The 61,259-nt window shown below is 42.5% G+C and overlaps 4 protein-coding genes across 4 annotated transcripts; 1 reads left to right on the forward strand and 3 right to left on the reverse strand.

Annotated features, from left to right (window-relative positions):
• Window positions 1-2,921: 2,921 nt before the first annotated feature.
• On the reverse strand, window positions 2,922-4,203 carry LOC128708107 (seipin). Its single transcript, XM_053803065.1, has 4 exons — window positions 3,923-4,203; window positions 3,698-3,846; window positions 3,228-3,569; window positions 2,922-3,133 (listed from the first exon to the last, which is right to left on the reverse strand). Exons 1-4 carry the CDS (start codon window positions 4,201-4,203, stop codon window positions 2,922-2,924), a joined length of 984 nt encoding a protein of 327 aa, XP_053659040.1.
• A 1,386-nt stretch (window positions 4,204-5,589) lies between these two features.
• Window positions 5,590-7,832, reverse strand: LOC128707567 (sulfide:quinone oxidoreductase, mitochondrial). The gene is made up of 6 exons (XM_053802523.1): window positions 7,738-7,832; window positions 7,543-7,648; window positions 6,555-6,980; window positions 6,281-6,490; window positions 6,001-6,187; window positions 5,590-5,891 (listed from the first exon to the last, which is right to left on the reverse strand). The coding sequence occupies exons 1-6, from the start codon at window positions 7,830-7,832 to the stop codon at window positions 5,590-5,592; spliced, it is 1,326 nt and encodes a 441-aa protein (XP_053658498.1).
• Window positions 7,833-30,342: 22,510 nt separating this feature from the next.
• LOC128707649 (neural/ectodermal development factor IMP-L2) lies at window positions 30,343-31,309 on the forward strand. The gene is made up of 2 exons (XM_053802608.1): window positions 30,343-30,645; window positions 30,764-31,309. The coding sequence occupies exons 1-2, from the start codon at window positions 30,343-30,345 to the stop codon at window positions 31,307-31,309; spliced, it is 849 nt and encodes a 282-aa protein (XP_053658583.1).
• A 5,364-nt stretch (window positions 31,310-36,673) lies between these two features.
• Window positions 36,674-54,597, reverse strand: LOC128719913 (neurofibromin). The gene is made up of 11 exons (XM_053813555.1): window positions 54,538-54,597; window positions 53,553-53,696; window positions 53,304-53,490; window positions 46,291-53,223; window positions 45,917-46,200; window positions 43,700-44,407; window positions 41,454-41,549; window positions 39,693-39,895; window positions 39,430-39,616; window positions 39,200-39,365; window positions 36,674-36,792 (listed from the first exon to the last, which is right to left on the reverse strand). Exons 1-11 carry the CDS (start codon window positions 54,595-54,597, stop codon window positions 36,674-36,676), a joined length of 9,087 nt encoding a protein of 3,028 aa, XP_053669530.1.
• Between the last annotated feature and the right edge of the window lie 6,662 nt (window positions 54,598-61,259).

The following is a 61,259-nucleotide window of genomic DNA, read 5'->3' on the forward strand; positions in this document are numbered from 1 at the left end:
AAAGTATGCTCTCCGATGATCACAATGGATATGGTTATAAGCTTCAGTTAAGCGCGAGTGCACAGTACGTAAACTATGCTCATATCTTCGATGTCGAAGATCTCACAAAAGGAGACGCTTTGTGCGAATGTTTCTAATCGGTCAAAAATGCGTCTTTCAATATTCTCTAAGAGGTAGTAGACCTATGATTACCCGTTTCCTTCATTATGATTGCCCTCACTGCAACGACTGGCGATCTCGGCTGAGGAGCACGATCGTATGCACTTCCGATCACCTAACATTGGACATTGTACCACAGGGAGAAAAGTGCCGTAAGCTGACATGGATCGTGGTGGTCCATTCCCGTTGCAGCGTTTTTCTTGCATCCACTCATTGTCCACCCGGGAGTAAGTAACGGAAGCGTACATGTATCCACTTCCGGAACGATACCCCACGGTGTGCGCAAATTCCCGTTTACCCTGCCTGCTAACCAGTTCCGAGACCAGGGTAAAATCTAGGTTCTAATTAATGGCCCCCGGTTTTCGCCGGTGGGCCGACGTAATGCAAAGCGCATAGAGATATGCGGACAATTGCGATTGGTATCAGCACTTCAGTTGGGACTGTATTGCTGTGTTCTTCCGGGCTATGAAGCTTCCTGTCTGGTGGCAGTTCCGATTCTAATTTAACGTTCGCGGGAGCGTGTGGTGAATGATAATTTTAATTACGCACCGTGGTAAAGGCCATTGCAAAAGTTGCTGAAACAGTGCTGTGCCCAGCTGCGAATGTGTACGCAATGCAGTAGCGATAGTTAATCTTGTGTAACTGACATACATTCAACGTGTCCCGTACGGTCCCGAAAGGGAATTTTCATCAGAATATTGTGTTTCAACAAGTTGGTATACTTCTCGATATTCGCAATTATGCTATTGTAGCTGCGATCTATGATAAGCGCAATGTCATTGACCCTAAACGATGGTTTCCTTCAGAACAGCAAAAAAAAAAATCAGAACCATGAGCCTCAGAGAACCGGTCACGGGAACGCAAACACCATCAATTCGATCCCGAACACTGTGCTGCTCTCACAAAGATGTCGTTTATTTGACTTCGGGGTGGCCCAGTTTAGACTGTAGACGGGTTTATTGGAGAGCTTGTTATGCGTTCTTTCGGTATGGGTTTTTGGTGAGGTAATAGAACCATGATAATCATCATAAGCATACAATCAAAATATGGTATCTAATGTGGCCCTTGGCGTTGTCCAACAACGGAATTGAACACCAAAGCCACCTTGAATCATCACAGCCATGATCTCTAGCTAGCAATTCTAGGAGAAACGGAAGAAATGCAAAAATATAAGTAAATTCTGATGTACAGATATAGTATTTCCCATGTTAAGTTTGACCGTAAATCAAAATTCTGCATTATGAAAGTTGTATGTAAGAAAAAAGCATGATGGCAGTAAAAAAGTATAATTTTGAAGCTCTTTTACTCAAGGTTGATAGATGATTTGAACGCAATCTGTATAAAGTGTAATATCTTGTTTGTTCAACTTTCTCCCCAAAATGTGAAGTGGATCGTGTGCGACGACAACTTTCTATTATGTTTGATTAGGTCAACTGAGCTAAAAAAAAATAAGTCGAAAAAATTTAATTCTTGCAGTATTTTGAATGTGACTTTTTTTGTTGCTTCTTTTTTTTGTTGCTACAATCCTCGTCACTGAATGATGTCATTCGAGTACAGCTATATTGTACCGATGCGGTGTTTGAGAGTCTGCTGGTGATTGTTACTTTGCCTTCCGTCAATGGAAGCAATCTCAACCCTCAAAGGAAAATTTGCGAAATTTGCTCTCGATAATGCGCTCGAATCTTGCGTAATATCGCGTCGTAGCCGGCCCCCCGACTCTAGTTGAAAAATCGAAGCCGAATAGAAAATCCGAGACACCCGAGATAACTGACGAAAGGCAGTAACCAAACGAGTTCTGCCCTCAAACGGCCGATTGCACTATTTTTAAACATTTTCAATTTCCCTATTATTGCGGCCCACAGTGTAACCGCTACCTCGTCTTCGTCCTACAAGACACACACACATTTTGCGTTTTGCACCAAGGTCATCCAGTTGGAAAGATTTTGCAAATAAATTCTGGCCAGTCCAACCTCCCTGTAACAAAAAAAAAATCACTACAGGTAACGTGTGGAAAGAGAAAGATGGAAAGCATGGAAATAGTAATCGTACGCAACATTTTGCGTTGGTGGGTTATGCATACAGTCAATACCCGAGTTACGCGGAGTCGGAGATACACGGATTTAAAAATATTGACATTTTGCGAAATTTGCATGCAGAATTCAATTTTTGATTTGAAAATTTCAAAATAATCTCAAGAATACGTTACACTACATTATAATAACATTTTTTTAAATTCTTGAAATAAACGCATAAATATCAATTTTAAGGCGACACATATATTATGTTTTACAGTATTATAAGTTGTGAACAAGTCTATCATGCTCATCGTATGCGTAATGTAAAGTTCATGATTTGAAAACAAATCTTAAACATTCGAGTGAAACATGCGTTTGACAGTATTCGCGGATCGATTGCGCTCGCTCTATGTACGCCTGAACGCATTGACAATTATTGTTCTCATTGCGACTGTTGTAAGGCTTCGTTGATAGAGGTGTATTTGACACGCCTGGCAGAAAGGGCATGGCTTGGGCAGCTGTGAGCAACAGGTAATTTCACATTCTACTTAGCGAATGATGTATCTTATTTATTTTATATTTCCTTACAAAGCGAGTTGAACATTGTGCAGTATTAGTTTTCTTATGTTCTTATCAATTGTCTTGGGTATTGTTAGTTCACTCCGAAAAGTGACTTTTCTCTTACTCTCTTACAAAAAACATGTAAAAATGTAAATCTTTATTACAAAATAAAGTAAATCCAAATTACTATTCCTCGTCTATTAACCAATCCTTTGATGCATTTTCAGTTTCTTTGAACGGATTAAGTGCTTTTGTTTGTTCGATTGGAGCCACCTTTGAAGCTCCTTTCACAATTTGCTGATACCTATCCCGTATGTCGGATATCCATTCCGTATCGTCCCAATGGTACCAACTCAATATGCAAACAATTAGAATGAAAAACAGATTTGAAGTTATACCTGTAATTATGTAAACAAACATAAACAATCAAACAATTGTCTGCTGATAGCAAGCTTTTAACAAAGGGAACATGTATGAATGCGCAATTCTTACCAATCACTGCCGATAGGACAGGCCAGTTAAACATTAGGTAACGTAATCCGGTGAAGTTAGCTACCACCTGTAGCTGTGCTGAGTACAATTGAATGTCTCGGCAGTGTATAGTGATATCCATGTTTGTTGCCGGATGGTTCGAATCATCGAGAAAATTTGAGAATAACTCCACCGTGACTAGCTGCTTCTCTTCCCGATAGCCGAATATCAACAGCGGTGCAAATACGAATGTAAGAATGGTTTTCAATAGATCCGATTTGTAGTGTAGCATCGACATTCGGCAGGATGTGGCAATTTCCATGTATCCATAGTCCTTTACCGTACCACAAACGGTAAACATTCCTGCGTGTAGAAAATGTTATCCATCAAATCACATTGGAGATAGTGCGATTGCTGATAAAATAGACATGAACTAGAGCATTGCACCACATCGAAACACTACAAGACAAACACTTGCTACAACCAATTACCTATTTTACCATTGTGTTCAGATTCTGGCATTTCCAGGTTAAGGATAATTTTATACGGCTGTCCCACCATTAGAAATCGATGATGATTGGTCAGCGCCACGTTCGCTGTCGGATAAGCTTTGCAGTCGATGGCATTACTTGGACAGTCGCTGTAAATAGTATTAGCAAGTTGTTATTTAAAAATGTATAAATCATTTGTGCCATAAGGGATGTTGTATACAATACCGTATATTCAGATGGACATCCTTCATATGTAACACGGAAGGCATGTACGAGTAGTAGAAGTACAGGTACAGAAATATCGAGGCCCACACTACAGAAAATCCCACCAACACAACAACAAACAGCTTGAGAAACACATTTTTCGTGGTGTTTATACTTTTTTCTTTGCGCGCCTTGTATTCTTCGGCTGCTGCCAAACCAAACGTTGCGATCGGTTTGAAAATATAATTTCTTATAATTTTGAATGGGTCTAAAACCATCAACAGCAACCCGACGAGACCCATGTTACGTTTGTTCAATACGGTTCACCAAGCTTGGAATATAGTAAAGCAGATAAGAAATCTTTTCCTGTTTCGCGATAATCAATTCGTAGAGTTAACGAACTGCTAAGCCACAAAATAAGCTTTTGCAACACATATCACTGTTTTGTTATTGGAATTGCGTGTTTAGGTAGGAATGGGAAACAAATAGAGTGTATAAGCTGAAAAATCACTACGAAGTTATACAATTATTTCACATTTTGTACTTGTTGCACGCAGAGCCAAGTAGATTTAGCTAAAAGTTCACAATCGCACGATGGAACAAAGTTCAGAGGCCATATCGGAGTCGTGTTTGACGTTTGTTTGTTTTGATCGGCTTCCACAATAGGATATCCGATTTTATTGCGGAAGATTCGAATGACGTTTCATTAAATGATTTAACTAAAATAATAAATGATTGTACTGAAGAAAATGTAGAGTTATCTGTGATGAAAAAGAAAACATCATAATAAATATGCAGCAGTTATGCAAAGATGAAATTGTATAACATTACAGGGTTCTTCAGCCTCTTTCTTCTCTGGTTTATTTTAACACATTTTAATTTTAACAAAGCCAGCAAAGTCAGTACAGTCTTTTCCCGAGTTACGCGAATAATGCGTGCCAGAGAAATTCGCGTATCTCGAATTTTTGTGTCGCTCGGATTCCCTTCAGAATTTCGTTCATAGTTAGTTTTCAGTGATCGTTTTCTTGTTTTCACGTTACAAGGCAGATTAGCAATGGCAGAAATTTGAAAATTGACAAATACATACTTCAATTCCACATACAAAATAACACAAATTATTAAATTTTTGGGATTCGCGTAACTCGAGTATTGCGTAACTCAATAAAAGACTGTACAAAATACAGATCGATGCATATTGAGTAAAATGACGATGACCTATTTATACCTGTTATGACTTAACACTTTTTCATATACATTTCAAAATCATATTTAAAATGACAGACCAGAGCTGGGCTACGCATCGATCTGTATCTTAAGCACTATTCACAATATGTCCGGTTTGGTTTTTGAATAGAACATGGTTTGAAAGCAAAACAGATATTCGATCGTTAACAGTTGTAGTCCAACATGCTAAGTTAAAGCCTTGAGTAAAATAAGACAAATAGTTTTATTGCTGTTGTTTGTACATTATACACATTATAGTTTCGAACAAATTTAAACTTTGCACCAATCACAAAGCTTTAACAAACAGCATTTGTATTTCCATCAGAAGAAAATGGGTTCATTTACATATTGCACGGATAAGAATATTAGAGATAGCATATTAACATTTTGCTCCATTAACATAGATAGCTTGACAAAGAACAAACACCGTGCTCAAGATTCAACATTCATACTAACCCCTGCTTTCAGAGACGGAAATGCATCAGCTTTCGCAGTAAGCCAGGCCCATTCCAAAGACCATTCAGTAACAAATGCCAATAGAGCATCGGCATGAAATCCTTCTTCATGAGGTACATCGAGAAACGCTCTTTGCGTTGATCGAGTGGGAAAGTTTCCAAGGGCGTCAAAGAGTAGTCAAACTCGGCTAGCACACACGTGTTGTATCCCGTGACCAACGGACAGGATGCGTATCCATCGAACACATGATTAGGTGTTTTATCCTCCATCGCTGCCATTAAATTTTTGTACACAACTTGCGACTGGGCAGCTACAGAAAGGAATGAAATGAAATTGACAATTGGTCAGTGCACATGCAATGCAAATGTAGTACCGCGATTTGATTAGCATTTGCAAAGAGCTCTCGGATACTTTCTTACCCACAGAGGCCGCTGTTTTGGAATTCGGAGAAGATGAACAGTCGCCTATGGCAAAGACATTGCTGAATTTCTGATGCTGAAGCGTATCCTTGCTTACGTCGACGAAGCCCACTTCATTAACTAGGCTTTTGCAAGCTTTCAATACATCTGGGGCACCCATGGGCGGGGTAACGTGCAGAAACTCATACTGCAAATATGCATGAACCGGAGGTATAATGGATTGGTACATGGTACATTAGTCCTACCGTTACCGTTGCTAGCGGTCACCTGACCTACTTACTTTAACGGTAAATTGTTCCTCTGGTTTGTCTAGGTTTTCGAACACCGCTTCGTTGATAGTTGGCTTGACTTCAACCAAATTCGTACGCAGATTCACATTTATATCACGCTTCTTCACTATTTCCCACAGGGCATCAGCGTAATGCTTCACACCAAACAATACCGGCAGGGCGGTGTTGTACTGCAATTGCGCATTTTTACGCTTATTGGACTAAAAATATGGAATTGACATAAAAACACGTGGAGTAGCTTTTTAAACAAAAGAACTGAATTACCTTGCGGAAGTAGTGTTCCGCGATGTAGAGTATTTTTTGTGGAGCCCCTGGACACTTCACGGGGCTGTTTGGGAAGGTGAACACTGCGTTGCCACCTTTGAAATTTTGTAATGCTTGGAAAGTACGGTCAACATATTTTGGCGAATAATTGGAGCAAACGTTTCCATTTGGAACCGAAAGGGCTTCCACCAACCCAGGAATTTTATCGTAGTTCAGTTGCAATCCGACGGCAACAAGCAGGTATTCATATTCGATTTTGTCTCCGTTACTTGTATGAACGGTGTTGTGTTCGGGTTCGAATTTTATGGCCGAATCCTTAATCCAAGTGGCTAGTGCGGGTAAAACAGTTTTCATGGGACGGTAGCTATCCTCTAGCTTTTTAATTCCTCCGCCAATTAAAGTAAACATCGGTTGATAATAATGTTTCTGAGAATGATGGAAAAGAGAATGAATTTAATGAATTTAATTTCCAGCTTGACGGCTTTTGCCGTATTATCAAGAGAATGAATTTATCATTAAAATATTTGCTTCGAATCACCGGCTAGATATTTCCTAACGGTTTGGGATTGGTTTGTAAAAATGAAAGCTCATCATAGTTTACTGTATTAATTAGCAGTAGTTATGCAACGATGACGCGTCCAAATTTGAAGACAGATTTTAGCCACCGATCTACCTAGCTATATGCATAAAAAAACCAAAACAATGAGGAGTTCAATTTATTAAAAGGACGATAAGCTACGCAATGTGTCGAGTATTATGAATCTGATTGTTGCCAACGGAAACAAGTGTGCGTTTGAAAGGTGTAGGGCAGAAAATGCAATCAAAGTTAAGTAATACTGAACAGGATGCCGATAAAGTTTGTTTTTTTTCTTGAATAAACCAATTAATTTCTATTTGATACGATTAAGGCCTCTTCTGATGTTGCTCTTTATCGCGAATTCAGTGTTAAAGATAACAACCCATGTTTGTAGTACCCGGTGCAACTTACATCAGCCGGCTCTAGTACGATTACTTTTCCTTCGCCCAATTTGTTGGATGCTTTGGCCGCAACGGAACATCCTCCTGAACCACCACCAACCACTAACAACTTGCATCTGAAATACATAAAAAATACAAACAATACACGCCTAGGGACTAGCCAAACAACCTGTTGCATTGGTGGTTTTTCATTCTCTCAACTTACTTGTGATTTTCATTCAAAAAATTGCTTGTCGAGATACCTCGCATAGCAATAGTAAGCGATTTTGTTCTAGCCGAATAACACAATATTTTCATCATCTTGAATGAAATAACGTTCTTTTCTTGCTGCTACACGAATCCAAAGCCCGAATACGAAAATTAACACCGAATTTGTAGGCCGTTAAAGTATGATTTGCAGGGCACGTATGTCCCCCTTAGTCGGTTTTTGTTGGTAGTAAAAATTTGGATTTGGATGACCAATTGTGATTATCTGCTTTCGAACACAAAACACCAGCACAACGTATGGAATTCGATTACGATCGCATCGCAAACATAAAAAGTGATGTTTTTTAGCTTTTTTGCCGCTTCGTCATAAACAATGAGTTGACATTTGTAAACTTGGTTTATAGCATACGGTTGTAAGCTATAATTTTTCTCGATTTGCTACAGTTTAAATTGATCGTTACTAAACTGCAATTTAATTTGAACATACTAAGGCCATATCGTAGTAAAGCTGTGGAGCTTTGGACTTGCTTGATCTGAAAAATTGTATTTGACTATGTGTTGTGTGTATTGCTCGGGTTGTGAAGAAAAAAATAGTACTGAATATAAGGGGACACTCAGAATCGAGAAAAGCTAATTATGTTGTAATATTTATGATACCTTATACTACCAACAACAACTACCTTATACATTCATTGACATACAAATAACAATGAATTCAAACCAATTGTGTGTAGAATTTCTACCGAAAAATGCAAATCAATAGGTACCAATTTGAACAACTTTGCGTTGAAAATATGTTTATATGAACATGTCCTTTTTAACATGGCACCGAATTTGCTTATTAAACTATAATCTTAATTTGCCGATATTTCATTTATTTATTTAATGATGACAGCATGAACCTAATATTGCCGATACATTGAGTTGAATTTTTTATTAGATTTTAAAATTGAATTTTAATTCATTCTCCGAGGATGCTAACAGCATAACCTCTTACTAGAAAAGTCAGATTACACATTTATCTATATGTTCTCATTACTTTTTGAACAGTCTTGTGGTGCATTGCATGTTCAATATACGCCGCTGCCAGTTTATCACGCTTGGAGGAGACGGATTTTACTGATCCTCGTCAAGAAAAAGTTATCAGCAATGTCTGGATTGTCATCAGAAGTCTTAAGAATATGAAAGCTCCTGGGTTTGACAGGATCTTTAACATCCTCCTGAAGCATCTGTAGGTCAAGGCCCTCTGTCTGACCACGAATTTATTCAAAAGATGGCTTGAGGGGCGGCCCGGAGACATGATGGTAGCGGCGCCGGTCTTCACACGAACAGACCGGACCAAAATCCCATCCGGACCAATCCCCCGTACGCAACACTGACTATCAAGCTACGGGTAAATAAAGTCACAGAAAGCCAGACATCTTAAAGATGGCAGGCGTAGACATCTTGAGGTTGTTGTGCCTGAAGAAGAAGAGTATGGCTTGAGTTAGAGTACTTCCTTGACACATGGAAATGTGCCAGGATAGTGCCTATCTAAAAACCCGGAAAGTACCCCAAACTACCGATGAGTTATCGTGCGATTAGCTTGCTTCCTTGACTGGGTAAGCATTTCGAGAGGATAATTTATGGCCATCTTCAGGGCTGGACGTCAGAGCTAATTATCTTTCAATTGGAACAATTTGGTTTTTATGTGGGATATTCTACTGTCAATCAGCTCTTAAGGCTTAGACGTTGAGTGAAGAATTACAAAACCAATCTAAAGTACACTGCTATTGCTCTGTGTCGAAATGTCGAAAAGGATTTTGATAGTGTATGGAATGAAAGCCTGGTACACAAGTTAGTTGAATTTGGTCTTCCTACTTACATTGTGGAGATCATCAGTAGCTATATAAAACAGAGGACGTTCAGAGTGACTTTGCACTCTGTTCTATCCAATAATATCACTGCTCCAGCTGGTACAGCCTTCTGACTTCGTTGTTGTACATTTTGTACGCGACGGAGTTCCCGTCCTTTCCATGTGATGGTCAACTGTTTATTTTCGCAGATGACATAGCCATCGCAGTGATGGGAAGGAGTGTGATAGAGTTGAGGAGCAGACTGCAACGTTGCCTATATGCTCTTCTTAAATACGCTGCCGACTGAAAGATCAAGCTAAATTCAGCTAAAACCCAGGCTATGATTTTTCCTCATCGTTTGAGAAGAACTCTTGTACCTTTTTTAAATGTTGGCAACGGAAGATTTAAATATGCTCTTCTGGAGATATTTAGAAACCATCTTAGAGAGGGATCATCTCCGTTGGAAATGCTTCTACCCAAATCTTAATCACTCGAAGGTCAGTGCCGGCAGTTAGATATGCGACCCCAATATGGGTAACATACGCAAGAACTCCTCGAGGTAGCCTTCAGGTCATGTTGAACAAAATGTTAGGAATGATCACAGACACAATTCGCTTCACGCGAAATAGCGATTTCTACACCCTAGCTAGCTGGTGCAGCCCCCTCAAACGAGGTCCTGGCGGAATTACGTAGAAAATTCTACAACCGTTGCAGGAACTCTTCCTATAAACTAATATAAAATCTTGTATATCTAATCTTGTAAGATTAGGTTACGATAATAGTATACCTTAGGTTTAAGTTTGCTTAGGTTTTAAAAATAAACAAAAAAATAAACAACAGTCTGAACGCTGTAACTGAAATTGCGCACAGTACACAACACAATAACGCAAAGATGGACAATTTTAAGTTCATTTTGCAAAACTAGACTATTTGTTATTTATGTTCGGTTTCGAACACAAACAAACCGTGTTAGGCTTAAATTGAAATGGAGTAATGGTTTTGAATCGTCCTTACAAAAGGCTTGGATGCGACTCCAGCACGACCTAACGATTTTCTAACCCGTGCTCAACATTACTGATAGTCGAAACCGACAGAACTGTCTTCTAAAATTTACTCGTTGGTGCGACAAAAACTATATGTGTCTCGTACAAACGCAGCCCGCGATCTCGGTGTGATCCTCGACAGCAGATTAACGCTACAAAATCGCTTTGATTTGACAATATAAAAGGCTCCACGTGTTTTCCTCAACAACAAGATTTTCCAGTATAGTCTGGTCTACTCAACCAGATTTATGATCCAAAAAATATTGTACTAGCTACTCAGTTTCGCAAATAATGGGTTCTTATAGCGTGCTAAGTTTTGAATTTGATTTCAACGTGACGGTTAATCAACTAAGAAATTGAGACAGCTTGTTCAATGGCTTCCATGTAAAAATCCATGAATGGCAACGATTCTTCAATGTTTCTTTGTTGTTAATTATTTATTTATCTTTGTATTGTAACGATCAACCTATTGTATAGTTGCACTGTGTTCAGGTACTGATCACTTAAACTTTAAGAAATTTAGCAAATGAATTGTTATGTAGGCACCATTCGCCAGATGACACTAACTAATAAATAAATTTAATAAATGTACAATAATCAGTCGTTTATTTTTCAATAGGAAAACTTTCCAACTTAGATCCTTCTTAAGGGATTCAGATAGTAAAAACTGGGTTAGACTATCGTTTTGGGATGCTCAAACGTCTTTCATGAATCGTGCTCTATGGGGAAACTCATGGAGACGTACCTTATGCTATTACTGGTATCATTCCATTGGCAGCAGTCTGGAGAATATATTTTATAGAAGGATTTCATTTGAAATATACTTTTGTATGCTATAAATTAAAGAAAAAGATCAAATTTAAATAAAATGCATGTTGTAGTATAATAAACTTCTAAGTCAAACAATTATTGTTTAGGGTAGCTTAACTATCTTTTATGCGACATATTTAAGACAACAAATAAGATACATTAAAAATGCTGTTTGAAAAGACTTCTTTCGAACTGTACCAAGCTGCTCTGACGGTCAACGCTCTTCGATATCCGGTTGTACCCTGCGATTCGATTCCTACAACTACAATGTTGTTATTGAGATTAACAGCTGTACTGACAACAGTTTGGTGTAACAGTCTGTTCAATAGTTTGGTAACACGGTCATTGTTTCAGGGTCTTCGAACTAAGTTTTGACTTGAGTTGAACTTCATGCTAAAAAATCATAGTCTTGTTCTGTGTAAACTATACGCATCGGAACGACGTGGAGGTCCAGTGGAGTGGCTAGTACTAAATCTCCTAACTGAATCTGAACGAAGACAGACTATTTTGCTAATTAATTCTGGGTAGTTTAAGACAAGTAATGCCAGAAATAGTCAGACCAAGACTACTTGAGGTTGTAGGGTCACAAATATTGTAGACGTCTGACTTAAATGCGTTGGAAATGTGATTAGAACGAAACCGGACTATCCACTCCGAAATTCTTGCTAGACGAGGGCTGTGATAAGCGATTTATGTATGGTTTGCGATGCAGCTGTTCAGAACAACAAAAATACGACTATTATTTGATTTGTCTATTTTCAATTTATTGTTCGGATCAAAGTGGGTATAGTAACCAGGTGGGCTTATCCCGAACGATTTGACATTTGCACATTAGAAAAATGAAACAAAATGTTGACAACGGTGGGTACGATCTTTTGTCAGTGTATGTGTGTGTTTCATATCGGAGTGTATCGTTGTGTGAGTGAAAATTTACGAATCACAATCGAATTCATAAACGTCAAAACTTTTTTTCAATATGGCGACCGCATGAAAGCTATAAGCCCAGTTACTACCTAGTTACTTTACCCACTTTAAAGTGATCATATCGACGCAGACACTGACGCGAAACTGCCAGACCTTTTGATATGGCAATTAACTGTATGCCATGACAGTCAACTTTATGTCTTGAGACTCGAAATATTTTACCCATTTCTCACATCTTTCTTTTAGGTTTGGAAACGTATAGCATGATTTCCTTGCATTTTTTGCACAATTATTCGTACAGAAACTAGTCTCACACCTCCTTCCCATTTTGTTTTTTGAAAAGTAGTTTAAATCTAACCAAACGTCCTCAGTGCCAACTCAGTCTTACTTTGACAACTTACTTTGACAGAAGTTATGTCCTCATTTGAAAATGACAGTCCCTTCATATTGGACATTTTTTAATTCTAGTGCCACGTCTGTTCGTCGGTGGTCCTCCTTCGTCGCAGGCAAGAAAGTCGATCATAATGATATACTTTCCAGAATTACTAACTCCAGGTACACCCTAAAGGAATACTCTTCGAAAGGAGCTTATTATTAATAAATTCTAAATTAAATCATTTTACCCATCACAAAGTTCAGTGTTCCAAGGATGATTCCTTTACTCGAAGAGCCTCTAACAAGATAGAAACAAAAGTAAAGTTGACAATCTGTCGCAATTATAAGTATTTTCCAGAGGAATTCGTACTTCAAATATATGTTTATGCATGCATTCATTGGTATACCCATCGAATGTGCTAGTGCCCGCGATCGAAACACTCTTTCCTTGCGTTGGGCCTGTTTACGTTAGTGGTTAATTACTATTAATGTTTGTGGGGCTTCTTTTAATTCGATTGTATGTGCATTTCGATGCCCGTTGTGTTGTGGATTCGGGTAGGGTAAGGCAGGACTGGTGCCGGCAAAAGATCCCTATGCTCCAATCACAACCGGCATGGAGAGGCTTCTAGGGAAAAGAAAGGGGTAGTCCTTTGCCTTTCAAACTTCATCTCAGTCACACTGTCGCTTAACGACACGCATTTTGGTGAGTATTCGGTACGAATCGTGCGCTAATATCATGCACATCGTAACCTCACTTGTCTTTCTGATATTCTAATGCGGAGATGAAGGCGCAGAAGGTAGAAACCGGCAAGCTGTACTACTGCTAGGCTGCCGCAGGTTATACACACCTGAACGCAGCGCCCATCTAACATCTCGCATGCATGCATGATTCAGTAGCGAAGCCGACATCACGATCTGAATGGCAAATTGGGCCTGTGCTCTGTGCTGGTCTTGTCAGACCGTTGGGGAAGGATGCGCTACGAGGCTGGATTTAGTATCCGAGCGGTTCGATAGACGGTGTCTCCGCACTGCAGGCGTCACTTATACGACAAACTTCTCCTCCGTCGATTACATTCGGCTCATCCGGATCAATTGAAAAGCAGCAGGATTCCTGATGAGAAACGCCAACGAAATCTATTAACTGAATTGAAATGGTTTAATAACGAATTTCACTGGGGTGTAGCTGGCTTTCCGGAGGCGAGATAGAGAAAAAAGTAAAGAATTATCGTACGGACCCTACCGTGGTCCGTACAGTTTTCCGCGTCTAACCTCGATTAGTCGAACCAACTGTCGGCCAACCAGCGAATGTTAATAGCTAACACCTTGAAGGAATGTCATACCGCACCCTGATGACGCGCATCCATCGAAGACATCGGCATCGTCCATCGTTCCAACGCATCGTGCGCACCAAAATGGTCCGGGTGAAGTGGGATTGAGCTGGAATTGAATTAAATAACTAGGCGGTGGGTAAGAAATCATCGCCAATTGAAATGATCGATATGCTATGGCTGTCAAGAATTAAGTCATCAATTGAACCGAACCACACAAGGGAAGCACCATCACTCAACGGCCACATACACATGATGATTGGGGCACCCAGGCCCCATCTTCCTTTGCTCCACGGTGGGTCTCCCTAGTCATCAGCGTGTGTTGCATTTCGATGTAAGTCAATTGCTCAAATATATTCTCCGCACAGCAAAAAAGGATACTCTCGAATGTCTAACTTCTCCGGTACGCCGTTGAAACGCGCCTGAGGGTGGCACAGCCGCAGGCCACGATGCGTCATCGCATCGGTGGATGTTAGATTACGGTGGTTAAATTTGCTCGTCAGAGAAAAACGGTTGCTATCTTGCTATCTTGTGAAGTTTTATTGAAAATTAGAGAATACAATATTTCAACAAGAGCAATCTTGTCACAGCAAGACGGTTTACGGCTGCTAAAAAGTTAATACACAACCAGCGATATAACCCAATAAAAATTAAACGACCGTTTTGGGGAAAAATATGAAACAAAATTTATAAAAGCTTCTATGGAGATTTGCAATCATTAGTGCTTACGGCTTTGCCCAGAACGAAATCAAAGGGTTACTGAGACGTGGTGGCTAAGATTTTTTTTCTCAGTGTCTCCCCGGCCACCAGTGCGCTTAAACATCCAGCATCCTTCTCCATCTTTCCATGTGGTCGCTCGTTTCCCTCGCGCTCACTATCATTCGCGCACAATCGTTCTCTTTCTTTTGTACGCTCCATCTAACCCCGAACTCCATTGCCCGAACGAGTGCCGTTCGTCTCCTCTATTCTCTTCGATTCAGTATTTATCGTTCCCACTCTAGCTTTCTGCCCTTTAGATCTCCGGTCCAGTCCATTTCTACTACTTTCTGCTGCTCGGGCGCGCAGCATCTTAGCGTGTTTCTCTTTTTCACCATGCAGCCGGGAATGGCCGGCAATGGCAAGAGCAGTCGCTGCGGTACCGGCGAGAGCTAGGCGGCGACGAATAGTGTGTAAATTTCCATCAAGGATTATAAAAGGAAGTTATGGTGCTGGCAGATGTTTAATCGTGTGTTGATAGCCGCAACGATCTGATCGTTTCCTGAGGAGAACCGAACTAAGCTTTTGGGTTCAGGTTGGTCAAAAGACAAAGGGTTGTGGTACGCATTACCCGTCCCAAGGAGTGTGCTGCTGCACCATCGAAGGGAAAGACAGTGTGACGTTAGTACTGCCAGGAAGCCAGGAAAGAGTTTGAAAGTTTCCGGGAAAGGAAAATTCGTCCTGTTCGCAGGATCTAATGGACTGGATAAAACGTTCCGTTAAAGTGTGCGTTAATTAACGACGTTGAGCTGTGTCTGTGGTTACTTGTGTCGGTAACACGTGCTAGTTGTGAAGGCGTACCCGATTGAGTGCTCCAGTGCGGCGACTTCCTCGGAATTGTTTAGCGCTTTCTCGCGGGAGTACCCCGGTTACAGGTAAGAAATGGAACCATGTACATGTACAAATAGGTGCTTCCAAACATGATAGATCTTATTTTCGTGCAATGATGCGGAAAAAACAAACGCTTTGCTAGCAATACTGCTGGAAGCTTCATCACTGACCATATGTTACAGACCGTATATGATGATCAAAATAGAATGATGGATCACCGTCATTAACATCTTGATAGATTTGGAAAAAGATTATGGTTGAAGGTAAATTTGTTACTTCCCCAACCCAACGCAGCAATAAAAGTTACTATTTGATTGCGCCTACTAATTGCCTACGGAGCTTCTTATGCTTCTGTTTAAGATCTGTAATGTTATTCTGTGTCTGTTGTACCACATTTTGCACATCATCATATCATCATAACAGTGTTTCCGCTAGAGTTAGCGAGAAACACATAAAAAATGGAATTAAATGTGCTCAGTTGAAGTGTGGATGAAGGAGTGGAGTGTGTATGATTTGAGAGAAGGAAGTTTAATCGCTTAATGTAAAATTGCATCTGTAAGACTTAAGTGGCTTGAGGCTTACTTAAGTGTGTTCGATAAGACAAGGAGTAGCTGATTAACGATGTTGTTCAACATAAGAAACATAGTCAAGCTCTTTGCCAGGCTGTATATTTCCTTCACCTAAAGCCACAGTTGTTTGAAGAACAAGATGAAGCGCAGTGTTGCCAACTGGTTTTGTAAATCCTACTACAGAACTGTGATAAGATGAATACTCTTCTCAATATAAAAGCAAGCGATGGCAGTGTTGCCAGCGACAGTTAGTGTCAAGACTTAAAAAAAAACAAGTTTGTAGCGTTACCGGACGGTTTAGATTATGAAGTGATGCAGCAGATGCTGATCCTCAGGGGGCTGTGTTATGGTTGATAGTTGCTCCGTCGTTTAAATCTTAGCCAAACACAGCATTATTGAAATTTCACGTGAGTTTCTATTATCTACCATGTCGATGCACAGTTTCTAGTCTCGTGATCATTCGCGCCTGGTGCCGTGCTGGGCAGGTCTACAGAGCTGTAGATGTAGTTGATATTTCTTATCAGTTTGTTTTTTCTTGCCAGCGATTTCCGTTCCTGCAGGTCATTCATTCGTTCAGCATTACAGCATGCGAGAGCTCTATTTTTGATTTTTACATATGGTGTGCGCTTCATGAGTGCCGCAAAGGATGTCGATTAGTAAATGTAGTTATTTTTGGAAATCTTGTAGCTTATCGCTCGCTTACAGCCATTTTTTACAGTACATCAACCTACTGGTCTAAGATAGATGAAGGTACCAAGTACTCTGGGTCAGGGGTCTTCAAACTTTACAACGCAACTTCTAGGCTACTTACAGAGTTCCTAGTAGGAGCCGTTTTGTCCGCAGTTAAAAACTTTTTAAATCTATTAATTATATCAATAATAGTTGAAAGGATAGAAAATATTACAACTTTATTTGAATTAGACAGTTGCTTATAATGTAAATATTAACAATGTCTTCGCGGGCCACACTGGAGGCTCTTGAGGGCCGTATTTTAAACTCACAACATATCTTGTACGATGTCAAAGGGGATCTTTATCCTAACGTAGTACCACGATTTGTATTGCACAAATTTGTATAATTTAAATCAGATTTGACAATTTTACAAGAACCTCACATATATATGCATTTGGCAAGGATCATGTCCACCCATGAAGACACAATATTAATAAATAAGTCATCTGCTAACTTTTAAAACAAACGCTACGTTGGACTTTTAAAGAAACTATTAATTTAGTTAAACATTCCTTCTTTTGATGTACAATATAGTTTGTCCATTTTGTCCTGTGTTTAAAATATTCGCTTCCGTGTTTATTCGCGAAAATTAGTTGGCTTTATATAGTTTAAACCTTATTTTCAATATTATTTTTTCCTTATTCTAGGAGTTTGACGATCGCTACACTAGCAACAGTGAGCGATCGATTTGGGGCGAATAGTAAAAGTGACTATAGCATGTAATTAGGTTTATGTACGTGTATTGTCAAACTAATTAAATGAATCATTAAATTATCCGCGGCTAAACGGTATTTCACCGGCCATGCGTCACAGTGCAACAGTGGCTGATGATTGCACGAGAAAAAAACCGATCACCGGTGGTGATTACACGCCAGTGCCGCCTGCAAGTCTCACGGAACTGACCGAATCACTTGGAAAAAGCCTCGGTGAGACAGCTCCGAAGCAAGAATTAATTAACCAGCCCCTTAGTTCTAGTTCTGCTAATGCTTTGTGCTGTGCTATGCCCTTTGACATGCCTACGTGACAGTGATCATGTAGAACCGCCAATACAACGGTCCACAACCCGATTCCGAACGGATGCGGTGGTGACATCTATCAATCCAGTTAAACATGTAGGTTCCGACAGTACTCAACACACAGAACATGGGAACGTAACAGTTGTTAATGTGTGCTGTAGCCAGCCTACAGCTTTACACATTATTGTGGTATCTATAAAAAATGTCATTATACGAAATGAACGTTGCCCAACAAATTAAGTCAAACGAAAGGGGATAGGTAGCAGTAGAAGGAAACCTGATTAATGATTGTGAGTCATCGCTATTTTATCTGAGGTTCCCTCTTCGATGGAGTTTCGTTCGCATCACGTTGTGCTTAAGGTCTCATTTAAAACATCAGCATAAGTGGTGTTGAACGGAAATTCCAAGCCATACCAAGGCTCAAAAAAACTAGTTTTGCACCACAGTTTAACACAAAATTATAGGGCCAATAAACTTTTCCCTGTCTCAGTATCAGACTTGCACTATAAGTGGCCAAAGATCGACGATGGTTAATCAATAAAAGCAAAATTGTCAATGTTGAACCACATTTTGAAAATTCGTGATTCCAACAAATCAAAATCTTTTTATCCACCCGGAGAAGTGACGATGCTGGCCAAACCGGTAGAGGGAACTTCACTTAACCTGTTCATTTACCCGGTCACCTTCTGATTGACTTGGACCAAATGCACCACCGAGTCATAACGGATGGTGCGCGCGCAAGACGAACAGCTGAGCGTAATATGTCATTTTTATAGTTATTTTGACCTTGGTAACCCATTCCCTTTCGCGTGGTAGAAGGGGAATTGGGGGTGGTGGAGGCAGCGGTCGCGGAAGGACACACGCTAGCTACATGTGCAAAATGTGCACGTGAAGAAGTCGGTGGGAATGGGGTGGCGGCTCAAGGAAAGCGGAAGAGAACTAGTCTTTCCCGTCTCGCTTGTTTCGCTGTACGCCGTTGGCGCACACCGGCACAACGTTTTGTCGGCTTCGTCAATCGAAGTGCAAACCGTGACGAGTGCACGAGATGCAACCGGGTCACACTGCGCCGTGCTGCCGGTGCGAAACGTATCGATGACAGATGCATTCTGTAATGAAGGGGAAAAACTGATCTAGATGGAGTTCGTGAACTATCGCACGTCGGTTGTGAGGTCTAGGCCGATGCCGATCGCGGACGTGCATCAGCCGATTGGAAGAGCATCAGCTAATGGCGGATATCGTGACAAAGCGATATGGACCACTAACGCGTGCTTTCCAAAACCTCCGCCTAATTGCCATTACCCAACTTCCGAGAAAACCACGACACACTGAAACTCCAACTCCCGCTGTTCCTTTCGGATCTAATCTTGATTGGCAACGGCACACGCTAATGGTGTTCGTGAATCATAAATTTGTCAGCCGCAGACAAGGGATAGGAGTAGGATACAATTGACGTCAGTGTCCACATCTGGGAGTCGCGATCTTTCGTGGGACATTATACTTTTCTTCGCTGGCCGATCGTGCTTAACACTGGTGCTCCAGCGGCGTTTGCCAATTTCTAGCAACGAATCAACTCACAAAAGCTGCAAGAAAAATGACACTGAAGAAGAAGCCCATGCTCACATTATCAAGCCCGCGCCTTTAGGGGCACGATCATTCGTTAGCCTCGTAAAGGTCAGGCGCTGGAACTACTGTTAAACGCTTCCAAGTTTGCCGGGGACTTTTCTACAGCCGCGAAGATAGTTCCCTTTTCTTTCTTATGGGATGTATTTGGGTTTTTTTTTTGCTAACCGCTTCACGCCACGTGGAATCTCCTTCGCGATTCCGATCTCGCTTCCCCCAAACCACCACTCCTACCCATTGGTCCGTTGCGTGAACGTATGTACGGCGTACGCATACGTGTATACCATTATACGTGTATTAGCGGATCACCCGTGGAAACACGCGCTCAACCGTTGCAAATGCCGACCGGTTGCCGACCATAGCCGAACGTGATCGGCTCCATCGTGTCTGCTGTGGTGCTTGCGGCACACAAGTGAGTCTCCATTGCTCAAACCTCGAAAACGCATGGCAGGCGCAACGGGACATAAATGCAGGCATAGATCGTGCGACAGCTGAGCATTTTCGCGGTTTTCGCGGTCGCGATCACACTCACTTGACGCGCACTGAAGCGGCACATACAGCTACACACATACACAAACGCGCAGGTTGAACGCCAGGCAATGGTGCGAAATTAATACAGCATTTCAGATATCGAATCAAAACCGGTGCGCGCGGCATGATCGGACGTTCGGATGAACGCCGTTTTAAACGGCATGGTGGCGAGGAACATTTAGGCAAGGTGTGTGAGCATGGGGAGTTTACAAAGGCGAATGGCTTTCGTGTTGCCAATCGAGTCACTGTTGCTGGGTCATTAATGATTCCTTCCAACACATACGATACCTGCCTTCTATCTATCCCTCGACGTCTATCCCTCCATCCCACGAACTTATTCGCTTTATTCGCTTGGCCAGCTAGACCACTGTCCTACCAACTAATACACCCGTTCTTTTGGGGTTTCTTGAGGTTCATTCTAGAAGGCTTGCTGTATCGGATGTTCTCTGCTTCGGATCAATGTGTTCGTGAGCAGACACACAATGCACAGCATATAATTGCTGCCCAGCCAAACGCTGATGTCTTACGGATGTGTGATCAGTCCATGGCCACCTTACGGAGGTGGAGGAATATGTAAGCATTCCTGTGGTGCGATTCTCGGCTAGATCGTCCACGGTTGCAATCTGATAGCAATACCGTCCTGTCAGCGGAATGATCATCCGTTTTGTCTTATCTTATCACCGTTCGTGAAATGAAAGCTCACTTTTCCCTGTGCAGCGTAAGTGATTGCATGCAAATTGAGTGCCGAAGAAATTATTTTTCTGTCAATGAACAGACTGCGGATGACGTGATTGATGAACGATTTTATTTTCGTTTTTGTTTTGCTCTTATTAGGAACCATGCTGAATCAGATTCCCCCAACACTACTGTGGACCAAGAAATATGGGTTTGTCATGGAAATCTATTATCCTTGTTTTCTTCTTGGCAAATTTAAAGAAAACATTCTTTTTATGATGAAAAGTATTGAAATTCCAGTTCAGTTCCGTTCTTAAACGGGATCATGTTTGTTTTACAAGGTTTATCAGTCCAGTTCATCCACGTAACACTATCTGTTAACAGCGTGAAACGATCCTCACGAATCGTACGAACAATTCGGACTCGATAACCTTATTCAACTCTGGAACACTATATTTCAACTCTGTAGTATCCCAACTCGACTGTAGAAAATGAGTTTTCGACTGACATGTCAGGCAGGTAGTTTACACTGCGTGTTATAATACTCCATTATAATTTTTTTAAATATTTTATTTATTGTACTTATTTTATAGCAACTATTAAAACAATTATAACAAATCGAAACACGAATGAAAACAATTTGATTAGATCGTTTGCAATGATCCGAGCATAACAAGTATCGAAATACGTATAGTAAAAGTCCAGTAGGTCCGTGACAGAACCTAAACGACATTATTAAACGACGACATTAAACGACGACTGACGACACAGTCTTGTTGGGATTTTACAGAGTTGAAATGCAGTGTTCCAGTGTTGAATAGGGTTTACGGATCCAAATTGTTTATACGATACGTGAGAATTGTTTTACGCTATTTACAGATAGTGTTACGCGGTTGAACTAGACAGATAAACCCTGTAATGGCTCAGACTTATTTGAACAATCAAATCGAACAGCCTAGTACTAGGTTATGATAAGCACGTTCAAATGAGATTCAATTCAGTCTCATTTCAAACACAATGTGCAATACTTCTATCTTCTAACCACATACATCTCTGATCTGTTTAGCATCTTTAATCTAATGTTGTTAGTACGCCATTTGCTGTTAGTACAGTTCACCATAGTACCTTGGATATTCATCTTATTTAAGGAAAAAAAGGTTCTAGAATAAAAACTTAGTGTTTGCTTCATGGGCACAACAACCTCAAGAGGTTAGGCTTAGGCTTGCCATTTCTAACTTTTTTACTTTATTTTTACCCGTAGCCATAGTAGTCAGTTCAATTGGTCCGGATGGGATTTTGGACCGGTCCTGTCGTGTAAAGATCGGTGGCGCTACCAAAACACCACCGGCCCTTGATAAAAACTGAATAACACAATGTTATTTTCTCAAACCTTGATTACTCCAACATTAGAGGAACGATTGCAGCGCAATTTGTTGACAATTTCTGGTTCGATGAGGATGTCGTATGAGATGAATATTACATATAAAACGTGTTGTGATATGCCCGTACGTGTACGCCAAAGGAGATACGATCAACAGACCGTACAATATGCACGTTGTTCGATTTCTTTGCAAATCATACTCTAGTCCTAGAATTACTTCAATTGCAATGATAAGTCCACAGAGCTTTTAATGGTGATTGATTGATCTTATCAACGTATCGACATTTGGAAAAGTGACACCCGCAACACCGAAGGTCATGTACGTGCCGCACATGATACCCATAACGCTACCCCTTCGACTCATAAGTCGCGTACATGAATGTCGCTCAAATTAAATTTAAGAATGGCCCCGGAAGGAACGGTATGCTCCGGGATATTGGTTCGACGCGGCGATAAGTCGGGTGGTTGATCATGGGTATCGTCACATCAGCATATTTTCTGGAATTTTACGAAGGCTTTTACGATGGCAGGCCTGTATAATTTACCGGAAATACGTACGGACGGAACTGAGCGACACAAGAGCACCTTTTTTTTTTTTGCTGCTGATAACATGGTACGGATGAAAACGAGCAGAAAGAAGAGCGGTCGTATCTTGCCGAGGTTTGCTTCAGGTATGTTCTTGCTGCAACGTGTTAATGGCAGTAGCTTACACAGTCGTTCAGATTCATGCCAACGGGCTCCGGTGACACCAAAGGAATGTTTAAACATTCTTTTTTTTGTTCTTCATGTTTGCTTTACTGGCGACAACGCCGTACGTGGGGTATTTTACTGTATGTTGATACGCGAACACACCCTACATTTTTACCACACCGTTGGGATTGGACTTCCCATGAATTCATTGTGGATGATGAAATTATGACTCTCTGTTACATTTCATTTGTCGCCAGCAAGGTTGTTTCCAGTGAAAAAAACTATTAAAAAATAGATTTATTCTACCCATAACATAAAATGACGATATAATTTCTCACACCCATTTAACATTGGTGCCATTTAAGAATCTTATTCTACGGCCAATTGTTCATTTAAGTACATGTGCCAAATAGAAACTATTTTTAGTAGCTCAACCAGTGGTACATTTGGAATTAGCTGTAGTAGCTCCATTAAAGGGTGGACCGGATAGTATAAACACGATTACTATATGAAAACGGATGTCGTAAAACAGCTGATTGTTAGTTTACCTTGTTGTTTACATTCTAATCTACTAAGTTGTGCGTCAGAATTTTTTCCCACGCCTCCATCAAAATGCGAGGCATTTCCCCCGAAAAGCGTAAAAGCATTGTATCACAAATGGTGCTCTATTTCAAACATCTCGCCGAGTCAATTGGCGAAATTGGAAGGTGTGAGTATCGCAGCTATACGGACCGTCATCCGAAAGTGTCGTGGGCAATCCTGCTTTAAGGATACGCAGAAAAGTGGTCGCAAAGCAGGATCTGAGGACCGAAAATTAGACCGGAAAATCATAATGGCTTTCAAAAATAAAAAAAGAAAGTTCTATTCGAGACTGAGTGCTTCAAAGAACAACGTCCAACTTGCCACGACAAGATTTAATCTAAAGACCTTCAAAAAGTAGAAAAGCCAAAACGGAGTCAAAAGGCCGCATGTGTAAACTGATAATTTGCTTTGTGGCAAATCCGGATGCATCGTCATGGACGATATGATCATATGATGAAAACGAGGTAAAAAAATGAGGTCGAAAAATTTTGGGCCCTAACCAAGGCGCACTTGAGAAAACATTTCAAAGCAGTGAAAACAATCGATAAATTTTGCGGAAAACTGGAAGAAAATGTTCAATGACGTTGCGAAGAAGCTTGTGCTGAACGTGATGAGAAGCGTTAGGGCAAAAGTGCGGTCAGTGGCGTATGATTGAGAAGGTTACTATGTTTTGTTCGTTAAAAATAGCAAAGAACATGACACAGCAATGATTAATTAAACACACTTATTTTTTCTGGAACAAGTTATGTTTTTCCTCCCCATTTTGTTTGTCGTGCCCATACTTGCTGGGCCACCCTTTATGATGAGAATCCAGCTTCAACAAACGCCTGCTGTCAGCTCTGGCAATACTACCTATTTCCTTTGATTAAACAGGTTAAAAAATTACTAACTTTAACATTACCATGTTAATATGCTAACAATTTAACATTGATTAACTTTAAAATTAGTTGCTTTTATCTCCCCTAGCACAAATAAGATGTTGGTGATGAAAAACGAGCTATTCATTAACGAAACATTAATAACACTGTAGACGGTGTTCTTGATATTGTGCAACGATAGCTAATTACTGACGCGTAGTAATACATAGCGAACAGTGCGTAATAGATTCCAGCTACCGGATCATATCGGAAAATCACCAAGCCCCCGACCGTTCCCCCCCTTCTTCTTCCATACCCCAAACCAGTAGTAGATGTTTCGTGGTATTATGGAAAGTTTTATGAAACTGTTCGACGAACTGTCGTGAACAATCGATTCGCAGTTTCTTTTGCCTGTGGTGGTGTTTTCTGATTAGTGAGAGCCCCTCTGCCCCAGGTGAACCAGGTGAGCAGATAAGCATGGGGGGGGGGGGGGGGGGGGGTTGGTTGGGTCAGTCGTTAGCAGGGTATGGTAATTGTTTATATTTGGCAGTAGTCGCCCGGCACACGCATTTCTCAAGGCCTTCCCAGCGTGGGTATAGAAGGGGAAGGACTCGGGGAAGTGCCACAGAACCAAACGGGGTTATTTATAGCGTGACAGTGATGGCTGACGAGCACTGACGGAAGCGACCGGATGAAGTGCCATGCAGTGTCCTCGAACACTATCGGTAGCAACAGGGCCAGCAAAAGGGCACATCACGTGAAAGTCACATTCTGCTCCAAACGCCGGCCGTCCGCCGGGATGCGGCTGAAGTATTCTCGCAGCGTGGAAAGCGGGTGATGCAATTCACTTCTCTAGTGCCTACTCTGCTGGACCGGTGTGATTTCGCGCTACCATCCCATCCGCGCCCCGTTCGGTCTCGCGTTTGTCAGTACTTTACTGGTTGCTGGTGTTGATTTATTATCCCAACAACTAGCTACCCAGCCGGGTCTGTTGCCGTACGCGTGAAATAGTTACTAATCTTTGTAGTAGCAAAAGTTTCCCTACCGTATGCACATGCAGGTGCATGTCGATCCGCCCCTGCTGCTGGTTGCGGTCGATGTTTGGGCGATTAATTTTAATTAACGGCCACCGTTTGTCGCTCGGTCGACCCGAAGTAAGTGACCAGCGGTAAGACACGTTTCACTCACGTTACTCACACCGTGGGGCTCTCGCGCAGGGACGTAATAGAGATAGTCGGACGTCGGATGTTGTATCCCTGGCGACATGTTTTTTTTTTTGCCGTGCGCAGATGATCTTTAGCAGTGTAGGCGTGCACCACACATAAACTTCTTACAGCTTTTGTGTACACACACACACCGTCTCGTGTACGAAAATTTTGCAGAATAAATCGAAGAAAGGGAAAAATATTACGATCGTGATCGGACGATCGGTTTGCTACGGCTTTACTTGGGGAACAGAGCAGAAGAAGGTCTGCAGGAATACACAGCCCGTCGTAGCAAATAGGGTTGCGGCTGTGTGATCGGATGATGATAGAGAGGGATAGAGAGAGGGGGTCAGATGTTTGTAGTGGAGGATGAGGAAACTACTGTGAAAGAGCAGTTGCCCGAGCGACATCGTACGATCTGCGGAGCCCATGTTTCCAGCAAATAATGACGCAGGGGAAGCTGATGGCGAAGGTGAACGGACACACGCAGAAAGCAATAGGACCATACTGGAGCCGGGGCACACCAAATGGTCTGCACGGTGTGCGCGGCGTGTAGTACGTACGAACGAAAGGTTTAACAACTGATTCAAATTCAAACCCGGCTAAGACCCACCCCTCTCCCTCCTTGGTGTGGTAGGACCGTGTCGGATAGGCCCGCTCTCTCACCCGTTCGAATCGGATGTTGGTTGGGGGGCAATTTTATGTAACGAAGGCAAACGAAACGGTGCTAATGGCTTCTGATCATGACTGACCCCGTCCCTGCTTGTCCCTTTCTCTTATCTCTTCCCCTCCATTCCTTCCCCCCGTCGGAATCATCGTATGAAATCGTCTTCCATCGAAAGTTTCTTGCGGTATGTGTGGTGCTAGTTCTTTCTTAGTACGGTGCTGGGGAACCAACCGTTTTCCTAATCGAGCAATGGATAGTGGACAGCTCTTCTATTCTGCTTTGCATCCCCCATTCGACAACCCAAAAGAACGAACATACATGTCGTGGCTAGTATGTGCCAGGAACGCGTGGCGTAAGAATAATAGAAGTTTGTACTGATGGGGGGGGGGGGGTGCGGTTCCTTTCCCCAATTGTGGAGCGATCGAATGCTGGACCATTTTCGACACGTTTTCAGTCGGAATAACCATACGCAATAGCTACCCCGGGAATGCAATGCTGGTCTAGGACGCGAGCGAGATAGTGCGAACCGGTCGCGATGTAAAATAGAGAGAAGGCAAACACACATACATACGCAGAGACACAAGCGGGGGCTGGCCGTCGAGCACACCGGTGAGAGAATGAACCGAATGAACCCGGGGTCCCGGCTTGAGATTATAAATTCGATCCGCAGGCCGGCCGTGCATTCATTCGAAACCCGAGTGTCTTCGAAAGTGTGCGCGCAGTGCGTCGGTCTGAGCCATCTCATAGTCAGCGATATAACCTCCTGCAAGGTGACAAAGGATTGTGGCATCGTGCTTTTACGTGGATAGATAATAGCAGCTGCCAGTGTAAGAAAGTCGTGTAATAGTCTAAACAATCATCACGGAGCCTAGCCCGTTTGTAGATGACTCTGCTAAAAACGGGCCCTTGTTTAAGCAAGCGATCCTGTTCGATCCGGTAGTATCATCGTGTGCCGCCATCCGGTTGACACCTAACGGCCCCATCGTCGCGTAATAGCAGTGGTCGGCTCCGCAGCAGCCATCCTTTATCGGGCAAACTGTGTGTGTTTTTGACGTCAGCAGCAGCAGCAGCAGCAGTGTCAGAGTGGCAGCAATACATCTGGGTCGATGATTGTGTGTGCGCTCGGGTTCGATTTGATTGATTGAATCGTGTACGGCGCGCGGGTTGGCCGCTACCTCTCCGCTTGGTGTTTCCCCTAGAATTCGACCACCCCAAAACCAAACCACCGTTTAATGTCAGCTCGCGGTGCAAACTGTTTATCAGCGTCGCAAAAGCATCATCGAGAAAGTAGCAGTACCATCCACAAGCTGGCGGCTACCATCATTACGGCCATTACCGCCGACCGTACTTGTCCGTGTGCCATCGACGGTACAATTGTGGAGCGATCGCACTACTGCTAGAGGAAGCGTACCAGATCGTGTAGCGATCAGCTCTCCAGTGGGTGTGTGTGTGTGTGACGTGCGGCTAAAGAAAGCAGTAGGCTTTGTGGTATAAACTGCAAAAAAGACACCGTAGTTCGAAGAACCACGTGTACGCGTGTTTCTAGCGCCTATTGCCCTAAGATCGCACCTTCCGGTATTGAAAAAGTGAATCGCCGGTAAAACGACTTTCCGTGAAATAAATCGGACCATTATCGTAACCGTGCTCAAAACGCGCCTATCCAGCCAAGCAGGTAACATCATTCCCACACACTAAAGACATCGTCAGCACGACGGCCACGCCGGCAGTAACGCAGTTCGTCCATATGTGGAGCTTCGGCGAAAAAGTGAACCTTTCCGAATTAATGTTGCTAAATGTGCTGATAAAACATCTCATAAACTCGAACATTACATAACATACGGCGTTGTGTTAGTGTGCGTGTGTGTGCATGCGTGTGCGTGCGCGTATAACTTTTTGGTGAGCAATATTTGGCCTACGTTACCTACGGGGTGTGCTTAGCATATAGGTAGAGAGGTTGTGTTTTGTACAACAAAAAGGACGTTAGAACGGGAAAGTCAAACGAAAAAATCATTCTGATTGTTACGGAGAAGAGGGCATCATCTGAAGTCGAGAAGCGGATAATCGGATTTAGGAGAGCTACCACGGGTTGCAACGGGAAAGAACTCGTCCAAAGAAAGCTGAGTACATAAAGCGAAGAGTTCGCAACGACGTACAACCGGAGAAGCGATTGTGGCGCCAGTGTAGTTCGCGCGTGCTAAAAGAAGGCTGGTGCTGCTACTACTACTACTACTGCTACTGACGGCAGACAACGGCGCTCGCGGGATCCACAATTCCCCCATCCGTCACTTCTGGTCGGGCTCTCTCGTCTATTCGTCGAAGTTGCTTCACAATTTTACCTATCGCAAAGGAAGAAGGCAAACGGAACACTCTAACCGTGTAGAAGAGTTGGTAGTTTGAGCCATCTCCAATACAAAAAAAAAACCCCCGAAAGCCGACAGCAAAGGAAAAGCGACAAAAACCGAGAAAATTCAATTGGACACTAATTAGGAAGGAAGATTTACGCTCGTGGCTTTCGGTTGCGATTTTTTTTTGTCGATCATCTGAACATCTTTGGGAATCACATTGAACGCTGGTTGCCGTTCACTTGGGGCGCTCCAATCACGATCCAGACGAAGTAGAAACAAAGACGCAGCATAACCTGCCCAAGTTCCAGAAGCTCGCGAAGATCAGCGAAAAGCGGCAACAACCATCTCCAGAGCCGCGGGCGCGAACTTTCATAGCGAACAAAAGCAAACAAAAAAACGAACGAATACGATAGAAAGTAAGTACTTGGGATGGTTAAAGATTTGTAACGAAAAAAAACCCTAACCAGAGCACACGGGGCCCTGCGTAGTGTACGGTTCAGACAAAATCTAACGAAACCGCAAACGTGTCCGTGTAACGGCCAGCGTAAGAATATTTGGGTCGCACGGTGCGCGAGCCATTCATTTTCTTCGGCCCGCCGACCCGATCATTGTTCCTCACGGCCGACCCCCCTGTCACTGCCCATTTAACCTTTGGAATTTGCTTTTGCTCGGTACAGAGTACACCTCCTAACCTTACTGCCGCTGGCCTTTGCAATGCACGTTGTGTCAACCGACGACGGCCAGTGTGGCATTGCTTTCGGTAAATTTAGACACCATCCCGCGGGTAACGAACCATCACTTTTCACCCCATAATCTCTGTTCCACATTGGCTTTCACTCGTAAAGCGCTTGAAGAACAGCGCGGAAGACAAGCGCCCGACACACCCGACGATCGCGGTCGTTATCGGTCGTGTCATTTTGTGTGTGTGTGTGTGTGACGGATTACATAGTGATGATGTCACTCGAGTGCGTCCCGATTGGCCGGTCCCGCACCGTACGCACACTTTACATTGGCGCCATGGATCATGCTGATAAGGCGAAATTGGTTCCCAGGTTTCCGCTGTGGATGTTAAGCGAAATTCACGTGTTTGTCAGTCAATGAGTCGCACGGCAGATGATACAGAAGCGCAAGAAACACATCACCGGACACTAGACGATAAACGTCATTGCTTCCGCTATTAGTACGATGTACACGTACGACCCGCCTGGCGGTCGGTTCTCTAAAAATACAAATTATCGCAATGATATTTGATCTCATGGGAGAACGAAGCAAATGCATAAATGGAATCGGCCGTTCAACGCTGTCGTTGATCTGGTCCGTTTTCCCGCAATCCCCCAGGATTTAGTTCTTTATGCGAGTTTAGTAACCTTTTGCACAACCAAACACGTGACATCGGCCAAAACTGAGTCGTTCAACCGTGTGGCACGGGTAGCGTACGAAGCTAGTGGAAACAAAAAAAAGTCCACCCGCTGCCGTGTTCGGTTCATGGGTTGCACAGTCGCACATGCAAAGGTGTCTGATGCAATTCCGAGCGGAATTTCTCATTCCAATGAACACACTAGAGCGAGCCCTTTTGCTGTTCCGGCGGTCAGTCGTCTTGTTTCTCTCGCGCACGATAGCGTTCATTTGCGATAGAGCACGATGCCGCACGGACCTATTCGTGGTGGTTACAATAGAAATGACGAGAGCAAGCAAACACACCACACAGGTGCATTTTATCCGATACGTTTAACTCTCCCCCTGAACGCTTCTCCCTGGCACCACCGCCACCGCCGACAAACCAAACGTTGCAAACAGCTGATTTTCTTTCTCTCTGGGTTAGTTTGCAGACATGATGAACTTCAAACATTTGCTGATGCTGGCACTGTGCCTGCTGCCGCTGATGGTCGCCCCCGGTAGCGGTCGTGCCGTCGTGTTGGATCCGGACACGGCACTAACCGCGTCTGCCTCATCGTCTGAAGGTGTGCGCGCGGACGGTGGCCGTGCGATAAGACCCACGTTCGTCAAAATTACGTCCGCACCGCCGGCACGTGTTGCACAGATCCGTGGCACCACCGTGGAGCTGGAGTGCGAAATAATGGGATCACCGACACCGACCGTCCAGTGGGTGCACGGAAGTGGTCAAACAGCCGATGTAAGTGATTTTCTACACGCGTTTTTCACTGTTAATATGTAATCTTTAGCAAGACGTTCTAACTCTCGGTCGCTCTCTCTCTCTCTTTCTCTCTCGTCCCAATCATCGCCCATTTCAGTGGGAAGATATCAGCGTCAACGTTATCACGGAGGACAACCCAACGTCCGTAGCACGCGTGGTGACGCGGTTGGTGATTGACCGTGCATCACGTGCTTCACAAACAACATTCACATGCATCGGGCGTTCGGCCGGCCAGGAAGTTAGCTCATCGACCGCCGTTCACCACGTTGACAGCGTATCGCATCTGGGCAACTTCTCCGACATGCCGCTGCTACGCCCATCCGCTGCCGTCGATTCGATGTTCAAGAACTTGAAGGGAGCACGCATCACGCTACACTACAAGACGCTGTTCGAGAACATGGGCTCAACCGTGGTTTTGCCGTGCAAGGCAATTGGTCGCCCGCTGCCCGAGATTACTTGGTTGAACGAAGAAGGCAACGTGGTCGGCAGTCTGCAAGATCCACGATTCCGCACGCTGCCAACCGGTGAGCTGATCATCACCGGACTCCGGTGGGCCGATATGGGATCGTACACGTGCGTAGCGAAAAATGTGCTATCGAAAGACGAATCGGAAACGTTCGTTTACCCGATACGACCTAACTAGACCTAGTGTTGTGATTGTTTTCGCACCGATACAATACGAGATTCGAACGAGGGCTTAACCAGGGTTCAACCGGTCCTGACTAGCCACGCACTAGAATCTTTCGTTGGGCTTTAATCACGCCATTAATGCAGCGAACATGGGAAACTTACGAAATAAGGAATAGAGCTAGAAAACAGGGAAAAAGCACAAAAAAAAAATAAGCAGATTAAAAAACAACTTATGCCATATACTTAACTTATTTAAAGTTGCACTATTAGAATCCAGTCTACACACATGCACCCTACCCAACCAATTCAATGTTTGCACCAGCAACCACAACTTAACACACTCGCGGGTGAAGGACTCGAAGAGCCTTGACGTCTGTTAGCATTGAAATGCATTCTCTAATTTTAATTTATTTTAATAATATATCTCCTATTTGATATAACGAGAACTTATTCAATGTACGTCCTGTGAGAGCTACATCCTCCAAGCTCTCTAATCATACATTTAGTGTGAAGATGTACGCTAGTACCGATGAGAGGCGTGCCAGAACCGCAAGCCAATTCAATGTAGCTTCCAGGCGATCGGGAAGATTAAGCATCATTCTACAACACCATTCAACCATGTACATATATCTTCGTCGTCATGTCTCGCTGTTGTTACAATTTGATACGTGTGCGTACATACCGTCTGTACACTTAAAGTCAGGTAGGTAGGCTTAAAGTCACTGCTTCGTGACAGTACTAGACTAGGCCAGCTTGGAAGAACAAACGATGTTTTAAAAGGTCCACGTCAGGCGTCGAGCTGTGTGGCTAACTGAACGTGTAGGCAGCTAGCTGCAGTATTTGGCAGAAAGAAACAGTGCTAACCGGTTAGTGTGTGCCGTAGCTACTGCCGCAGGTACAAGCATTTTTCGATAGAGGACGTGTGAATGGATGAATAAAACTTTTAATTGAAAATAAAACGATATAAAGCTTAATGACTTCAAGTAAGTGTTTTTCTTGTTTTGAATTTAACGATTGGAAGCCGCGACTCCAAGTAAGTATTTTTCGTTTATTCTTCTGAATTGAACGATCCAGTCCGCCATACCCACCTATAGAATAGTTATGTTAGATATATAACCAATACAATACATAATTAGATATACGGGCCGGCCGTTCTTCAGATAAATAAAAAAAAGGGTTCATTACTAGGATAAGGTGCATATAATAGGGTCAATAGGGGTCCATTACACTCCTTCAACCTTTCGCGAGTGAACAATTATCGGGGCATTGCAATATTATGCGCAAACGCTTAATTTTTAGAATGCATTGCTCTCCGCTGCTCCGCCTTTTTGATTTACATCCTGGAAGGTGTTCATTCCAATAGGGTCAACGTAGTAAAAGCCCTTGGTATATGGCTAGATCAATAGCTTGTGCTTATTACTTTCAGCAAGCTAGTGAAGTAGACCACTTGGTTACTTAAACGTACGACAGCTGATGTACTATTCGGTGAGATAGTAAAATAGGAAATGCACGGCTCTACCACAACACCTGACATAGGTTCAAATCTCGACCAGATCGTTGGTTTACGTTGGGATCGTTGGTGGTCACTATTATAGACCATAAATGTGAAATATTCACGAAACTTGATGTGATATTGTGAATCGCATGACAAAATCATCTATTCTTCCCGCTGTTCGGTTTACTTACTTAGTTACTTGCTTATCCGGCGCTACAACCGCTTCGCGGTCTTGGTCTGCTGCAGGAGTCCTCTAAACTCCTCACGATCGAGCACCTTCGTATGCCAATCCATTATCCCCCCCTTTCTGGCCGACGAATCAACGCCATCACTACGTTTCAATTTGGACATACCACGCCTCCGCTGTCCATGTGGAAGATCTAAAATGACTTTACGGGCTGGGTCGTCCGGTGTAATTCTCATGACGTACCACCATCAACTTGGTTTTTGCCACGTTAATCTCCAACCCGAGGTTTTCTGCCGGCTGCTCAATCCTACGGTAAGCATCCGTTACACAGGTGAGCCGTAACCAATGATGTCTATGTCATCAGTGTATACCAGGATCTGGATAGGCTTATTTATTGATTTATCTTATTTTCTCCTCCCTTCTGAGCCGTGTGTATTCATCTGCGCATGGCCGCGTTCTATGCCACTGCTGCATTGCTCGGTATGTGAAGTACTTACGTTTGGTCACTTGTCTACATTCTTCGTCGAACTAGCCAGATCTGGTGTTGCCCCGACGTGGTGGGATAGTGGCATTTGCACAATTGATGATATTCGTTTTTAGAGCGTTTCGCCTTTCGCTCGAAAGCTCGAATTTCGCCTTTCGTTGAAGATGAGCTCCGATTTTAGCCGGGGTCCTACGATGAAACCCGTTCCGAGAATGTGGTGGCGGTCGTGGCAGCTATAGTCAATGTCGTAGCGGTTGCTGCCACACCTGTTCTGCACACCATTTCCTAGCCACCAGATTTCTTGTAGGGCTAAGAGGTTCATGTTAAGTGTGGCTAGGGCGTGATCCAGTTGCTTTAAGGCTCCGGCTCTATGCAGAGTGCGTACGTTCCATGAGCCCATAAAAATCGTAATCCGGGGGCGTAGCGTGGGTCGTATACCGTTACGTCTGTTTCGAAAATTCCTTAAGCTTTCTGTAGTCTGTCCAGACATTTGAGGCTGGGTGACGGGCCCTGCGCCCAAGCCACCAAGTACCTTTGGAGGGCCTCGTGACAGCTTAGTTTAGCGTCTAGTTGTCCCCTCGACGTTCAGGTAGCCCAGAATCCCGGACTACCCACCCCCCTCCTGTTTTACCATATGCCACCATCCGCTCAAGGCGTTGGGGCGTGTTCTGAGACTGCACGTAGAGGACGTGACGGAATAGGAGTTGAGTAGGAGAGCTTGTAGAACCTTCGATAGGCTTCGGATCCTACCCTATTACAGAGCGCTTGGAACATCAGTAATTACATAACGTTTCGTTCATATGAGAGAAAGTGTCGGATTGGATTTTGTGCCGGTATTGTGTGGTATGAAAGACCGGCACCATTACCATCAGTACCACCGGGTAATGATTGTCATCGCCTTCTTCTTGGCCCGCTCACAGTAGAGCACATCGTGCTGACATGGTCAGGTCACCAACACATTTTCAGGAAACTCGGTTCTGGGCAGTTTTCCTTCACCCCTGGCTGCACCCAATCTCCGACAGGTCCCATAGGATGATGTCAAAGTTATCTGCGAAGCCAAGGGAATGAAGTGAACGGACACAAATCGTGCCCCGGATGTCGATGCCCTGCCTAAGTCCTTTGTGAGATTCAAATGGTTCTGACAGCATGATCGATACTCTCACTCTGCATTGCATTAGTGAATTCACGATTCTGAATTAATCTTTGAATGGAATGAATGAGTCAGAATTTATATTCAAAAGATGAATTAATCCTCCAAGATTGCATCAATCATCCAAGTTTTTTCACCTCCAGCTAGTACGTTATGTACACCCCCGCTCATCAGTTACCAAAATAAGGGTCTAACGTTCATTCCGCTGGAAGGCCTCTAAGGGCCATCCGCCACTGCTCGGAGGATTCATGGATCTTTTGAGAATCGATTCCTGATTTGAATGACTCCTCACCAAAGCTTCATTTGAATGACTCTTCTCAAAAGATTCACTAAGCACAACACCACACTGCACTCCACCCGTTGTAGTCCTTGACAGTGGCACTAATTTAACAGGGAATCCGTACTGCTGCATGGTGGTCCGTAACTCTGTCCGATCTATGGTATCGTAGGTCGTCTTTTTGTCACCCTTTTTGTACACTGGGCGTTTGATACCCAGCTTCCACTCCTTTCGTAGTTCCTCCTGTTCCGATATCTGTATGATTTATAATGGTGGCATCCGTAATCAAGATGTATAATGGTGGAAAGCCTCTCCTAGACCATGTTTAAGCGTTCTGTTCAAATTGTTGGTTCTGAAAATTTCGGCTAAGGATGAGAGCTCGTCGTCACCTCGTCATTCTCAAGTCGGCTGTCGCACTGACCCTGTCTACTGCTTTCTATGTCTGTTCAGAGATCTCCTGATCTCCTGGAATGATTATCATATAATGGTGTAATATAGTTAATTTTTACCACACAGCCTCAACAAGTCAGTGAGCTACGAGTAGGCGATCCTGATGAGATTCCCTCCATGTACTTTTATGTACCTAACCCATTGTTGAAGAGTCTTGAAAAAGAAAATGTGATTAAGGAATAACATACTCGGATGATGATATTTTTGCACACTAAATAGCACTTCCTGTTTTTGCCATAATTTTTTTACGTATGTCAAGAAATTGAAAAAAATGAATCAATTAAACTAAATTAAATTAAATTTCGCAAGAACCAATTACAATTTCCTATGGGATGATCAAACATTTATTAATAGAATCCATGTATAAAATATACATTTAATGCGAGTGATTAAATTCAATCATCTTGCAATCTAAACCTTTTAATAAAATTCTGCAACCATTCTGATGAAAATATTTCGTTTCAGTTGTTTCGATTCTGCTGAATAGTCATTCATTCATATTCATTGTTCAAAAATATGTTTTCGTTAATATTGTTTTATGTGTATAATTATGTGAGTAGTTTGTAAATTTCGTTTATCATGCTTCTTACAGAATACAGTGTAATATCTTCTCATTAGCCTTTTTGTTATCAGCTCCAACAAATGCCATCTGATCGCTTGACGAACTTGACGCGCCGGGTAAATATGATATACGTGTTCTACTAATATTAAATTAACTAGTCTTGGGAGCAAACAAGAGAGTACTTTTTGATCAGATTTGATCTCATACTTATTGTGTATGAAACATCTTATCATCCGACAAACGGTAAAAGGAATAGAACGGGAAGGGTGTCTGCTAGTTTTACAGGTAATCTCAAACTTTTATGAGACTTGGACATGTCAGTCCCACAATAGCTATCATCTTCTAGATACATTCAAGTCGAGCCATCGTTCAGTACAGTTCTTGCAACTGCAGTCCAAAGCGTGTGTTGTTTGCTGGAGTTTTTTTCAGAGGATTGTAACCATAAAGTACTGACACACTGATACATTGAGTGTGAGCGACGTAGATAATTGGCTGACACGTATTAGTGTTATACACAGAAAGCTACTACCTTTGTATCTGCTAGCGCGTGTAGCGTTAACAAGCAGTTTGCTTAGTGAACTAAGAGTAGATGTTTCCGCCAAGGCTAATTGTACTGCGTACTGTCAATCGACCGGTTGGTGGTTTTTAATCGTTCGTTCGGAGCCGCTGTGTTTCGCTGAGATCGGTCTATATCGTTGGTGGTAGCTCCAGCGCGGCTAGCTGCGGCAACAATAGAAGGCAATATCCGGCCGGCGCTCCACCAGATTTCCGACTAGATATTGTGCGTCGGACTGTCTATGAAACGATGCTTGGTGCCTGTACGGGCCTTGCTGCAGGACGCACGACGCAGCGAACTAACGCTTCCGCTAAAGCCATCGTGATCTAGAGATTCTGATGAAAATGCTATGTGTTAGAAGTGCGATGGACGATACATCCGTTAACCCAAACGGAGAAACAGCAAACATCATCACGGAGGGCGATGCATTTGAAATTGTTTGGAATCGAAAGATTTTAGTAAGAAAAAATGTAAACATCGCAAATGATGAGAACGCCAAATAAAATGTTACAGTTACACCGGGAAACAACATTAAAGTTCCGCAACAATCGAGATGTATGCATTCGCATGGAAAAGCGTTAGAAATGGAGTAGAATAGAGAAGAGAAGAAGATCAAGACAGAAAGAAAAGAATCGGAAAGCAGATAAGAAAGGGAAATAATTATGAAACTTACAAATTTACAAATTTTAGAGAAACAGACAAATTACAGCGTTAAACATCCAATTAGTTGGATATGAAATGCAAACACAAAATTGATAGAGGTTTTCGATACACATGCTCGAAAAAGATAAATCTGTTTAAGGAAAAAAAAATATATTGAATATATATAAATAATTTTTTTTCGTTAGAAAAGCCTGACCGTATCGACAAATAAATATATAACATACATATATAAATATATATATATAATACATATGTATGTATATTTATATATAGAGAAACGGTTACATATATACTTTCAATCTCACTATAAAGCTTGGAAGCCTTTACGGTTGCTTTCTCGATCTTTAGGCTAGTAGAAAGTAGTTAAAAAGAACAATTCAGCACGACGAGTATTGACGATATTATCGATACACTTCATTAAGTTGGTTACCCAAAGCTTTACTGTTCATTATATTTTGAAAGATTGCTAGCCTAAAAAACCTAAACAAATAGAGTTCGTTTGGAACGAGAATTAAGCAACGTAGTTTTGATCGTAGCAACGTAAATCAAATGCAAAACTGGGATCGCACTGTTGTGTGATATAAATCTTCTATAATCAATACGTAAGAGGTGTAACACAAAAATAAATAATATATTGCTAAAATAAAGTGCAAAATGGCATCTAGGTAATTTTTGAAATACAGCTGCTTAAATGCAGCAAAAGGAGAGAAATAATTTAAACTAAACGCAATACAATTGGATAGAGCTTTGCTCAACTAGTTCTCATTTTCCTAACAATTATCTACCAGGTCTACTGGCCATGAGGTTGTTCTAATGGCTTATGAGACTATACGTTGGTGTTCTTAAATCTTACCGACCGACTACGAGCGTTGAGGAGCTGATGGGTATACAAACAACTGCAATAGGTATTAGATTGCGTTCTATGGGGCGGCCCGGTGGCATGATGGTAGCGGCGCCGGTTTTCACACGAACGGACCGGACCAAAATCCCATCCAGGCCAATCCCCCGTAGCAAGGACTGACTATCCGGCTACGTGGTAAAATAAGTCGATTGCGGTCTATGATATTCATTGTATTAAGTAAGTATGGCTATCGTATTTTGGAAATTTCCTAAAGATAGTCACAGAATAACGCAGATATTTGAGGTCTCGGGAACTAGACTTGAAATTTTGGTTTTCACGTTTACCTCAACGCCCGTAAGTCGACAGCTTTAAACATTGATATCCTGTTGTTGATTACTCTAGATTTTTCTAGTTTATATTCAAGGCTCTACACACAAACTCTGATTTGCACGTTGGATTCGACAACAATGTTACACATTTTACTCTTTAGAATTGCACGGGCAATGCTAATACCTAGCGTACATATTTTTAAACACATCTAATATGAGTAATGGTTATAGCTGCCATAGTTTTTTATATTTTGGTACTACACGTAGTAAACGTAAATTAAAAATTAAACAATTATAATAACGTTCGTAACAAATATCTTTCTGGTACGCTACACAACAATATATAACATCCCAGGTTCATAAGTATTTCTAACATGATGGCAGAGGCACAGGTACTAGGTATGTTAGCAAATTGTATGTTTTGTTATGTGTATCGGTCAAGAGATCAAATTCCTCTGTAATCGAAATAGAAAGAAAACACAGCATGGGCTTACATATAAACACACGCACACACATTTAGCGTCGAATACTACTACAGCAAGGTGGCGATGATTACACTATTATGAAAAACAATCGGATAGTGAAAAATAGATTAAAACGCCCGAATTGCACCCGCCGAATATGCTTGCAAAGAAGGAGTGTTGTGTGGTTTGCCCATGGTCAAGAAAAACATCGATCAGAAACTAATTGTCGGTGAAAACAAAACGTCAACGAGCACATAGTAGTTCTACAGAAAATGATCCATACAGCGAGTAAAGAAGGACCGCAGCCGCTGGTAGAAACTGTCCGACCAGGGCATGGGACGGTAGTTTTCGTTGCTACCGCGGCGAGCGGGAACACATCGAGAAAACAGCGAAACGGAACCAAAACAGAGGAACATCTCGGACTAGTATTAATTAGAGGAGGAACCTTTGTCTGTCGGCGAACCAAGAGTGAGACTGCTTAAGCTGGAGCTGAGATTGTACGGCCGCGGGGACGGTGGCATCGGGGTGGTTTCCTCCACCGGGAGGCAAGTTTCCACCATCGCTTCCAGAAAGTTTACGAACAGCTCGGACGATTCGACCATCATATTGTACTGTTGCGGTTAAAAAAATTTTTTTAGTTACATTCGTCCATCCGTTGTGCATCACTCATTGTACCTTAGTGAAGGGTCCTGCAAAACGCCATAGTCCCCCGAAACCACAACTTTGCAGGAAGTGCAACGGTTGCTGGCTGGCGTCTTCACTTGCTAGCATATTCTGTATGATGCTCTGCACCGAAGCTAGTACGATTTGGTCATTCGACACGGATAGGACATTGTTCACCTTCTGATCCAACAGTGAATGACTGCGAAATGATGAAAAAATGAAACGAAACATTGGCATTCGGTACGGTGCATCACGTTACATCATAATACACTCACATAACAGGGAAAACTTTCGGAAATACGATTGACCCTTCCGCTAGGTACTGATAGAGGACACGTGTTTCAGCCTCGTCAGTAGTGTACTTCACCAGCGTCGCCAGGACCGTTAGCACCAGCGCCTGCGTGGATGAATCGGGTAGCACTTCTGGATCGAGCAGTACGTTTGATTCGTTCGAGACTGATGACCGTGAACCACGTTCCTGTTGGTTGGGTGGGAAAAGGATAACATTGATTAGACTTAAGGGCTAAAACGGCTGGCGTCCTGTCAAGCGAAACTATTGGTGTAAGAGATATGCGTGATGTGCACATTTACGAGTCCCGAGTTGTGGGATTTATTTCATTGCTACTGTTCTTGTAAAGCACGCATAATAGATGTAGTAGAAAGGTAAAGATGACAGGGTGGTTTGAAAATACTACCTGTATTTACTAGTTTACTACCTGTTTCGATTGTTATTAATCGATACCCTAGACGGCATTAGAATTTTTGAAAGGTATACAAAGAGAAAAAAAAGAAAGACAGACAGACAGAGAGAAGGAGAAAGCGCGCGCACGAGAGAGAGAGAGAGAGAGAGAGAGAGAGAGAGAGAGAGAGAGAGAGAGAGAGCGATAGGTTGAGAGAATTCACGTGGATGTACAAATGAGGATATAAATACACCTGTTTCCATCTACGTTCGAATCGCGTGCCGCTTGCTTCGAATCGCGTGCCGCTTGCTTCGAATCGCGTGCCGCTTGCTTCGAATCGCGTGCCGCTTACTTCGATTCGCATGCCATATGGTTCGGATACATACCGCTACGGTTGGATCATATGCCGCTTCGATTGGATTTTTGACAACTCCTGGTTGGAGCATTCGACAGCTAGAAATTTCCATAGTCCAATTCATAGTTTTTTTTTATCAAATTCTTCAAATACACAACTATAGAATAGGCGATAATTTACTTAAAAATTGGCATTTTCATATTTTACAAATGATTTCCAACTGGCAACAGCTTAAAAAAATCAGGTGTGTACAAATAGCCTGGGATGTCAAAAATCCAATCGTAGCGGCACATGATTCGAACGTAGCGGCACATGCTTCAATCGTAGCGGCACGCATCGGAACAAGACGGCATGCGAATCGAAGCAAGCGGCACGCGACTTAAAGCAAGCGTCACGAAATTCGAACGTAGGTGAAAACAGGTGTAAAAAATACATATAATAGCAACACACAGTTCTGATATTTATACTTTTTCATAAAGAAAGGTCTGGCAGTATTGCGCTGATGTTCATACTATCAACATTGAAACAAATATTATATCATTTTAAATATTTCATCAATAAACAGAAAAAACAAAAAACAGAAGCGCATATGGAACCCAAAAAAACAAATATACTAAGAAAGTGGACCTACAAAATTATGCATCGCCATAGCGATGACAAGAGTAACTACAAAACATGTTAAAAGTTCTAATATTCAACCGACCAGTAATCATAGAAAATGTTAAATTAACCATTGCACGAAATAATACCGAGAAGTGACCATGATACGCGTTACAATTGTGCACTAGTGTAGATGGATAATACCAAAAGAATATTCAGGCGAAAACAAAACTAGGATGCTTATCGTTTGGAGAGAGAAGGATTCAAAATACCATACACTGAGAGTAAATTTATATTAAGGTGTGAATTATCTAAAGGAGAAGGTGTGGAAATGTATATGTGACGATGGTTTGCTTGTTTATTTATTTTTTTTTTTGCTTTGCTTGTCTAATTTCCAGTACCTTCTGGCGATTGTCAATCCGCGTTGATTTACCCAGGCGTTCTTTGGTGGTTGGAACAGAGAAGGAGCGGTGGGTTTTGAACAGCATTCGTGCAATCTTTTGAGAGTGTAATATTTTTGTATGTATTCAATGTTGGACGGGAGTGATGCATAAATGTAAAACAATATTCAGTTTTTGAGAACAACAAATAAAATAAACATCCAATACCAATCATTAGCCCAAATGTTAGAAAGAGTGGCAATATTAAATGGACACAAAGGCAAAAGTCGCGTGTTCCGTAAAACATTAAAATAAAACAGTAGTTTTTTTTCCAACATAGTGCAATCAACATTTGAAACAGCCTCATGTAAACGTTTCCCACATAACACGAAATGGCAGACCACCATGCATAGAGAAAGGAGAAGTATGAAAAGAAAAAAAGAGAGAGAAAGAGAGATAATGGAAGTGTATTAAGGGAATAAAAGGAAAGTATAGTAAATGTGTGATAGTAGACCATATAGGCGAAATTTAAGGGAACCAGAGGATAAAGTAGACACATATAAAGACACGTAGATAAGAGCCATTTAGCAAAAAACAAAAAACAGTTACGCGATTCAGTAGAGTTTTAATGATTCGTAAGTATATCGTAAAAGGGAAAAGGGGAAAAGCATCATTTTGATACAGTAAAATAATGGTTACGTTTATTGCAATTTTATCGATATTTTTTCGATATAACCCGTAAAATCATGATTACAAGTTGAAATTATCGAGTGAAGCAGAAATAGAGAACAAGTGTGTTCGTATATATGTGTACATTCGGTAAGGCAAAATTTGGATATTTCGACAAAGTGCATTTGAATGATGTTTGCGTGAAGATGTTTATGTTTGTATAGCACGATCCGTGTTCAAAGGATTGACAAATGGTATTGTACACAATCTCATCGTCGAGTTCCGATGAGCATTGGAGTAGATTCGTGATGAGACAAAGAATGAAAGGAGAAAAGAAAAAAAATACCAAAGTGATATGCAATAAAAGCTGAATAATAATAATTTGTAAATTAGATTATGTACGGAACTGTTCAAGATCCTTCCGATTTGCAAAGCATCCTATTTTTTACAGGGCTTTTTTTCCTATCGAAAGCAAAGAACAGTACCAGACACAGTGATCACATATCTAAGATATACTTTTAAAAAAATTGTATTAAATTTGATTTCATTCTCAAATTTGATGTAAATCAATTCAGGCACCGTTTAACCTAACGATCAATTATTCTTTGTTTAAATAAAGTCTATTGTTTATCATATCATTTGGATCACGTGCGCTTTTCGTGGAAAACTCCTATACAAAAAAGAAATAACACAGCATACAAACACCGACGAACCGACGTGGCACTTGCATTAAAAAAGTGTCCAATATGAAGGATCTGTCATTTCCAAATGAGGACATAACTTCTGTTAAAGTAAGTCTGAGTTGGCTCTGAGGACGTTTGGTTAGATCGAAATTACTTCTCAAAATACAAAATGGGAATGAAGTGTGAGGCTAGTTTCTGTACTGATAATTGAGCAAAACACACAAGCAAATCATTTTATTCGTTTCCAAACCAAAAAGAAAGATGTGAAAAGTTGAAAAAATATTGCGAGTCTCTGGACATACAGTTGACTGTCATGGCGTGCAGTTAACTGTCATATCAAAAGGCCTGGAAGTTTTGCGTCTGTGTCAAAGTAGAATACTAAGCGATTCATTATAGAGATGGCGCTAGTGTTCAACGTATTTTGATTTGAAATATGAAGACAACTTTTGAAGCTCATTTTGTTCTAAGTGTCACGTCGGGTCGTCGGTGATGTAAGTACGATAAATACCCATTAGTTATAAAATAGTACAACGTACATATTTATGCTGAACCGATAAATTGTACATTTGTTCAGGCAAAATATTACAAAGAGGTTATTCAAACACAACAAAAACAACGACACATATTTGCATTCGCCCACATACGCACGAGCTGATGACATGTTGAGCAGAGAGAAAGATAGATAGGTACAGTAAATACTTGTTTCATAGCAGTACCGGAGGATTTTAAAGGGCAAACGTTAAACGAAAAGGACTTGCTTTTAATTGTACATAGCTCGGATTTAAGTAATTGTAGTGGTGGTGGATTGTAATAGTGGATTGTATTCGGTTTGAAGAGTAAGAGTAGAGTAGCAAAGTATCCGAAATATGACAGACTGACAAGATGGATGCGAACAAACGGTTCGGGCGTTCTTACTTTGATCGATGATATGTCTTGCAAGCAGTCGACGATAAAGTTCTCGCTTTCGTCCTTTGTCCCTTTCTTTGCCGCATCCCTTGTCTGCTCGGCAGGCTCTTCGTCCGCTGTTGGCATTGTCGGCAACGTTCCGATGACCGGCGGAAGTGGAGATGTTGGCGGTGCAGGCTGAGCGCAGGCAATCGTGTGTGCAACAGTAGCAGCACCGGTTGCCCCGGTCGTAGCACTACCAACATTTGCACCATAGCCATACGTGGGCGTGTGGCCCTGATTGAGCGCAATCAGTTTGGCAACGTTCGGGTTTATCAGAACCATTTGCCCATGATTGACCGGTTCGGACGAGGAGCGGCGGTTACGAAAATCGTTCCTCTGGCTTTGGTACGCACCGACGCCAATGGACGCAGCCACATTGGCTGCGTTAGCGGCAGTAGTACTAGCAGTTACGAAGGTACTACTAGACGTAGAAGAATTGTTAGTGTTGCTGCTGATGTTAGTAATGATGGGGTTGTTGTTCAAATTGGGCATGCCTATGGTGATGGAATTTGAAGTGTTGCTGTTCATGTTGATCATATTGTTGATGTTGTTGTTGGTGGTGGTAGTGATGGTGTTACCGTGAGTAACAAAAGAGGAATGACTGATCATCCCCAGGTGTGGATTGTGCGCTGAATCAAGACTTCTCCAAGATTTTCCTCTGATTACCACCGGTTCCTATAAAATCGGGCAAAATGCGAAAGGGAGGAAGGCATATTGTTTGTTGTGGAACAGTTTTCTTACACTTTCTGGGTAAGATTGTTAGCATACGGCAAATAGAACGTTGAAATAGGAAGGTATGAAATCAAAGTGAGAAACCGATCGTCAAAGATGTATGATGTGATCACAGATAAACTTTCGCAATGTGTTGGTGTAGAAAAGTGTATCAATCCACGTGTTCTGTGGTCGGATTATTAAAAAGGATGTTTTCAGTAGCCTCAAATTAAAATGTCCCTTCCGAAATTGGCGAGTATTTTGTGCAGTGTGTCTCGATCGTAAGTACGTCTTACAAATACATTTATTCTAGACACTAGTATTTACTTAAAAAGGTAGTCAGAATAACACTTTCAATAGGACATAGCTCATACAATTTGTTTCAAATATTACCCGTGAGCAACGTAAGTAAATTATTAACTACTCCACTCACGATTCCTATTTACAAGATCTTACATATACACACCGAAACAATTGTTTGAAGTGCACGATGAGAATAAGTGATTAATAATGAGCAAGGTATGATAGATGATTCTAATGTATGTACAATGAGTGGTATGTACAGTAGCTACCGTAGTTACATAAAACCAATCAATTAGTTGCTTCACGAACAAGCGAACAAATTTTATCTTTAACCTAATAAATCTCAAAAAAGATATTAGGGAATTTTTTTTATTAAATAATAATTTAAAAAAAACATATATATTGATTGATAATACCCATTACTAAACTTCGAATAATTCAACCATTCAAACGATCGGTAACAACCAACGGGCAGTAGAGATGAAACCATTACATCTACCTTACAATCAGATTGCTGTAGGAAATAAAATTAACTCAGCTATGTTATATTTGAGTTGTATGAGTTTAGAGTAACATTTGCGAGGGAACGAACAAAGAGACAGAGCATACACATTTTAATATCAATTTCCCGAAGATTCAGATTTATTTTTGGATAAATACTGAAGAAAGGTATTCGACCCAAAGGACAATCTTTATAAATCAAAGAGCAAAAGCGAATAACTCCGTAGAATCAATAAAGTTTAAATAAATAAAGCTACAGCTTGATCAGGAAAATACCATGAAAACGCATTTCAAATACTGCTCTTCATATTAAAGAATTCTAGGAAATTGCCTACGCGAATTGTATGGCCCAAAGAGAGATGAATGGAGCGATTGAACACGCCTGGTTACATGGGTAAAACTATAGGAATCACATTCAGCCAGCCATCAGGGACTAAAGGCGAACAACAGTTGTAGTTTCATGTAGAGAGAACAGTTGAAAGAAGAAAGAGACATGATAAACCAGCAGTTGGCAAATAGTGGTCACAATTTGCCTCTAGGATCAACCAGAATAATATTATAGTCAACAGAAAGTATATCCGAAAAACTGGATAATTCAGATTACAAAACTAGTCGTCAATTATTACGACTACGATAAATACGTTACGATAAATTTACATCACAACTTACCTGGTGCTGTTGCACTTTGTGCGACTGGCGTGCATACTGGATAGCGGACTGATCCAACATATCCCAGGATTTTTGACGTCGCACGCTATTTCCACCAGATGTACTAGAAGTAATGGCACCTGAGCCACCGGTTAGTGGTCCACCGCCGGCAGAGTTTGGTGCAGACGGATCGTTACTGCTGCCACTGCCCGAATCACCAGAACCACCCGACTCTACAGGCCATCGAGGAACGGTGTGTTTTACGTGGCATCGCGAACGTACTTCTTCGGAGAAACAAACGAGTGCTAAAACGAGTGAACGAAAATCGTATCAGAAACAAATAATCGAATTTCAGTGGTACTTTGAATGCTTTCTGCATCGAGTGTAATTCTCACCAGTTAAGTAAGCGACACTGTCCGGTGTTACTTCAAATTTGTCACGCCGATGAGGTTTGGCAACAATTCCCAGCAACATTGTCAGCACGCGTGATGTCCGAGAGACGGTAGTTGGTGTAGGATGTCGGAACCCTTTCAACAGATGACCAACGAGCGCAAAGTGAAAATTGGACTTGAATGATAAACCGACGGCATGATCAAGTTGCTTGAAATGCCATTCCAATGGCTCTCGTGTGGCCATCATCACATCGGCTATGTTTTGGTTGTCAAATAACTGCTGCGAGTTGAGCGTGTGAAGGTTTTGCTCAAGTAGTGCCAATCCGGCAGCATATAATGTAGATTCGTCCAATTGCAAAACGCTTACCGCAACCCAGAAGAGCGCCCGATGAATCGGAGATTCTGGCCGGAGAAGTGGTTGAAGCCGCGTCAGGCACATCACTAGTGCTTCGAGCAAAATTATGTCATTAAATGATTCGAGCGCTTTCACAAGAATACGTAGCAGTTGTTTAACATCCTGGTCCGTGACACTCTTAGAAATGCACCCAAACACAATAAGTGCCCGTGGCTGCAGTGCGGGATTGAAGCAGAAAGCGAAGCTTTTTGCAAGTGATGTCCACGTTTGCAACCAATCGCAGTCGGGAATATCACGCATACAGGCTTCCATAATTTCTAATAACGCCTCTGTGATTACTTCAAGCGATGGGAGAGCGAGACGCTCGCGATCGGCCGGAGGTGCCTGGGATACACGTTCGTTGCCTAGCCATCGATCGTTGGGATGACGACAGGATGAGCGGAAAGCGGTTACAGCGGCAGATTTTACCTTGCTGATGCCGAATAACAGATAGAATTTTGGTAAGGAGAACTCATCCAACGATAAACGCAACACCCTTTGAGTTTCCTCTGAGAAGGACGGCTTAGTGCAGGTACATAGCGAGTGGATGATGTTGATTACGAGTCCATGAGTCGAGGCTCGCATCGACAGTGAACCGGTGCAGACAAGAAACGTAACCGTGTGGAACAGGTACGGGAGATGGCGTGCCACATCGAGACAGTTGTTGAACGAAAGCATCAGCAAGTAGCGCGCGAGGATTGCAATATCGTCCCACATCATGTGTTGCTCGAGGTACTGTGTCGGAGAGTGACACGTTTTGTCCATCACACGGCATAGTCGACCAATCACCTTTTTTGCCACAAGCTGTACGTTTGCGGAAGCAAGTGCAACGGCGGTATCTGCCATTATTTCAACCTGTGGCGATCCGAGACCAGAGCTCACGGACTTGTGTATGAAATTGTCCAGCACCATATCGATCAGCTCTGGGATTTGCCCAATCGAGCCCCAGATCTTTGCCTGTATTGAGGGATACATTTCCTTCTGCTCGATGGTGAGATTAATCAATTTCTCTAGAATTAGTGCCACTTGCTTTTGCCGTTTGCCTTCGTCCGATGGTTTGCAGAAACGCACCAAATTAGCTAACCAGGGCGTCATGTACTCGAGACACAAATGTTTCAATTCAATAGTACTACGCTGGAATCCCTGGATGCACTCCTCAAGGAATTCTAGCGTCAGATGTGGTTCATTGGTAGCCAGTGTTTCGCTTACTGATTTAATAAAGATTGTGTTGTTCGACGGTATACAGAGTCCCTGCGTTTCAAGCAGCTGACCCTCAATCTTCAAGTCGAAGGTGGCCGTTAGTGCGCAAAGTTGATTATATGCAGCTGTTCGAAGATTTGGATCCGATGAACCAAGGTTTAGCAGTGCCATATTCAGTAGTGTTCCTGGCACATCTTTCGGCCGGATCTTTTGATGTACTGTAACCGAGTCGGGCTGACTGAGCTCCCAGCGGTTGCGAATGTGGATGATCGCCTGCACGATGTTATCGCAATCATTATGGATGAAGCTTAGCTGCGAACTCTCATTTGCGATGGAAAGCGTAAACTGGTTGTCGTCCACTAGACACACCTCCTCAATTTCCGATGCGTAGTATACATCGTTCAGAAGTACTGAGTGAGCTAGCACCTTTGTCTTTTCGGCTGATGTAATCTGCAGTGCTGTGGGACCAACTTTTATCGCTACTTTTGTATCTTTGTGGCTCAACTTGAGCGCATTATTGAACACCTTCAGATCTTCGTCTAGAGAAAGTGTTGCTCCGGGGAGCTTTTGTTGTTCGGGGTCAATCACATCGTTCAATTTTGCCGGAGAATCGAGAAAGATCAACTTCCGGCAACCCTTCAGCGGAGCGAGTATACGGTCATGAAACTTTGTGTATTCCCGTACCCAAGAGTTGCAGTTGTAGATGTAGGCAGCGTAAAGATTCTCATACGCAACCTCAGGCAAAACATAAAACCACTTTTGCAAAAATTCTGTACGGAAGCGGTTGTCCGAACATGTATGTGTGAAATCGATCACCACTTCAAACGGTGAGTGACAAAAGGGTTTTAGCGTAAGTATTACGTGGTAGATTAGCAAATCGCCATTTGTTTCACCGATCTTATAACGACGGGCTATGTAGTAGAACACGGGATTGCCAGCCTTGCTCGTTCCTGCTTGGTAGAAGATGTTCATCGATTTTAGGGTCTTGAACTCTTCCTTCTCGTGCATTTGGTGCTTCACCATAATCTCTTCAAAGTTTGTCGACGACATATCGATCGAACTCCAGCGGGCGTAAGATGAGAATAGCAGATGCGAATCCACCGGTTTGTGCTCCGGAGGACCTAAATAAGCGAGCAGTGTAGCCATCTTATCAAACGGTCGTCTTCCAACTGCCTTGTGATCTCGACTACTCGAAAGGTAGTCACCAATTCGTTCCTGGTGCGACCAGAGCAAACGATGCAGCGCAAGTACATTCGCATCTGATATGAAGCTCATGCTATGCGACGTTTGATCAACCGTTTCACAGTCCGATGCAATTTGAATGAAGAAACGTCGTCCAGCCTCAAAGTGAGCGCGTAGGAAATCATTAAAACATAACATGTGCTGCTCTTTCGAAAATTCCACGTGGTTGGCAATATTTTGTAGAATTTTGGACATCAACATTAGTCCTCGCTTTATTTGCGTCGGTACTTGTTTTCCAACGATTCCCAGTTCCTGGGGTGACACTATCGCTGGGTTGATGAAACGCAAGAAAATCACCGTTCCTACGGCTCCGATATTGTTTTGCAGGAGGTTCGGGAACCGTTTGCTCAGCACCTGATACAAGCAGTGACACATCGAACGAAGTTGCGGCGGAAACCTATCTGCCGAATTAACAATCGCATCAAACACTTTTTGTGTGAGTGCAATCAGATTTTTACGATTCACTTCAATATCTTCACTCGGTTCGATACGAGCCGGATCCACCTCGAAGCTGCTTGTCGGCTCTTCCAACAAAGGCCTAATTAGGGGCTCCAGCAGGCCTTGCAAATAGCTTGCACCATAAATTTTAAAACAAAAGGCCATAATCTTGCTTCCGAGCGAATTTCCACGGAAAAGTGTCTGCATGCAATCCGAAACTTCAACTTCTCGATAGAACATGTTCCACAACAGCGGTGACAGCAGGTGCTTTGCATCGAATAGCGTTACCAGCACGCGCGCTAGTTCGTCCATTTGGGAGGTAGTAACTACGGAGGCGAGAGCCATCGCAATGGGCAATTCGCCTTTGTCGCTTATCATTGTGACTAACTGTACCAGCTGTTCGAATCTATCGGCCATCACAGATTCCGCGAGTGTATCGAATTCTGTCCCCTGTTGCAGAATTTGCGTCAAAACTTCCATGAACGCTGCACGAGTCTGTAGATCAGGATTGTACCCAAGATCAATCGAATGCATCAGACCCGAATCTATGTTCGCACTCAACAGATTCGACATCGCCTGAATAGTTGCGTTCCGCAAAGCGGTGAGTTTCCCTGCGGCCACTCTAGGCCGGGGAGGTAACAAGGGGGGATTATTCGTATCTTTATCCGCCTCTGAACCATCTACGCAATCGTTCAGTAGGTTCATGAACAGTGTAAAATATTTCAAAAACAAAGCACTCTTCGCATCCATCAAATCACCGCGATCAGACTCTTCTGGTTGTAGGGGTAATCCACGCAATAATGCCGCCACTGCTTCCATACACGCTTGATCAAGATCACGAGTAATTATCGTCACATCACCTGATCCGGGTGGTGCTATTTGGTGCGATGTACCCATGACCCAATCGGTCAGATATTCTACCAGCTTATTGCGAAACTTCATTTCCTGACGGAAAGCCAGATCATCACGACGCTTCATCATCACTTCTACCAGTTGGCATAGCTTGGTCTTGATATGGATTGCATGTACGGTCATATCCAGATGCCGCACATAGCGTACGATTGCTAGCATTAAATTTTCAATGCTCGTAACGCCGAGATGCTCCGCATTCGCAGGTTGATCATTCTGATCCTTGCTTTGTCGACCATCTAGCACGGACTTCATAATGTAGATTGTATGCTCGATAAATTGGGTGTTGATATCCGTGACGACTACTTGACCCTGCTGGTCAAAGAACTTTTCCACAATCGACCGTATCTGATCGAATAGGATTGGGTAAAGATGGGCAGACATTTCCTGCCCGACAAGCTCCTTCACGTGCTTCTGGATCTGGGGACCGAACTTCTCATTATTGCAAACAAGCAAGCGCAGAAGTTGACCGATGAACTGTGTTACGGGACAATATTGAACCTCTTGGCTGCTGCCCGGCCCGATTGATGATACTAAAGATCCCATGATTGGATGCATCGAGCCACGGCCCGAGCTCGAACTGGAAAGAGAGGTTGTCGATTGCATTAACGAAGGTCCTGCAGTTCCTAGCGGAAGATTGTATCCTTGGGCCGTCTGTCGTTGATTTCGAGGTTTCTGCAGACAAACGCCGCCGAGTGCCAGAAGAAACCACGTCATATTAGCCCATTCGGTAATTTGTTCTTCGAGATCATGTTCTGAGCTTTGATGACTTGCGCGCCTTTTGCCCATACTACGGTGAAATACTTCGGCCTGGCCTTCTTCTGGTTTACCTTTAGGGTAGTTCTGCAATAGCTTACTCGTTACCTCCCAATTGCGAAATGTTTCTTCCCATGCCGGCTGCACGCCGTTTACGCAATGCTCAATCTTTCGCAACAGCGACATTATATTGCGCTGCAGTGTCACACGACCATGTAGATGCTCGAAAAAGCTGTAACGTGATTCGGCGTTCTGTGGAGATGTTAGTGTTGCTGAAGTATGCGAAAGGTCCTGATAGAGATGATAGTTTGGTAGAATAAAGCCGACTGTAAGCTCATCAGAACCGGACCGTATTTCGGCTTCTTCACAAAGCAACCCGAAGCAGGAAAGCGATACCATTACCGCATCCAAATCAACAGACCATAGATACATGAAGAACACAACTTCTAATTTTATATGTGCTTGTCGACAAATCGCTATCTGACTTCCAACGTTTGCGTAATCCTTATGCCTTTGCAGGAACGTATTTCGGCAAATCAGTATCTCGCGTAGCCACTTGAGAACGTCCGTGTAGTTGGCAATCTGATGCTGAATTAGCTTTTGCGAAATTGAAAACAGAACCTGTGAACTCACATCCCAGAAAGTATTGATAGGAGCCTCCGGGTTCCATACTTCTATCTTATCAGGCGAATGAAGCGCTAGTAGAGCCTCCATTGCTTCCTGTGCAACGTCTGGCATGGTCGGCTGATGTACGAGCGATACGAGTCCGTTGATTAGCTCGAGCGTAGAACTTTGTACCTCGTGACCTGCCTTTCCGAGACTATTTAACAGCAACATGGGATCGGCATGGATGAGACGCACCATGAGCAACAGCAAAGCTTTGTGGGCCGGCCCTTCGTCCGGTCTTGTCAATCGGCTCTGGGCATCTTTTGATTTAAGTGTCAACGAGGTGATCATTCGGAGTGGTGTATGTGCGATGTAACCCTGGGTTGCCTTGTTTAGCGTATCCGTAAAGAGACCTCGTAGTTCTCCCGATCTGGCATACACAAGATCGATCTGTGGCCACCATGGTAACCGAGCTTGTGTGACGATTTTCAACAGCGAGCTTACGATGACAAAGTGATAAGCTGGCGGAGAATTCAAGCTGAGACACACTTTGAGTGCCTCGTTATTGTGCGGTTTTATACGAAAACAGGACACCCAGCAGTCGATCATGAGATCGATATCTTGAAAATTGAAACCTTGTCCTCGCGAGAATGGTTTTACCGGGTTGAATAACAGCGCCTTTAGGTCATTAATTACGCTTTGCACAAGCTGAAACGTGACGTTGTTCGAATCATTTATGTTGATGTACGTGGACGCTTTGCACAGCTTCACACATGCGATTGCTGCCGATTCGGTTGATTGTTTTGAGGACGCGTGTGCCCCTAGTCCTTTCTTGATGCCTTCCATAAAATGTTTCTTCTTTAGATGGCGTGGTGAGCACGGAGCACCCGAATCGGCATTGACAATCTCCTCCAGAACCTTCGGACTAAGTATTAGTAGCATTATCTGCAACGGCCAGACGGCCGCTCGTGCTTTCTTGTTTTCTGAATATGAATCCAGTATATCGAAAAACGTTTCGCAACATTTGCTCAACTCGTCGTTTGGGTTTCGCTGTAAGTCTTCGAACTCCTTTGGATGGAACTCTATCCAGTTCCAGAGCGCTTTTTCCAGCGAACTGAGCAGGATCATGTGGGCAGACTTTTTCAATGATTTAAACTTTTGGATTGTTTCGGTCAGAAGTTTTGTCAGCCGGTGCACATCTAAATCGATGTGCTGGATTAGCTCAATATCACTGTAGTCGGGGTTTTCTTCCGCACAAGTACTCAGTTCTTGCAGACGTGCCGATATGCGATTAAATACCGCACCGAAATGATTTTGTGACAATGCAAACAGGACTTTCGATGCAAGCGCTTTTAACGAAGTAGCATTTTGATTGTTTTCATTTTGAATATCTTTGAAAATGGAAAAAAAACATACGTTACAAATAGAAAGTGGGAAAACCAATCAATATTCCTTATCACATGACACTTACCAATGAACTGACAAATTTCTCTCAATAGCAGCTTCACATTCATGGCTTCTTCGAAACGTGCTGTATCCTTTGATTGGCCGGATAAACAGCGCTCCAGCGTTTCTAAGATTATGATCAACGAGTCATAGCAACAGCGTTCCGGTTCATGGCCGCGACAGGCAGGCGGTTGAAACTGTAAAATAATGAACTAGGCTCAGGTTCCAAGAAACACTACCAATGGGCTTTTGGAAAACCGAGACCAATACTCACAATTTCGTTCACACGCTGCAACATTTTCGTCAAACCGGAAATCACCAAAGAAAATCGGTAACGAGAGATCTGTATCAAGCAGTTCATGGTTTCATCAATGCTGAGGCGTGCCTGAGTACCATGTGGTCCAGTACGATAGGGAAGCTGACAAGAAAGAAAACAGAAAATCGCGGTTTTGGAATGTATTATTGATTTATTTCAAAAGTATATTATTTTTCATGTAAGTCGCTCACCAAGAAGAAATCATACACCACAATTATCCATAACTATTTCAAAAAGCCGTTCATTGATGCCATTCCTCCCATATTACATGCATGTGCGCACACTCCGAACGGAACAGATTTTCATTCATACTCAGGCCATGATGGACTTTCATTCTCATGAACGAAACATTGTTTCGATATTAGAAACTGTTGCATGGCCCTCACTTCAAATACAGTACCGGCGCGGTGGATCATCTTCGCTTGCGATCGAAATAGACTATAAACAAACCCTGCCGCCATACAATAAGAACTTCCCCTTAAAGCAGTGTTTACAACAGGTAATTTCCCCACCCTTTGCTGATTGAAGCAGAAGCGCGGAACGACGTGAAACGCTACAACAGTTCCATCACACGCCGGACGAAAACAATAACAAACCGCCTGTACCCCTTCCGCGCACGTACATCCATAACCGGCACCAACCACACTGCTACCATGCGACCACAGTTCAGTTCATTCACAAAACTATGCAACGCGCCTGTCCTGGCATGAAAGAACGAAAACATTTCCCACACGAATGGGAGACGCGCGCATGCCAGTTGATGGAACAGATTTTATTGATTTTTCTGCATCTTCTCCTCCCGTTACTGACAACTACCCTTCGTAACACCCGCGCACCTTTTGAACAACTCACTAGCTAGAGAGCTCCAGCAGTAGCCCCAAATGGGGCGCTGCCCTGCAAAATGTGCTACAATGCATTTCGGCGTTGCGGATTTTCTACATACCTGTTCCTCAAAACGGGCCAACAATGAGTTGGCCCACTCTCCTGGTTTTTGTGTAGCCATTTGGTGGTGTTTTTAAAGCTCGGTGGTGTCACTTTTCACATAATTTTCACGCTTTGCACGGAGCATACGCAATTTTCGTGCAGCTCTTGAATTAACGCAATGGTTAATACAATCCCCATCATCCGTGCTCTTTGCTCCCGGGCGATCGAATAGTACGGATTACACAACTAACTGAATTGACGTTGAAGATAGTTTGTTTATATTGTCTACTTGGGTAGTTACATTTTGATTTTACAGTTATTGGCACACCAATAGATACGGGGAAAACATACCTCATCTAGTTTATTAAATTCTTTCAAATGTTTTTAGCTTTCTAAAAGCGTATCGCTGCACCACACATTGTAATAGAACAGATACATATTTTACAGCTCGTTACGGGATGCTCTGCAAATTTCAGTTACTATTAGGAGATCCGTATGATTTAACCATTGGATGGGATAATGAATCGGTGAAAACGATGGGCAAGCTATGGCGTTGTAAATGTGTTTTCTTCCTTTTTCCCAATCACAACAGAGTAGCTAAAACTGCATTTGAGAGTTGGAGAACTTGAAACTAGAGTGAGTTTCGCACATCTCGCCATCGCTACCATGATATCATTAAACCTTGAAATCATCAAACAATAATTCATTTCCGCCTATCAGTCGGTCAGATGAGGGTAATCACTGTTTATCTTAAAAAAGGTTGATTTTCTTTCTTTTTCCATCAATCAGTGCAGGTGATCACGATAAGCGACTCAGTAAATTAAGGAAAACATAATACTGCAACACATATTGAACCGGAAACGGAAGTAGCTGACGAGATTCCATAAATCCCCGTCTAACAGCTACAAAACTCCGGATTAGTAGAACCAGAATAGAACTCACTTACCCAAATTTGTTTGAAATCTACTGCGAAATCTGAAATCTACAGATATAAAATGTTTCACTTTTTGTTTAGTACTGTCACCGAATCGCCGGGCCACTCCACAATATAGAACATCTTTATTAGCCACTGTTACCGCGATAATTTTACGATGTACAATTAACGTGTCACATTTAAGTTTTTTTAAGAGATAGTCGTAAAGAATGGCTCTAGCGCATTTTTAACACAATGAAGAGATAAATCATTTCCATCTTTTATTCTCAATTTATTCACCATAATGTACGACCGCAACCTATTCTTTTCTTCCCTATCCTCGGCTTTAACTTTCACGATCCTGTCATAGTGGATTCCTTTCATTCTAAGCCAATTTTGGGAAATCCTCTCTTAACCAAACCAAACACTTAACAGCTTAATCGGTCGCTGAGTCTGAATTGTAAAATGGTGTAAATATTTATGCAGTTGCACAATCTCACAAACACGCGACTAGTGCGGGAAATACCCATCGCTTAATTACTACCGGCAACATGCATTAGGGTGCTAGCCCTTGCTCTGTTACTCGTTACCTTGAAATCTTGGCAACAAAGGCTACAGCCGCTAACAACCGACGTCATCGATGCCATTTACATTTGTAATGTCACATCTGTATGAAGCTCGAAACGACATAACCAATCGAGAAGGATCGGAAAAAATATCTTGAATAGTAAATCATTATTTTAATGATAGCCAATAAACCTGAACCATCGCAGTACAATGTGTGATCTCAAATCAAATTTGAAGTACTGTTCACAGTATTAATGATCATTTTAGCACTGTTGCATGATCGGGCCCTTTGAAAGTGACTTGTGCTGACATTCGGTCTAATAAACCAAAGATCGCGTATCGAATCTCATCTGGTCCTAGCCGTTGTAGCAAGGTGCGACTTTTCGTTTACGTTATAAAAAAGGGAAGTCTAGTTAGCTATTAAATGAACGGCAGCAAGTTGATAAAGCAGGAATAAAAATATAGTTTATGTATTAAGTGCTTTCAACCTTACTCAAAACCATTAACCATAGAAAAGTGATACTAAAGGAGGTTTTGTGTTTCGGTATGAAAATGAGCTGCTATTATGAAGTAGACCAATATATTCCTTTCTAATTCTGTTGTTGCCATTTTGAGAATCTCAAACTGTGTAATCCAACCCCAGCGAATCTTCTCCATCTCTCCGCAGCCGTAGCTCTTTTGGGCAGCGCCTGATCGCTCTACGGATACAAAGCGGTAGCCTACCCCGGAGGCAGTTTTTATGCGTCGTTCGCTCTGCACACCGGTTCACCTTTACCAACTTTGAAAACTTTGGTCACGGCCAAAACCACACGCCGGATCATTCACATTTGACCGCAAATCAACAACCGGCAGTGCATAGGCCTTCGGGGGACAGATCGACTACGTATTTATCAAATTCTATATGCAATTTTTAGAGGATGTTTTGTTTTACCACGCAATAGGGAAATGAACATGTTAGACAAAAATCCAAAAAAGGATTCCAATGTCCGCGTGTCACGTTATGAGTCGTTCGTTCGTTTTAGCTTGGATCCATAGCTATTGTATCGTACAAATTAGTAATGCTAGCAGCATGTCCATGAAATTGGGGATTCCAGCGGGTTGTTTGCTGTCGATGGCATCGAATAACCTTGGCTATATTTTCAACTCTGGAGAAGAGGAACTTTTTTACCTATTCTAGATAGACTGATGATAAGCGGATTTTGTATTCTTTGTGGAAACGACGTATAAAGGAACGCCATTGTTGATAGCTTCACTGTGGTCCTTGTAAGAAGCTGATTATTGATTATCTAACGTCCAGATGCAACAGATTGGGAAAAGATTGATTGAAACGAATACCAGCACACCGGAGCATGTACCGTTCGTTGTGGATTATCGTACAGTAATGTTCACAGTGTTCGCAACCGTTATTGAATCTCTTTTCAGAGCGATTTGTCCCCCTAAACAAAATGATGAAAGCGATCGCAATAGCTTTATACTCTAGGTTGTGTTCCCCGTTGTGCATAAAATCCCAGAGTGGAACGATTCGAGAGCAAGCGAACCACTTTGTCCAACACTGTAAGCCCGCCCGGGGAAGTGAGCAACTTGTGTGGTAGTGCACGTGTAACGCTTCGGCACACGCAAGTCATAAGCGAATCGTTGCAAACACTCGCTGTTCAGTTCCACATCAAACTTAAACCGCGTCGGATGTTAAACCGTGGTGGGCTCCATCGGTTACCCCTTCTTGTTTCGTGAGCTTTATGGTTGTGGTTTGTTTGCCACTAACCGCCGAACAGATACAGTTTGTTGAAGTTGTGCGTACTTGACGGTGTTTTAAGTTGAGTTTCGTTAAATAGTGTTTATATTTAGCACTAATCAGTAGTCTCTTCGTGTGCCAAAGGTTAGTAATAGTTAGTTGGTTTGTTTGCGCTCTCCCGTATGCTGCCGGTGCATATCGAACTGCATACAATAGAGTTTTTGCATCTTATTATTATTTGCTGTGCAGTGTAACCTAGACGCGTCGGTGGATCCGCACACAAGTGGGCCGTTTTTATTTGCCTTGAAGCTTCCGTAAATGTTATATTATGCGTCCTCCCATTACGATTATCGAGCTTGTTGTGGGTTCGCTGCGTGTTCAGTAGGAGACCGGATATAAAATGGTGGTCGGATGCGAAAACTCACTCAAAAACACCCCAGAATGCCTCCATTTTGATACGATTCGTTGATCGATCGACCGCGATTACCGTAGGCACGGAAGTTCGAAACGAAACGGCGAATCGGCAGCGGTACAAGACAGCTTCCGTAACCATGTTTCTTGTGTAAAGCTGAAACCGAAAGTGAAACAAGCCGAAGAGCCATTATCGCGCGGAGCAGCAAAAAAACCCTGCCGAGTTGATCGTGGTTTTGAAAGAAATTGAGCTCACCGCGCCAACGATCGAGATGACGCATTGAACCGCGTACGCACCCAACTCTCACTCGAGGCCATTTGTGGAGGATCCGGTCTGTGCGGTTTGTGCCCTGCGGGAGAAGGGTTGGCCAACGGGTTGGAGCGCTCTCTGGTGCAAGGGGGAGTCTACATCGTCGGAGGTTAAGTAACAAACACGAACGACGGGAGAATGAAGGAAAGGAGAAACACTTCTTCAATCACTGTAACCACCGTAGTTCCTATTCCACTTTAGCTTAACGCGGCTATGGTCTGGATGTATACGTGTGTGTGTGAGTGTGCGAAGCGGGAAGGCCAGCCAGGCGTACGTTACATAATGGCGGTCCAGTATGACGAATGTTAGACGCGGATGACCCAATGCTCGTCGCCGACTGGCGTAACGGACATGCAAAGGGGCCACTGCATTTTGTCGGGTTACTGAATAATATGTGCGCTTGTGTGGGTGAGGGATACACTATTGCGTATAAAAACGTCGTGCGTGCGCGTTATACTAAGCACACGCTTTGGTCACGGATGAGTCAAACAAAATGCGGGTGGCGTTAAAAGGTGGCACATCTTGCTGACCATGTTTGAGCAGTTCGCATGGACCTCCTTTTGCCATAAATGTTTTTTTTCTTTCGCTCGCCGATATGTTGTCCCTGATCGTTGTATATAGATATATATATATGTATGTTGGTGTAGAGATTCAAGACATAGATGAGAGCAGTAAGATCTGATATAATTTAACATGGTTACTGCTTGGATATAGCAAAGAAGGCAAATAAATGTGTGGTATGTGCCAAGGAGAAGAAAAAAAAAACAAAAACCGAAGAGCTCCTTTTCACACCATCTACTGCCCTTGTTGAAACCTCCTGGATGGCTGTAATTTGCATTCATTTCAAGGGCTTGATATTCTAATTTTCGACCAACTCGCAATGGTGCGGGTGGCTACTAAAAATGTATCGCCTTTGTTTCCCACCCGCCTCGAATGTTTCCAGCACCAACTGCATATGGCAATGATCGTGGCCAGTTACCTATATGTCGGGCATGAAAGTAGCAATAAACAGTGACTCAAGGCAGTGTGTTTGATCCCCACGGGCAAATGTTGCTTTTGCCAAGCAGAAGTGTACATACGACTTTACAACCACTATTCATGTGTGGAAAGTTTGTGAAACATTGATGCAACAGCACAAAAGAAACCGGCGAAATGCACGCGGATGTCGTTAGGCGGATGTGAACAGAAAAATTCAACCGGGAAAAAAATGACGGTTAGAGGAAATAAGATGCGATTCAGTTGAACAAAGTCAACGCCACAGCAATTGCCTGAATCATACACTTCACGAGTAAATTGAATAACTGAAGTGTAATTAAACAATGTTTAGAATTGGCATATAAAGAAACATTGCCTTTGCCGCAAATCAATAAGCTAGTGAGGTGTTAACATTTTTTGATAAGAGTAGTGACGCTCACACTACTACAACATCCGCGTTACTACCCGTACCGAATTGCACGAACATAACAACTCTGGTTATGCACCCGCATGCCGTACAGCTATTTGGTTGGAAAACTGCAATAACACGATTGCCGTTGGGAAAATCCACCGCATCAAAACGATGCAGTTTTCCCTTTTGTATTACTATTTTTTCCCTCATTGTTTGTAACAGACGTCATCGAGGGGTTTAACTCCCTCTGTTGAAGCTTCGTTTACAACAAATGAATTATGTTCATGTTCCACAGTTGAAGTTTGGTTCAGATTTTATGCGGTCGAACCCGCGAAGCCTTTTCATTGTATGCCCTTTTGATAGTCTCGATTCCAGTCATCGAACTAAGTAGGTTTTTTTCTGACTTTGAAAATAATTAATATGCTAAAATGCTAAGCTTCGCCACACGGCACTTCAGCAACTCAGATTTAGTAGACCGATTAGGTTTATCCTCTATGTTATAATTAACGTGTCATGTCAGTTTTATGCTTCAATTTTGAAAAAAATAACCCAAACAATTTGCTTATAAAAATAAGTAATTTGTCGATGAAAAAAACTGTAATCGCGATATCAATTCAAAGTGCTGTAATGAACTATAATGGATCAAGCCTACCACTAGTAAACGAGAATGGTGGAGCCATTTGGGAAATATATTACGCTGTGCTAATTTACATTATAACCGTGCACAACTATATACCGATTTGCCTGAAATTTCTTTTATTCAAATGGAATGACCCGCATCGCTATTTACATTGTCGAATGTGGTTATGTGCTCTACTGTTCTAATCAGTGGATGTATAGACTAACGCGTTACTTAAATTTGAGAGTAGATAAACAGCCATCTACAATTTCTTTGGAACAGTTGTAACATACAAATAAAAGTATGCCCTTGCATTTTTTCACAGTTTTGAAGTTATAACTTGGCGGCTTGATATGAAAAGTTATTAATTTGCACCATGCAATAACCTTATCCCGTTGTTTATTAATGCATTCGCCCCTCGCAAGAGGTTATCGCCATGACAGTGCAACAAAACAAATCCAGAGGACAGAATGCAGTGAGAGTAAATAACTTTCAAGGAGACATTTTTATCGGTTACGGATTGTATAGATTCAGTTTCTGTGACTTAATTCTCTTCTTTGCAAGTTTATGAAAAATGAAGTAAAATGGTAATATTATCTACGAATGCAAGCAGGATGAACGTTCCAGCGAATATTGGAATTTTACATAAGAAAATATTTGCCTACCTCGTATATTGTGGTAGTTCCACGCATGAAAAAAAAAACAATCAACCAAGACACTAAGAAAAGTGCGATTGAATTGCAACGAAGCAGAATATTCCAATATACAATATGCGTTCATCTCTTGATAATACGGCTAAAGC

Source organism: Anopheles marshallii, chromosome 2, assembly GCF_943734725.1.
Source record: "Anopheles marshallii chromosome 2, idAnoMarsDA_429_01, whole genome shotgun sequence".
Classification (NCBI taxonomy): Eukaryota; Metazoa; Arthropoda; class Insecta; order Diptera; family Culicidae; genus Anopheles; species Anopheles marshallii.

Excerpts from the sequence above, each read along its gene's own strand:
- LOC128708107 (XM_053803065.1), bottom strand. The coding sequence starts at position 4,203 with ATGGGTCTCGTCGGGTTGCTGTTGATGGTTTTAGACCCATTCAAAATT. Across the intron at positions 3,847-3,922 it reads GATGTCCATCTGAATATACG|CGACTGTCCAAGTAATGCCA; the intron begins GTATTGTATACA and ends TACTATTTACAG. Across the intron at positions 3,570-3,697 it reads TGAACACAATGGTAAAATAG|GAATGTTTACCGTTTGTGGT; the intron begins GTAATTGGTTGT and ends TTCTACACGCAG.
- LOC128707567 (XM_053802523.1), bottom strand. The coding sequence starts at position 7,832 with ATGATGAAAATATTGTGTTATTCGGCTAGAACAAAATCGCTTACTATT. Across the intron at positions 7,649-7,737 it reads TTTTTGAATGAAAATCACAA|ATGCAAGTTGTTAGTGGTTG; the intron begins GTAAGTTGAGAG and ends TATGTATTTCAG. Across the intron at positions 5,892-6,000 it reads CAAAACAGCGGCCTCTGTGG|CTGCCCAGTCGCAAGTTGTG; the intron begins GTAAGAAAGTAT and ends TCCTTTCTGTAG.
- LOC128707649 (XM_053802608.1), top strand. The coding sequence starts at position 30,343 with ATGATGAACTTCAAACATTTGCTGATGCTGGCACTGTGCCTGCTGCCG. Across the intron at positions 30,646-30,763 it reads GAAGTGGTCAAACAGCCGAT|TGGGAAGATATCAGCGTCAA; the intron begins GTAAGTGATTTT and ends CGCCCATTTCAG.
- LOC128719913 (XM_053813555.1), bottom strand. The coding sequence starts at position 54,597 with ATGGCTACACAAAAACCAGGAGAGTGGGCCAACTCATTGTTGGCCCGT. Across the intron at positions 53,491-53,552 it reads TGCAGCGTGTGAACGAAATT|TTCATTATTTTACAGTTTCA; the intron begins GTGAGTATTGGT and ends ACCTGAGCCTAG. Across the intron at positions 46,201-46,290 it reads CAGTGTCGCTTACTTAACTG|CACTCGTTTGTTTCTCCGAA; the intron begins GTGAGAATTACA and ends CACTCGTTTTAG.